The sequence below is a fragment of the Alligator mississippiensis genome, chromosome 2 (assembly GCF_030867095.1).
Source record: "Alligator mississippiensis isolate rAllMis1 chromosome 2, rAllMis1, whole genome shotgun sequence".
NCBI classification, from domain to species: Eukaryota; Metazoa; Chordata; order Crocodylia; family Alligatoridae; genus Alligator; species Alligator mississippiensis.
This window is the reverse complement of record NC_081825.1, coordinates 290,273,587-290,345,675: the sequence shown is the minus strand read 5'-3', so window position 1 is coordinate 290,345,675 and position 72,089 is coordinate 290,273,587. Positions and strand designations below refer to the sequence as shown.

The 72,089-nt window shown below is 44.5% G+C and overlaps 1 long non-coding RNA gene across 1 annotated transcript; it reads left to right on the top strand.

Moving 5' to 3' along the window:
* The first annotated feature begins 40,034 nt into the window (after window positions 1-40,034).
* On the top strand, window positions 40,035-60,293 carry LOC109281256 (uncharacterized). The gene is made up of 4 exons (XR_009460312.1): window positions 40,035-40,164; window positions 52,279-52,425; window positions 53,001-53,201; window positions 58,834-60,293. It is a non-coding gene; the product is annotated as an uncharacterized LOC109281256 (long non-coding RNA).
* The last annotated feature ends 11,796 nt before the right edge of the window (window positions 60,294-72,089 follow it).

Below are 72,089 nucleotides of genomic sequence, written 5' to 3'. Positions count from 1 at the left end.
ATTATCACATATGTGTATGAATCCAGAGTCACTCTATCAAGTAATGATATAAGAGAGATCACAACTTGATCCTATGGATTCGCCATATATTGACAACAATGTTTTTAAGGCTAAGTTAGGTTTGCTTTATGGGATAAGAAAACTTGCCATCATTTGCTCAAAAGGAAAAGGTAAATTTGGAGGCCCTATTTGCTACTCTTGTGGTTCTCAGTTCTGCTGGTGTATATTTTTAGCTAGACCAATCTCATTTGCACTGGAAATGTCACAGTCACTAGTAGTGTTCTTCTCGAACATAGGAGTTGCCAGCAGAGTTCAAATTACACTTAGACTCTTGTGGGGGTCTGCAAACAAAAAAAGGGGGGGGGCCTCCCAACACAATGCCCTAATAATCAGCGATCTAATCCTCTCAGGTTATGATTTTCAAATCTTGCAAGGCAATTCTCAAGCCTTATGTGGGGGCTAAGCCCCCCTGAGCTCCCCCGTAGTTCAAACCCTGATTGCCAGACTGGAACAGACTGGTAGACCATGCAGCCCAGTATCTGGTTATCAAGACGGGCAATACTGCAGGGGAAGTTGCAAAAGGGTTGTAGTCGGCAGGTATGGGATAAAACATGCTTGGAGTCAGTTTATCTCAGTGCCCAGTTCTCCAACTACATCTCCATGTAACTGAGGTCAAAATTAATTTGGTGAGAGTAGAGAGCGTGCAGTGCTTCTAAGAACCATGCCACTTTATTTAGGAGTTGAAACACAAAGTCTTAGTGCCTAAACTTACACACCCAAGTCTGTAAATTGTGGCCAAAGTAAGTATTTTAACTATAGCAATGTCTTACTTCACATATTGCTTCCTGTGCTTTTGTGCATTGTTACTTCTTAAGTTATTCAAAACATCTAAAAGAAGGCTGAGGCAATTAAATCTGCACTAAAATAAAGTCCTAATTTTATAATCTACTTCCCCCCTCACCCACAAAGAAAAAATCCACAATTAAAATGTTGAGCATGAGAAAATACAAAGTATTCCACCCACCCTGAAACAGTGTGTATCAGCACATCTCTATCACAGCCAGCACCAGGCTGGACCGCATTTCATTAACTCATATTATATATGGGTATAAGCTTGATAAGAAAATACCAGTGTTCCCAGCACAGCAGCCAAACCCTATGAAAACCCAAAACAATAAATTTATTGAAAGCTTTTTTAAAATAGGAGGAAATTATTACTCATTTGAATTCTGTTCTTGTTAAGGTCAATGGTCTTTTTTCTTCTGATTCTGATTGTTAATATGAGATGAAAGGACATTTCCTTTACATTGTATTTATGAACTCTAAATGGCACAAGGAGGATAACAGCCACATACATTATGCAGCAGAAACATTTCTAGGTTTTGCATTGTTTGAAGCTGAGTTCATTACTCATTTTCCTTTGACCTTTAAGTTAAAGCCATGGTTCTTTAAATACACTGGACCAATTCTGATTTCTGAAGCACAAGGCTCTAGCTTCACCTTGTAGATTGGTGGGCTCTTTGGCGCGTGCGCTCTTTTAATTGCAACACGGCCAAAGAGCTCCTGGGGATGCACAACACGCATGTACTTGGACATAAAGGGTTAAGGACGGTTTAGGGGAGTAGGGTTTCAAAGTAGCAAGAGTGATTCACATTTTGGACACCGGTGGCCACATCCTCAGTGAGGGGGCAGAACCCAAGTGACTTTGATGGAGCTGAGCTAGTTTATGCTCGATGACAATTTAGCCCACGCCATTCCCTTCTGTGTGGACAGCTTTCCAGGCCCGAACAGTTGCATTGTGCAGACTTTGTGGGTAAATGTTATCACTTACTTACTCAGGTGAAACATGCCAAAAGCTGTGTGTACAACATAGTCTGGCCTGTTACAGCTATAGTCTAGCCTTACCGTGACATCTAACAGAAAGAGACAATTCTATCATGAACATTTCCCAGAAACTTTATTTTTCTGTGTGGCGGTAGTTCTCTTACATCAAATCAAGCTACCCTTACATTTTCATCTCTAATTCTCCAGAAATAGACACCTTTTAATTGTCTGGTATTGATACAAATGAAGTCCCCTGCTCAGTATAGCCAGAGGCTTTCTGTTCAAACAGGAGAAAGCCAAATGTGAATTTGGAAGCTGGGTAATGTCCTGTCATGCATCACTGCTCTTAGCCATCGCTACTGGTGACCCAAAGGAGCATAGCTTTTGCCAAACATTTACCCATCTATGAATTTACTCCAGATTTCCTCTGTTATGCAGGAAGGGCAGAATTTGGCTGTTGATGTTCTGTAATGCAACCTCTCCAGCCTTTTACCAACTGACAATGTAATATGTTCCTCTGCAGGAGGGTACCATGATGTGCTTTTTATTTGGAGTTGCCCATGGTTCTGCTTCTTGTACAAATCCTCTTCTGTTTTGCTGACAGCTTCCTCCTTTAGTTCATGCCCATGTTTCCCTGTTGGAATGATGCTCCTTTTCTTATATGATGTCCAACACTGACCACATTTTCCTGGTGAGAGTGAAGCTAGAGTCCACCCCCCTTTTCTAAAATTGAGACACTATTTTGCTTTTTGGGGACTCAAATTCTACAAAACAATGACACAATTATCCTTCATGCTGGCTCCTTAAAAAAAAAACCAAGGGTGAATTATGGCCCTCTGTAAGGAGAAAAGCAGTAGCTTAGAGGGGCTTAGAGGATCTTTGCTCATCTCCTTAAAAGCAGAGAAAGCATTGTGGCCTCAATGACTGATTCAGGAAGGGTTTGGAAGAATCAGAAATGTTGCTTTTAGTCCATCATAACAAATGATTATATGAATGGCCAGCATAGTCCATATTCTCTCCCACTATCTGCTGAGGTCTATTGAAGAACACATCAAATCAACTAGTACTACAACCCAAACCCCATCAACTAGTACAAGCACTTGTTACTTCAGCACAGATTTCCCCTCTACTCCCCAAATAGAATTTATCAATAACATACATGCTTGATTCTAGATTTTCTAAGATATCAGTATGACCTTAAAGTAAGACGTCTTGGTCTATTAGCATTGTACCAGAATGGGGCACAGGTTCTTTCTCTCATTGTTTACTAATCCTGCTCTGCTCACACATCACACCCAGTAAAAATCTAGAGCAATGGTTTTCAACCTGTGGTCCGTGGACCCATCGGGGCCTGCAGGCTATGTCTAAGGGGTCCACAAAAGATGACTTTGATCAATCAAAAGTATGTGAATACCCGCATTTATCATTCAAAAGTGTCCACGCCTCCATTCAAACATTTTTAGGGGTCTGCAGATCAAAACCATGGCTCTATAGCATTTCTGATTCACTCCCATAAAAGACTTAATTTCAAGTTATAATTTTAAAAACATAAAGAGTTCAGGAAGTGGCCCACAAAAAAACACAACACTGGCAAGGCCTCACTTGAAGTATTCTGTCCAGTTTTGGGCTCCACACTTCAAAAAACATGTGGATGGATTAGAAAGAGTCCAGTGGAGACCAATAAATTGATTAGAGGCTTTTGGGGGGTTATTTAGTTTAAAGAAAAGAAAACCAAGGGGGTTTTGGCATTGTTTTGTACAGCTTCAAATACCTGAAAGGTGATTATAGAGAAAATGGAGCTGGGCTTTTCTCTGTCTCTGTAGGGGACAGGACTAGGAGCATTGGCCTCAAGCTACAGCAAGGGAAATTTAGGCTGGAGATTAGGAGGAACTTTCTGACTAGGAGGGTGTCAAGCACTGGAACAGACTACCTGAAGAAACTGTGGAATCTCCAACCTTCGAACTTCTCAAGGGCAGGTTGAACATATACTTGGCGGGGATAGTTTAGTCAGGGATGATCCTGCCTTGAGCAAGGGTCTGGTCTAGATGACCTTGTAAAGTCCCTTTTAGCCCTATATTCCTATGATCCTAAAGCGGTGTGGCAATCCTCTGAGTTACCTGTAGCTTACTACATGTAAATGGTGATATTGCATTTTCATTTATTTGGCTTATGTTACAAAATGCATAGGGAAGCCATTTTTGTAAAACTGTCGTGGGGTTTTAAAATATTGTATACAGCACTTGTTTCTCCTACCTTTTAGAGACAGGGTACTTTAGAGGTGTTTGTACAATTATGTGGACCTCAGCAGGAAAAACCATAATTACTACATGTTGTATTCCCTTCAAAATATTGAAAAATAATCTTACCATTATCTTGCATAGTTGTATATGGTTTATTTTTATTTTAAATGTTTTACTAGCCGCCATTAAACGAATGCTTTGTACAGTGCTGGAAAGAGTGACTCCCTGGTCTCTGCTATAAGAGAGCACATCTTACTAATACATAAATGGTTCTCAACCCTTGTCACTCAGGGACCTCTTTCACGCCAACCCACCTGCCGGGATCCACCTCCAACTTAGTGATATGGGGAAGATGGAGTGATCATCACCTCCAAGCACATGTTTTTGTGTTCCACATTGAGAACCCATACTCTAGAGCGGGTGTCGGCAACACTTTTTGGGCAGAGTGCCAAAAATACCCACAACCTTGACTTGTAAAATGTTGACATGCTATGGTAGATGGCAGAGGAGCTGCGAGACACTTTATCCTTGTTGTGACAGTACAGCTCTGGCCCCTTCCCTGCTATGTACCCGAGGCACACGTGCACCCACTTCCAGCAACAAGCCAGGTCAGGGCTCCATGGACCCCAGTGCAGCTGTTTGCAGCCTTCCTAGTACCTGCCGTGAGCAGCCTGGGCTCTGTGACAGGCCTCAGGGGACCGCCCAGGCCCCAGGCCAGATGTGGTAGACAGCTGGAAGGCTGCCAGCAGCTGCACTGGGGTCCATGGAGCGCTGGCCTGACTTGTTTCTGTCTGCCCTGAGGCATGCATAGCAAGCAACATGGAGGCCCCAAGGCGCGCATGCTGGGGGATCCTGACCCCTGCTCTGGAGTCATTAGATACAGGACTGCAAACCTATCACTGGTCGAGAATGGAATATTTTCCAGCCTGAACCTCTGGGGTTCATGGAGTCATCTCACATCCAGAGGGAATAGAGAAGCCATTTTGTAGTTGAGGAAGTTTGGCTTTAAATATGGATGCTGACTATAAGCTGCTTAGAAGTTTGAACCATTCGTAGTCCTAAAGAAATGCATTGCAAGTGCCATGCAGTTGTGGTAGGGAAGCGATGGACAAATATGCATATATGAATCGACACAAAAAAACTACACCGTGTAAGAATTAAGGTCTCTCGAGTGCATTAACTAACCACACAAGCAAACACATCAGCAAGCCTCTGTTCAGTCTCAGGTTCCCACAAAACATAATATGGCTTCATGTTATTTTTTCAGCCGGAGTTAAAATCATACAAACCAACTGGTGCACAACCCATAATCCAACCAGGTGAGTTTGCAAGCATCTGGCTGGATACATGGAGCACTGTGTTGTGCTTAGGAAGAGTGTGGAACAAAATGGCAGAGGAATTATGATTGCATTAATAGGTGACAGTGAGCATGCATTTTAAAACGGGAAAAAAAAATATATATATAAGGGATATGATTTAATCTAAGATTTAGACAGTGAGAAGGGGGAGAAAGCTTGTGTTTTGAAAGCCCAATATGGTTAATTGTCCCAAGCAGCAGTGATTCAGAAATGAAAATGAGTGCTTTGTTGGTGATTATATAGGAAGTAAAGGCATAGCGTGCAGAAAACAACCCAAATGGTTTAAGTGGCGTGTCCCTCCTCAGCACTTTTTCTTCTCTTATTCCAATAACGATTCCTGGAGGCAGTTATAAAGCTGAGAAAGACATTTAAGAGAGAAGTTCCATTATGCTGACTTCCCAGGCAGTTGCATCCACATGCCTTTTAAAAAAAAAAAGATTGCCTGCAGGTCTCTGATTGGGATTAGTGGCTTATTCTTTCATTGGCTCATCTTTTGTTAAGAAGAATTCACGCACTTTTATCCACTGCAAGGCAACGTTCTCCACAAATCCCTTCTTTCAAACCGCCTGATCTACAGGTTAGAAGAAGCTTGTTTGCCTTGGCCTCTCCATAGATATATATGGATCTATATACGTGTACAGAGTACCTGAGTCCCCATGCAAACTTCTTCTTGGGGACTGGTATTCCTTTGTAAAATTGGAATACATTCCAGAGGCTCTTCCTCTCTCTCTCCCTCCTTAATTCCCTTCCTTATGACTGAATGAGCCTGTTCAACCAGCTGCAGTGGGATTATTCAGGTGCATAAGGCAACCAAGATTTGGCCCTTTATTTCTCTTCACAAATGAACAAGTACCGTTATTGTTTTTAATGATGGACTAAGCAAAGGGATACGTACATTTACAAGGAAAGGAATGCTGGCCCTATACTAGAGTTGAAGGAACGAGGCCTACTTGTCCATCTGCACTCTTTTCAATGTTATTACTTTTATTCAGAAGGGAGAGACATTAATACGAGGCATTATGGAAGGTTTATGTCATGTTTCGAGGATTTATCCCTACATATACCCTAAAATCAATAGGGGAGCCTCTGGTTTTCATAAGTGGGAAAATTTAAAAGACCCTTCTGTAGTGATCACTGGGTTCAATAAATACAGGCATGTGTAAACGAGAAGAAGTAAAAAATGAACTTTATTATAAAAAAGTAATCATCCTCTTCAGACCCTTGGTCTTTATCTAACCGGCTAACTGCTCCCTAACTGAGGGCCTATCTCCCAATTCCCAACTCTTCCCAATAAGGAAGTGTTTCTAAATTATATCTTTTATCACTACACCTGCCTGCCTAGTCCAGTCTTCTTGTCCTCTCAGTATTCCTTTCCAATATACTTTCACCTTTCCATTTCCTTCCACCTTTTCCCTCAACTGAGCTTCCCAGTACTGTAACCATTGCGCCGTGACATTTCACCTAAGATGGAAGTGACACTTTATATACTAATACCCTCCAGAAAGCAGGGAAGAATAAGAACAGAGACCAGCATCTTAAGACAGCTGTGAACTGGAACAGCTGCCATTAGGCTGTGACTCTTTCTTGCCCCGTAATGCATGCAGGCAGTTGTGTAAGGCTACATTCAGGAAAATTCTTCTTGACTTTGCAGACAGTCACCAAGTCATTTCATGATTCTGGTGTTGTGTTGACTTGAGTAGCTGCAGATGTTATCGATCATCACCAAGATCAAATAATCAAGGTCCACTTAAAATCCAGCCGTGTAAATTCTGCACATTGGATGGGCATTGGGTAAAGAATGACTTTCCATTTCTTTACTTAAAATGTTGCTGTCCTTTCCCCCTTTTGGGGGGGCTATTGGGCCAGGCTGGAAGAAATTATCTGCCTGAGTTTGACTGGAACTCAAGGAAGAAAAATGAACTAAGAACAACTGGGTGGGTGAAGAGCGAGGTAGGTCAGGTTGCAGTCACCTTCCTCAGGATGAGCCAAGGATTTGGCCTGCATGGTTGAGGACAGCTGAGTGGGAGTAAAGCTATTTAAATGGTCTACAACTCCTTATTCAAAACCATGAAAAAATTAGGTTTGTTTTCTATAGAGCCAGGGCCAAGTACCATTAGCCAGAGAACCATGGGTTATTTCCCAGAAAATACTGACAAAAAATGAAAAGATAATGCTTTTGCCAACATATTCACTAGAACATTTCAAATTTTCACTGAAAACACATTTTCTATGAAAACTTCAAGTTTTTAGTTTAAAAGTATGTTGAAAATAAAGCATTTAATTAAAAAAACATTTTTTAAATACAAAAAATCTGATGGGATGGGGTCTCTCTGCCTAGTCCCAAATTTACAGAAAGTTTGAAGGGTTTTTTTTTTCCCTGAAAATGTTTATATATTTTAAAAATAATTTACCATCATCTCAGCAGGTGTTACTCATAATAAATGTTTTCATTTTAGCTATTAAATGAACTATTAATGCTAGAAACAACAAAAATATTTTCCCTATGCAAACTTCTAGTTGCTTCCACTTATACATGTGGGCTTGCTTAAATAATGACCTCTCAGCAAAATACACACCCACAAGGTTTCCATAATACCTTTTTCCATTTTGAGAAAGAGGCTTTTACCAAACATCTCTGCGCCTCATCTTGTTACCATCGATGCCATGCCTCTCCTCTAAGCTAATACAGCTCAATTAAGCAAGGGGCATTTCAAAGCAAATGTGGGTGGTAGGCAGTGAGCAAGAAAGTTCACAGTCTGAGTGACCTCAGATAACATTGTAAATTGAACCTAGCCCACCAGCGGGAGAGTTGGAAAGTCTTGTTAGTCAACGAAGATTATGTAAAATAGGAGGCAAGCAAAGACAAGCAAACCGCCTTTGGATTAAGAACATACATTTTTTTTTCCTGCTCCATGATCTTTCCTGAGATTTATTTGCCAGTTTTTAAACAGTTTAAATCAGGGGTTGGCAACATTTTTGGGTGGAGTGCCCAAAACAGCTGCAACCTCGACTTGTAAGATATTGGCATGTCAGGGGCGGACAGCGGGGGAGCCACAAAGGGTCCAGCCCTTGTTGTGGCAGCGCAGCCCCAGTCCCTTCCCCGACATTTGCCCTGAGGCCACTGCCAAGCAAAATGCTGCCTGTGCCACACTCGGGCACCCATACCAGGGGCTGCCTACCCCCGGTGTAAATTGTAGCTCCAGAGTTTGGAGTTTTTAATTGGGGGTTGTTTTGGGGGGTTTTGGCTGGGTAGATATAATGTCTACTATGAAAAATTTTCCAACCGACAGGAAATAACCTCTTCATCTTGTGAAAAGCAAGTGTGGAGAAGTACCAGGAGCTTCCATCCTTGCTCCTCATTCCATCTTGTGCTTTATTTTATTTTATATTATTTTTTCCCAAGAGCAAGAGGGGATGATCTTGAAGTGTCTTTCAGCAACCCCTCTAAGGTAACTGCATGGCCCAGCTGTGTACACAACATCACATTGGTTTGTGTTCAGCTACAATAACAGTGGCTGCAATAGCAAAACTCCTGCTACTTGAAGCAAGTCAAGATTTCCCCCTCTATCTTCAAATCTTGATATGCAGTTTTACTTTTCCTTGGAAACAGAGAAAATGTAGAGCAGGGGTGAGAGCTATGGGAAACCCTAGGATAATACAGTGCTACTGAGACACAGGGACTTTTGGTTGGCAACAACCATGCAGCAAAATGCAAACCCCAGAGCATAATAAGAAAATGAGGCAACAATAGGCTCCTATGAGGGTGACCAAGGGTTGTGTATGGTCCCAAAGAAACATAGCTGCATAATTGTTCTATGCTTTGAAAGGAAACATGGGGATATTCCATTTGGTAACCTTCAAATGCTGGCTTAATTTGCAGATTTAATTTGCATTTGATTTTCCAATTCCATTTGCACAGTTCACAAAGCCATTTGTTGCCATTTGCAGTGTCTTCTATGAAGAGGCACAGGCCTGGAATTGAAGAAATGTCAAGGTCAGAGGAGAAGTGCATGGTCCTGGCAGCAAGGAGGTGTCTTGCAAGGGCCTCCAGCATTATGACTAGCTCATGCCAGCCCTCTGAGTCACTTTGTTTCGTGAGCAAAAAATTCACCCAGGAGCTACATTAAAAAGAAAGCCAGACTTTAATCTTTGGTTTTGCGCAATTATAAAAGACATGACATTTCTTAAACTTCCTGTTCAAACACTAAATCTTCTCCCAAGTGCCACCCTGCAGCTGTGGATTTCAGGCATTCTTAAGACCATTTAGCCACATCTGAGTTCTGATGTTCGACCACAATTTGGATCAAACGGAGCTAACAATCTTGGGGAGAACGCAGAGAAACAGGGGTAGGACAAGCACAAAGGGCCTGATACAAAGCCCACTGAATTCAGTGGAAAGATGCCTGTTGACTTCAATGGGCCTTGCTTCAGGCACCAGTGAGCAGAAGCTAAGGGTTTTTGTGTGTGAGCCATGTAGTGAGGCCTTGCTGGTTGCCAGTGAGGTGAGCTGGGAGCAAACACAGAAAGAAGCAGACTTCCACACTGCTTTCCAAGGAGCCAAATTGTACATTAGCCTATTCAGGGCCATCGGTTGTATAAATCCTGTGAATGTTACTGTTAAAATCAAGTCAAATGTAAACAGCCAAAAAATCTATTTCTATGTTGCTGGATGTATTGATTGACCCTGCAAGTGTCCATGTTTATAGCAATAAAAAATATGCCTCAAGACAAGTGCAGATGCTTATTAACATAAACAGTGGAGCTAGGGACAGACATTCAAAAAGCCAGAGCCTGACTTGATTCAATCTTTGCAGGTTAGTCTAACCTGCCTAGGTTGAACCGATTTGTAATTGTACAGACATTCCCTCTAGACTGAGGAAATGCTGGCACATGCCTGCAGTTGCTTTGGCCAGGTGCCAGCGGGCACTAGAGCACGCCATCGGCTGCAGGGGAGCTGTACTGAGGGGGACCATGGTCAGCCCGGGCAGTAGCCTTGGCTGAACTGGCCAGAAATGGGTTTAATTCCCCCCTCCCTGTCCCACCAGCAGCCAGGTCTGCCGGGCGCTCCCCCCTCAATGCTGCAGCGGTGGACCTGGGCATGGCTAGAGGCAGGCCAGCATGGCCCCTGACGCGGGGGGGGGGGGGGGGGGTTGGGGGAGGGTATTCCTCCCCTACCCCCACTGCCCCTGAGGGACCACAGCTGGGTCTGCCCACCCCAACTACCACCACTGCTGCTCACTCCCTGCTTGGGGCAAGCAGCAGAATAAGCGCCCTACTGCCCCCTCCACTGGATGCTGGAGGGAGGGAGGAATAATTTCCCTCCCTGCCCCCAGCCTAAAGGGCCCCACTGGCTGCTGTTTGGCCATGCCCCCACCCTGCCACTGCAGCGATGAGGGGGCAGGTCTCTTGATGGGGGCAACAGCCACTGTCACAGTGTCAGGGAGCATAATCCCATTCCTGATGGGGGGCCGCACTGTGGGGTGGGCATCAATTTGGTGGTCTGTGTGCAGCAGCACTGGGACTCAGAGGCAGCCATGCTGCAGGGCAGGGAAAGCACGGGGGGGGGGGATGCTCTGGCCCCCTCTGAGCCCTGATGCTGCTGTGTACAGATCACTGCAACTCTTCCTATCCCACTGTGCAGCCCCCTTCTCCCCCCCACAACCCGCCAGGAAGAGGCTAACACTCCCTGACACTATGACAGTGGCTGCTGCACCCATCAAGAGCCCTGCCCCGTCGCCACTGTAGCAGTGGGGTGGGTCAGGGAAAGACACCAGCTGGCAGGGCCCCTTAGGGAGGGGGCAGGGAGGGGAGTTATTCCCCCCTTCCTCTGGTGTCCAGTGGAGTGGGCAGTAGGGGGCTTATTCCACTGCTTGCCCCAAGCAGGGAGCAAACGGCAGTGGCAGTGGTTGGGGCAGACCCAGCTAAGGTCCCCTGGGGGTAGCGAGGATCGAGGGAGGAATAACCCCCCTCCTTGCCCATTCTGTCTTTGGGGTCATGCCGGCCTGCCTCCGGCTGCACCCGGCCCCGCCACTACAGCAGCAAAAGGAGAGCACCTGGCAGACCTGGCTTGGGTTCCTGCTGGTGGGACAGGGAGGGGGGACTTAAATCCCTCTCTGGCCAGTTCAGCCATGCCCCTGCCCCTGCCACTGGAGCAGCCAGAATGGAAAAGTACAGATCTGTGCTGGTGGGACAGGGCAGGGCAGGAGGGGGTGAGGAATAAACTTCTTCCCTGCTCCCTTCGGGGCCAGCATCTGGCCAGGCCCCTGCCCCTGCCTGTCCCTGTTTAGGCTGGGGAACAGAGAGCACAGCACAGCCCAGCCCAGGGGGTATTCTGGGATGCTGGGGGACTCTGTTTTAACTTAAACCAGAAAGGGGTCTGGGACAGATATTGCATAAACCAATATGAGCTCAGTCAGTTAAGTCTGATACTACATTCAACCAGGTTTATCTCAAACCGGCTTCAGCCATTTTGAAACTGGTTTATGTGCACTGAATGTCTGTTCTGTTACAAGTTTAAACCAGTTTCTGATCACTTAAACCAGTTTATGTGTAATGTCAGTCCCTAGCCTAAGAAAGCGTCTCAAGAAGAGGCACTCACAGATACCAGTACACATATATAGCTGCAAAACTTGCTCTGTTTTCCATATATCCCCTGGGGGAATGACTTCATTTAACAAACACTGTAGTGCTAAATTTCTAAGAACTCTTCCCCATGGCAAAGACAACAGATGTGTCCTTAATGCACCTTCAGGTTGTAGGAGGACAGAGATGCACTCTGCTTTCATATGCAGACCTTTTCATTTTTTCTCCCCATGTCATTTTCTTACTTAAAGTCATTCATGTTCACATGGCCACTTTTGTATAGGAGAGCCCAACATTGGATTTAAAACATAAACCGTGTTTTGTGCAATAAATGTCTGTGTGCATGGTTTTCAGATTGATGAGTTAAAAAAAAAGGTTCCCAGCTTAAAACAGGATTGAAAGCACTAATTACTGCCCTTTATTTTACAGCAAATATATTTACTCGGGTCTTTTTAAGCCAGTTTTTTCACTGTGTCTAATCAATATAAAGTTTTATACAACAAATTCTTATTGAACTGAATGGGCTTTTCCACAGATAGTGTTTTTTCATAATCATGCCTTTTCAAGTTTTAATTCCATGTACTGCGTTAATACTAATTGTGCAGCTTAACTGAAGGACCACACCTAGGTCTGTTTATTTGCTGCTGAGGAGTACCTTTAAAAATGAATTAAATTATCCTCCATTAGTACATATTTTTTACTAACACTGAAATGCTAACTAGTACATTTCTGCCACATGCTACCCAATGAAAGTGTGCAAATGATGCTTTTGCTCCTGTGGTTTCAGTTAAACAGGGAAGTGCTTCTTAACCAGGGTGCCACGGTAGCTCCACATGTTGTGAGAGTCTTTTAAGGGTACCACAAAACTAGCAACACGTGATTGACAAAATAAACCTGGAGGTTTCAAATAGAAACTCGTAACTCATTCTGATGTGAGTTTTTTTTGCAACAGAAAAAATGCTCTATTGTTTCTCCGTAGTCAACAAACATGGGAAAGCGAAAAGCTGGCCTTTTCTGAGGGGTTCCTTGAGTTTAATAATGGGTACCTTGAGTCTAAGGAGATTTCAAACTACTGAAATAGTGACTTAGGTAATCCTATCACTATTTAAATAGTATGTTCTTATAGAAATGCAACAGGATATTTTTACAAATGCAAGCACACACTGCTTATGGGATATAAACCCCATCTGCTGTGCCCATACAGTTTTAATGCCATCACAGGGGCCATGTTGTTTTAATATATGCATCATGCTTAAGTCATCCTTGGTGTAATTTTGTGGCATGGATTTAGAATTGTATTATTACTTACGTAAATTAGCTAGTTTATAGCATTAGATAAGACAGGATGGGGCAACTTAAAAACCAATCGATTCAGAAGGGCATGAGCTTTCATAGACAAAAACCTACTTCCTTAGATGCTAATATTTGCTAGCAGATGTAGCAAATGCTGCTTCATCAAATGTTAGCACCTGATAAAGTTGGATGTTGCCTACAAAAGCTCATGCCTCTCTGAACCAATCAGTCTTTAAGGTGCCCTACCTTCTGTCTGACTTCAGACATGGATATCCAATAGGGGTGTGTGAAATGGGCCATACTCAATTGAGATTTGGCCCAATTTGGGGGACAGTGATTTGATTCATTGATTCGGATCACTGGCCCCGATTTGATTTGGCCGAATCCAAATCTGAAGATTTGATGCTAATTTGGAGAATCAGCGATTTAGCCATAGACACAGCTTTAAATGTTTTTTCTATATACCTCGAGGTGCCATGCGCGACTCATGAATGCTTCGATGCTGGGGTGGATGAAGCATCCCACAGGAGTGCAGGGGGCCCCCCAACATGCTCAGCGGTGAACCTAGAAGTGGACCAGAAATACATCTAACCCACTTAAGGGTCCACCGGGGAGCGCGCCGGGGGGCCCCTGCACTCCCCTGGCTTGGCAATCGACCATGGGGAGACCCTGGGTGCCCCCCCCAGATCCAGGAAGCATTAGTTGCCAAGCTGGGGGTGCATGGGGAGGCCCCCCTGAGTGCTCCCTGGTGAACCCAGAAGTAGACTGGAAATGCTTCTGGTCCACTTCCAGGTCAGCTGCCGAGCATGCTAGGGAGCCCCACACGCTCCTGTGGGATACTCCATCCGCTCCAGCATCTCAGCGATCACAAGCCACCTGCTACCTTGAGGTATGGAGAAAAAACAAGCTGTGTCTATGTCCAAATCTCTGAATCTTTCCGAACCTCTCCGAATCGATTTGGAGGGTTCCAGTTCGATTCAGAGAGATTAAAGGGTCTCCTGATTCGATTAAGAGATTTGGCCACCGAATCGAGCCGAATCTCTGCCGAATCGAATCAGGACTGAAGCCTCCCACAGCCTTCATAGCCAGTCCATGTCTGTGTTCAGAGTTACGTTTTAGAGAGAGATCTAGTTGCAGTTAAGACACCGCTCTGGGACTGGAAATCTGGCTTCGGTGCCTGGCATTCCCTAGGACTTCCTTTGTTATTTTAAACCAGTTATGGTGGTTGCAGACTGCTTGAGCTCAGACATGCTGTATTTCCTCTGGACATGTAGGAGGCAGGATGTTAGATAGCTACTGTGCCAACAGCATGCAACTTCCCTCACAGCCCTGTCATCACAAGAATTAAAAGTTGGGGGGTTTTTATCGTGTGTTACCTAATGTGATTTTAAAATGACCCCATGAACAGGGAAATCTTTGATAGCTTAACGTATAGATATTTGAAGCATTTTCCATGGAGATGAGATCATTATTAAGATTTAGTCATAAAAAAACCCAAAACTTTTTTTTCTCTTCTATCTGATCTGGGATTTTTTTTCCCACCAAACTTGGCCACTTATTACAGTACAATAGTACATTGGCCATCTGTGCAGAGGATAAGGGGGCTTTAATGAATAGACAAAGCGGCAAATGATTGACTGAGTGGGCCCGATTCCCAGTCTCTTTCAGACTAGCCTCACAATGGAGACGCTTCTAATTTACACTTGCTGGAGAGGAGGCAGAGTCCTGTCTGGTTCGAGCGAATTCCACAAAAACCCAGGCCGTAGACTTTTCAAGCATGCGCCGATCAATCTCTCTGTAATTTATTCCGAATGTAGCTGGTCTATTATATTGGCTAATAACATTAGCTTCTCCTCACCCCCTTTCATTGTGTCATGCAGCAGACTTGGCCTTTGTGTGAGATGGGGACAGTTTGCATTCAGGCAGGACTTGTTTATGCAGCTCGGCATGTGCTGCCCGCTTTGTCTCCGGGTAGAATGAAGAAGTTCTGGGCACGTGGGCAGATCACTTTCTCTTCCCTTTTGTCAGCGTACAAATTTACAACAGCCTGTTTGCACACCGTGCGCTGGATTTTAATCAAGTTCACTGTAAGGAGAGAGAATAAAAATGAGAACCATGATTACTTCACAGTTGATTTCATTTGAATAAGTTGCTGCTCAATGACAGATGGTTTCTAGAGCTGCTCTATCAGTGAGCTTCCATGATGCTGAATAATAAGGAGCACAAGGAAGTGCACTGCTATGGTCTTTGGGTCCTTGCTTGTCTTATCTATATTCATGTTTTATTCAGAGGGGAAATTAGATTCCACACCATTTTTTATTCAGAAGAGAGGCTAGGCAAGGGGTAATGCACAATATGCAAACTTTCCAGCTTCCCTGAGTTCTGCTATACCCTGTGAGCCATTGGCAGGTAGGGCTGCAACAATATCCTGCACCACAACACGCTCCAATATGAGCACAGTTTATACTTTGCCAGTATAGCTTATCCCAGCCCCACTTCCAACCCCAGAGCAAAGTAAATTGTACTAGTCAAAGCACAGTCTACAGTAGGGGCTTTACTTGTCTAGCCATGTCCTCAAGGGACCACACATTTGACCATCATAACCATTTCAGCAAAAGTTTGTGATGTAGCTAAGAATTAGCAGATCCTTTTTTGAAGGAAGGAGACTGCTTAAAAAGTGAAGAAGCATACTAATGAGTTTCTTAATCCACAAATGACTTCTGTTGCAGTGAAAGCCATCATGTATTGATATGGCATACAGGTGATGAACCAGTGCATGCAAATCTTTTCTTCCTGTGAGGAATCCTTACACACATGAATTTGCAGGAATGGGCCCCAGTTTTTTATTTTTTCACTAAACAAGCATGTTATGTTTGCTTCCTAGAGCCATGTGCATTGACACCCTGCAATAAGGGCACTGCTTCCATTCTGAGCTTATGCTCTTTCACAGTATTTTGCTTCAGCTGAGTTATTCCCAATTAATGCTGGTTGGAGAATGTCATGAAGCAAAACATCAGGCTTGATTTATGTTGGGAACTTCCTCACCAGAAGAGAAGGTAAATCTGTGACTGTCTGAGCATTTAATGTATATTTAGTGACTAACACTTGAAGGGAAATATTCCAGCTTCTGCAGCCTATTTAATGACAATGTTTCCACTGGCTTTAAGCAGTGGTCTTGAACCTTTTTAAGTAGGAGATCAGCTTTGGCATTTAAAAGCAACCCAAGCTCTACCATGCGTTGCTGCCACCCCCCGCCCAGCAGTAAATCTGTGGGGAGGGAAGAGGAGGGGTGGGAAGATCGAGGCAGAGGGAAAAAAAAATTATTTGGGGGTGCACCTCCCCAGCAGGCAAGTCCCACCTAGCTGGGATCCCACTCAACTTACCCCTGCTCCTGCCTCTGCAGCACTATCCCTCACTGTGGCAGCCTTGATCTTGTCCCTGCCCTCCCCCACAGACTGGCCTGCTGGGCTGGGGCATGTGTGTGCATGCACGTGAGCACTAAGCCCCCCACCCTTGCCTTGAATTAACTCCAAGAGGCTCTGAGATCTACCAGCTGATCGAGATCCATTGGTTGGTGACTACTGCTTTAAGGTGTTTTGAACCATGCTTATGGAAGGCAAACACATCTTTTAGGGTTACCAAATTAAACTTTTTAGACTAAATCATTAGTTCAGCTAATGAATACCTGTGACTATTGGGACTACTATAAACAGTAACTTAAATGCACAGCACCCACTTCTTGCCCAGTTTATTCTAGTATTCAATTGTTCTGTATTGTCTAAATTCCAGTTCTTTAGCTGAGTCCATCTAGGAACCAGTCTGGAGATAACTTGATTGGCAGGAACAGCAATAGAGACAGGAATTGGGATGAGGAAAAGCTGGATATCAGGGATAGGAAGTAGCAAGATTGCTGCTGGGTGATTTCCTGAGGCTGTGGTCTATAACTCCAAGAAACTGCAGACAAGGATGCGGAAGGAAGAGACTTGCTACTTGTACAGACATTCAGTTTCTCCTGTAAGGGTTGCTGCTTTCCCAGGAAAAATCATGAATATCCAGTTGTTCAGGCTTTTTCTCCCAGAGCAAAAATGGCTGTTCCAGGAGAAAAATAACCTGGGAACAACTAGGGTTAAATCCTAGGAGACTCAATATCTATACATGATGTGGCATCACCCTCCCTCTCCCCCAGGTTGTACATGTGTTGCTCACTGGACTCTGCTGCTCCAGCAGGGAGCAGAACACAGCCCCGTCACAATTTTGACATTATGATATAGGGAAACACAGGTTAACCAAACAGGGCTGCTCTATGCACTGCTGCCATCTGTTGCCAGGCAGACTAAGACTCAGAGCATGCTGAGATGGGTGCACAGGGTCCTCTTTGGTTACACAGTGTCAGACAGCACTGCAAACTCTCTACTCTTCAGGGCTTCAACACTTAACTATCTGTATACATGGCTCTGGGTAATTTTTTCTAACAGGAGAATAAACCTGGGAGATTTCTCCCAGTTTATTTGAATATGTGTATGAACCCTCAACCTTGTTCACTGAAAGGCAGTAGGGCTCTCAGGCTCAGGTTTAACTGGCATTAGGAGTTAAATTCCAGGGTTCCTGGTGTATAAGGTTAGTAGGTATTGTCTTTAAGTCACCCCTAAGGTCAGTCTAATGATAAGTATAGGCTTATGCTTACTGCCTCCAAAGTCTTTGCAATTGCTTTCCCATGGGCAAAGGGTTGGGGGAAGAAATACATTTGAGGCTACATTGGACCCAGAAACCGTAGTAAAGTATGACCATAGCCATATCAAGAATGAACTTCAAAGGCAGATTACTATCAAATGAGGAATGCCAATTAGTAATCTGAAAAAAACTGTTGGAAAACCAGGATATAATCCTGGATATAATCTGGACCATTGAGAATTGAAGATCTATAGGGGTCTGTTTGCAGTGGTGGGAGCAAGAGAAGGCTACAGAAAAGGATCTAGTGGGTTGAGTAAAGCAACAGGCAAACAGGGATGTCTGCATTTGACATGTAGCTCCCAACCATGGGTAAGCCCAAGCTGTGAAATCTGAGTCCAGACTGGACAAAAGCAAACTTTAATGAGAAAGGTCAAAAGTGAGGTATTAGTTTGACTCATATTGGCAGATGCCAGGTCATGAAATTTGTTTCCAGTTCTGAATCTAGTCCCCCATCATCAACAGGCCTTGTTTTGTGTACATCTCTACTACAAGCCTTCACTAATGTGAACAGCAGTATTTGACTTTTCAGTTGCACCTTTCTACTGCGTGATGATGATTATTCATCAGTTGATGGTGATCTGATGTCAATGGGGAGTTCTGCTTAAAAATTGATGGCACAGTATGGTGCAGTGGCTCAGATCCAATCTTCACTTCATTAAAGAATGAGATCCAGTGTGGCTCTAGGCTTGGGTTGTCATTTCCATGATCCAGAGGGTGCTATCTGCTAATTCAGTCCCATCCACATCATGCAAGGCAGCCTTTAGGCTGCTCTACATTGTGACAGCTGGTCATGACCCACAGCTGCTGTTACAGCTGTCAGGAATATCTAGGGTCCAGAAAATGTGAGGGTGTAGGAGCTGCTTTGGTGGCTGCATGCCATTCAGGAATTCTTTTATGCCAAGGGAATCCTCCAACAGCTGTTTAGGCTGGCTTTGTGACAGACTTGTTCTGCGGAAGCTGAGCAGAGCTGCCTGAGCTGGGCCAAAGATCTGGCTCAATCTGTGGAACTTGCTTATTTAGGCATGATGCCCCTGTTTTAGGCAAACCCTACCACTTTTAGTGAATATGGCATGTTTTGTACAGCTAGGCAGTCTTTGCCAAAGAGCAAAATACTGATGAATGGAATCGGAACGTGAGACCTGCAATGCTTGAGGGTTCTGCCAAAAACTCAGGAGCTATAGATGGCAACTTCCCAGGCAGAAGGATTGGGGGTCCCCGTGCATGCTGACTGTGCTTAGACTTTGCAATGATCTTATGACCAGAGTGTGTCTAAAGCAGGTTTGCCATGGGGGGAGGATGCATTTGAAAGAGGTGAAATAAAATGGCCAGGCCCTTGGATACTGTGAACAGATGCAGCTCTGTCGAAATCAAGACCTGGCTCCTAACTGCATAGTCTTTGCAATGAAAAGTCCCACTTCCTGGGTTAGTGAGCCTGTACTGGATTGCCTCTCTTGTGCATTTGTGTTCGTGTCATCCAACCTGCCAGGAGCATATCATGAGAACGGATGGCAATTATACCTCCTCTGTACCTAATGAGTTGTGACTCACAGTGTCTGCTTCAAGGGTCACCTTTGAGTTTATTGACCTGAGCTCCAAGTCTTTTGACTTATGTTGCTTGGGACAGGCAAATTCAGAGGCAGAAATTATTATTTTTATGAACAAATGCTAAGTATTCTCAATAACAGGAAATCAAGGGGTTAATATATTCAAATACGTTTCCTTAATGTGGTCTTTTGGTAGCTAGATGAAATAGATCTTGCTCGAGCTATAGGGCTGTGCGAAACGGCACCGTTCCGTTTCGAGATTTCGACAGAACAGCGTTTCGTTTTGAATTTCATTCCCATTCGAAACAACTGTTCTATTTCACTTCATCAAAATAGTGATGCTGTTTTGATGCTGTTTCGACGTTTTGCCCATTCACTATAATGGGGAAGTTCGGAACAGCCTCTCTCATCCAGCAGGCAGATGGGGGCCTGCAACCCCGGAGGGCTGCGGGGGCTGTGCCAGTCCTCCCAGGGCTACAAGCCTCCGATACACCTGCCAGATGAGAGAGGGAAGCCGGGTGCTGCTGCCTGGGACCGGGGAGCTGGGGAAGGGAAAGGAGCCCGATCGCTCATTTCCCCTCCCCAGCGCTACAAAGGGGCTGGGGAAAGGAACTCAGCCCAGCTGGACTGAGTTCCCTTCCCCAGCCTGATCATAGCACCGTGGAAGAGAACTGAGCAATCGGACTCATTTCTCTTCCCCAGCCCAATCGCAGCCCTGCCACGGGAAGCGGGGAGAGCCAAGGCTGCGCTCCCAGCTGAGCCACATGGGGCTGTAGAGCCACTGGGAGGTGAGACTGGTTCTCCCATCTCTCACCACCTGGCTGCTGGCTGCTTCGAAACTCAAAATGTTTTGAAACTTTCGAAATGTTTTGACTAGCTTCGTTTTGTTTCAAGGCTGTTTCGAAGCCCTTCGTTTCGATTCAATTTCTCTGTTTTGAGGTTGAAATTAGTTGAAACAGTGTCAAATCGAAACAGCCAGTGAAATTTTGCACAGCCCTACTATCTGATGTCTCACATATGTAAAAATATTTGTCCTTATTCAAAAGGGAATGGGGTACTTCATACTGTAACCGGAACAGTAGCATACAGGGACCTGGAAACCTAAGAAGTGCCTTTTAACTAATTCATATGAAACAACATGTCTCCTCTGGTGTATTGTTCATGTGCAATCAGTTACCTGCAAAACTGTCAGGCAAATAAAAGTGGCACAAAACAAACCACTTGCTACAGAGCAAGCCCATTCTTCACCAGCCATTAAATATGTAAATAGTCAAACAGGTTAAGCAACTGTAGCTAAGAAAGAAATATCCTTCTGTTCTACTTGCTTGCATTTTGTAACCTGCCCGATTACACTTCAAAGCCAAAGGCTTGCTTTACAGGGATGTTCCTTGCAGGATAGTCAAAGGCTTTCACACTTTCCATTAGACAAACCCATGTAAGCAGCATGCTCGGTTTCTTCACTCTGAGTGAAAGTGTCAGTGATATGGATCCACAATTCAGTGCTTGCTGCATTGCTAAAAGACAAATTCCATTTTGGTAGGTGAGCAGGGGAGGGAGATGCAACAGAGACAGATACAGTGTGGCTCAAAGTGGAAAATGTTGCCTATTACTTGCCATGTGCCTCCATATTACAGTGGGGAGGGCAGAAATCATCCATTTTTCTAGTCACGTGTTCCTGACCCATCTAGAGAATCCCCTAGAATGGCTTCACCTCTGATGATCCATAATACTTCAGTGATTTCCTCCCAAGCAAAAAGGGCTGAAGTGGCTCTGTCCTGCCAAGCCCATTGCCTTTTGGATTCAGAAAGGGAGAGGTCCAAGGCAAGGCAAGTCAAACAGTGGGTGCATGAGCTCAGAGTGGGGGCAGCACTATATGCTGCCTCAGTCCATCCCCATGAAGCTCATGTGGGAAAAAGCCAATGCATCAACATTTCATAGATTTCATAGACACCAAGGCTGGAAGGGACCTTGGAAGATCTTCAAGTCCAGCCCCCTGCCCCAGGGGGGGAAGGAAGTCAGCAGGGGTCATAGGATCCCAGGAAGATAAACATCCAAATTTCTCTTAAAGGCATTCAAAGTAGGTGCTTGAACCACCTCCAGCGGCAGTCTATTCCAGACCTTGGGGGCTCGGACAGTAAAGAAGTTCTTCCTCGTGTCCAGCCTGAAATGGTCCTGGAGGAATTTGTGACCATTTGATCTTATCATCCCTTGGGGTGATCTGGTGAACAAACATTCCCCCAGATCCTGGTGAGCACCCCTGATAAACTTATAGGCAGCCACCAGATCACCCCTGAGCCTGTACTTTTCCAGGCTGAAGAATCCCATGACTCTCAGCTTCTCATCATAAGGTCTGTTTTCCTGACCTCTGATCATGCGCGTGGCTCTCCTCTGGACTCTCTCAAGCTTCTCCACATCCTTTTTGAATTGTGGAGTCCAAAACTGAATGCAATACTCCAGCTGCAACCTCACCAAGGCTGAGTACAATGGGAGAATGACGTCCTGGGATTTGTTAAAGAAGCATCTATGGATGCAAGCTAGAGTTTTGCTTGCTTTACTAGCTGCAGCATCACATTGAAGGCTCATGTTCATCGTGTGTCAGTCGTGACCCCCAAGTCCCTTTCGTCCGCAGTACTAACCAGCATAGCAATGCCGAGCCTATAAGCATGCTGCGGGTTTTTCTTCCCAAGGTGAAGAACTTGCATTTTTTGGTGTTAAACATCATCAGCTTCTCATCCACCCATTTCCTGAGCCTGTCAAGGTCAGCCTGGATTGCCCTCCTGTCCTCAGGTGTGGACGCTTTACCTCAAAGTTTGGTGTCATCGGCAAACTTGGCCAGTCCATTTCTAACGCCATTCTCCACATCATTAATGAAGATGTTGAATAATATAGGCTCAAGGACAGAGCCTTGAGGGACCCCACTGGTCACAGTACACCACAACGATTGACTTCCATCAACTACCACCCTCTGGGTCCAGCCAAAGAGCCAATTCCCCAGCCAGCAGACCATGGTGAAGCTGAGGCTGCAGTTGGCCAGTTTTGCTAAAAGGTGATCATGGGATACCAGATTGAAGGCTTTTTTAACGTCAAGATATATGACATCAATCTGTTCCCCCTTGTCCGGGTGATAGGTCACCTGGTCATAAAAGGAAATGAGATTGGTCAAGCAAAACCTACCCGTGACAAACCCACGCTGGCTATCCCTCAGGATTTTGCCATCGGCCAGTCTGTTGAGAATGGTCTCTTTGATAATCTTTTCCAGGATCTTCCCTGGGATAGAGGTCAGGCTGATGGGCCAGAGTTTGCTGGATCCTCTTTCCTCCCTTTCTTGAAGATAGGTACCACATCGGCCTTCTTCCAATCTTCGGGCACTTCACCGGAATGCCAGGAGCTCTCAAAGATCCGTGCCAGGGGCTGGGCTATGATGCTTGCCAGCTCCTTGAGTACCCTGGGGTGAAGATTGTCAGGGCCGGCTGACTTGAAGGTATCCAGGTGTTCCTTCACGAGGTCAGCTTCAGTGGAAGGTAAGGAATCTCCCTCACCCAGGCCTTCCCATCACGTAATGGGCAGGGGCATCCTGTGGGACTGGTGAAAGACCAGTACAAAATACCCATTTAGCAAGTTGGCTTTTTCCTGGGCATCGGTTATCAACTGTCCCATCTGGTTTAGCAGGGGTCCAATGTTGCCCTTGCTTTTCCTCCAGCTCCCCTTATATCTAAAAAAGGACTTTTTATTGTCCTTGATACTCATAGCCAGTTGGACTTCAGTCACAGCCTTGGCTCTTCTGGTTTGCTCCCTGCAGGTTCAGACCAGTGCAAAATATTCCTCCTTGGAGGTGGATCCCATCCACCATCCTTTATAGACCTTCTTTTGCATCATAAGGCAATCCTGTCATTCTGGAGCCAGGTCTTTGAGGCATTTCACAGAACTTCACCCTTGTGACGAATCCCCTGCTGATTTCTTGGGAGGCAGTGCTTCTCAACTTCTTTGGACTTGAGGCCCTCCTCCATACTGTTTGTGACTTGAGCAGCACCACTTTTCAAAAAGTAATTAGTCCAGTATTTCTAGTAGGTACTTGAAGAGGAGCTGGGAAGGAGGCACAGCAGTTGGCAACAGGTATCCAGAGATAGCAAAGCACTTTGCAAAGGTGGATAAGTATTTTATGTCCCCAGTTTACAGCTAGGACAAATGATATTGTGCTTAGCGGTAACACTGTACAGTGTTCTACAACAACTTGAATTATTTTGATTGAATAATTTAGAGAAGGAGTGACAGAATTATTTTCTTATTCCATATTGAATAAATATTTTTGTTGGCATTTAGCACCGCACCTTATTCAATGGGTCTTTTCCTCTCACTTTCCCTTTCTTTCTTTCAAGCAAGAACCTCCCCAAAACAGGACCCGGTCACGGCCTTCTGCATTTAATCAATCACAGGGAAAGGCAGCAGGTATGCCCCTGCCCTTACACACAGACATCCAACTGCAGTCCACTTCAAGTTCACTCCCTTTCCTCAGTCCCTGCCATGACCCTGCCATCCTAGGTACTGGAGTGAACTGTTCAGTTTTGCAATGTGGCATAAAGATCTCCCCGTTCGGTCTATCTCAGAACATGGTGGGCCGAAGACTCCAGTTGACGAGAGCAGCAGCAGCTCCATCTCTCCTCCCTTGCTAAAGATATTCTGGGCTGAGTGTATGTTGACTGCAAATGTTGCAGAAAGTCCAAAGTAACTGTTCCAAGATATTTAAGATTTTATAGGACAAAACCAATGCATTAAATTCCATCTCAAAGCCAAGATGTTACACCATGAGCAACAGTGTCCTCAGGGTATGTTATATACCAGCTCCAGTTCCCAGGTGGACTTCAGATCTAACTGCAAGAGGGTACACGATGCTCTCTAGTCTCTAGCAAGTCAGTCATTCAATTGCAGCACTTCCAAGGGGTGGCTTTGAGGTTTCAGCATGTAGCACACTTCCCTATGATTAAGCATACTGGCAATGATCCAGCCAGAGGACTGCTTTGTGTCAGGTGTAGTCTCTTCAGGTAAGGCATAAAACCAAATCTCTGGTGACTTGTGTCCAACAACAGTTTGGGAAAGGGAAAGTAGGGCATTAGTCCTGGTGTCTTGGCTACCAGCCTATTGGGCTAATTCCATTCTGGTTATTTAAGCCTGCATTTTCTATGCCCTGGTGAACATGTATTATTAGATTTTAGGGCAGGCAGAGCTCATTGCCTACACCCTTCCTGGTGTCACAGTTTCATAGTTTCATAGTTATTAGGGTTGGAAGGGACCTCAATGGATCATTGAGTCCGACCCCCTGCCCTGGGCAGGAAAGAGCGCTGGGGTCATACGACCCCAGGCAAGTGCTTGTCCAGTCTCCTCTTAAAGACCCCAAAGGTAGAGGAGAGCACCACCTCCCTTGGGAGCCCATTCCAGATTCTGGCAACCTTCACCGTAAAGAAGTTATTCCTGGTGTCGTGGATATTTCAGCCACATTAACTGCAGCCTATTGGTCCAGGAAACACTCAGTGTTTCATACTATGTGTCTCAGGGATCAGCATAGATAAGTGCAAAGTGAAGAAAGGGGTGAACAGGAGAGGAAGTGCCATGGAACCTGGTCCAGCATTAATGAGAGCTCTGCTGTGTGGGTCCCAAGTCACTCCTGTCTGGCAGCAGGAGCAAGGCCAAAGATGGAAACATGAATCAAGCACCTTATTGATATTTGAAGGACCATGTTTCACCCCACTGCCCCTCAAGCATGGTTTTTCATCGCCATATCCATCCAAATTCCTCAAACTTGAGAGCAAGAGAGTGAGTATGTGAAGGTTTGTGACTGACCGGTCTATACTTAAATACCAGGTGCTAACTTCAGATCCCTAGTAAAGCTTATAACAGAATGCAACAACCTTTGTGCTTCAGGCTGTAAAACCTAGAGGATGAAGCTATAGGTCAGTACCATGCTTGGCTCCTGCAGGGCTTTGCCAAATGAGGGAGAGATTCCCTGAATACTTATTGTCTTCCCCAGCATGGGTGTGCAGAGCAGCTAAAAGGTCACACTAGGGCCTTGGTCCAGCAAAGCATTTCAGCCCATGTAACTTGAAGCATCTGTGTACATGTGGGTATGGAAGCAGCCTCAGCAAAGCCACTGGAATGACTGTATGTTTAATGTTACATTCATACTCAAGTGTTTTGCTTGAAACCGAGCAGAAAGCCTTCCTTTCTTTTGCTCGGAAATGCTACAGTGTTTGCACAAGCCTGACGGTGGATAAGCAATTTAGTTTATTGTAGCAGTGCTCTTATTCTAGAAGGATTGAAATCATACCAGTAGGAGATTTCACTGTCATAAACCTAATCTCCTCTCTTGTGAGTTATCTGTTTGGAAATCACACTGCTCAAGGCCTATATAATCTGACTTCATGTTGCATTAGCCCTAATTGAGAGAACTTGCTTTCCTCCTGCATGTCCAGGCAAAGATTGTTTGCCTACAACTTTATACAATTATTTTGCTCCCATAAATAAGCCAGAATGAATTCCCCTTGCTTGATTTAAAAACTGAAAAAGGAAATATCCCAGGGAAGGGAAAAAATAAAATCCATCGAACACAACTCGACTCTGGAGTTTGCAGTAATAGTTTGAGTGGCACAAGTCACAATGGAAAAAATAAATTGGTTCAGCAGGATGGCATGAGTATGCTGGTATATGAAACCCCAACAAAGTGGAACTCAAGTGATTATTACACTATTCTTCACCTAAATGACACACATGATCTGTGTTGTGGTTCTTTAATTAATAAAGGTACAAATAAACCCAGAGAATCTTAAGCTGCAGTTTCAGTGTTGGACTCCTTTTCTTCAGTAAAATCAAAATTTATTTTGCTGAGAGATGAAACTACCCTTTCCTTTTCTTATAATGCAGTACAAGCTACAATCTGCTCTGTTTCCATTGAAGCCAGTGGCAAAACTGCTGTTCACATCCCTCGTGCAGGATCAGAGCATTAAGAAAACTTGAGTCAAAAGCTGCAACGTTCTGAGGTTTGACTACTCTGATTATACTCTTCAGACTCTCAACAGTGATTGGACATTGGGATTTCCTAAAAAGTGCCTAAACAATAGGCACGGACTGTCATGTACTGAATCTGCCCACTGTTACAGATCTTGACACCCCTTTTCCAGCTTCTAACTGAACACTGAGAAAGGACCACAAGGAAAACCAGATTAGGAAAAACACACCAAGAACTCCTACAAGGCCAAGAAGAACTCAACTTGTGGGCAATCTGTAAGTGGAACACCTCATAACAGAGACAGTGTTATGGTTAATAAAAGACATTTGCTTTGATTGATTACTGCCATAGCCAATAAAAAAGGTTTACTTAAAAAAAAAAAAGACTAGAGGTGCCCAAGGTGATGCTATATACAGAGTTACATGTACAGAAACAGGGGAAGATGAATAGAATTTTGTCGTGGATAAGACGAGTAGAAGAATGAGTTCATTCTCACCCAAGAATTCATGGAGAAAGGCTGTACAGGGGTGCTGTGTGTTTTGCTCCACTGGCTTGCGGGAGGGGAGAGGAGGAAGATCGGTGTGCCCCTCTTGTCTCTTGTCCAGCACTGTCAGCTCAAGGAGTGCTGGGCCACTGTATCAGACATCCAGTAGAGTGAGAGAGCTGCTGTGCACTCTCCTTGAATGGCCGCTTGGGGATCAAGCAAAATCTCTCAGAAAGGGGAAGACCTATGAAAAATACATAAACCAGGGTCTCTTCTTACTTCCTGATTGCGACTGATGACAGAACTTTCCTAACAGGCCAACTTTTGTCATTCGCACAAGGGATATGCAGATTACCGTGGGAAACTGAACACTGCTGATCTGTAGTCAACATGAGTTGATGAGTAAACTTTCTCTCTTTGGCCTGGTCCTCCAAGAAGACTAGCATGTGTGTGTGGCTGGATCCCGAGGAGGTGCTGAGTGAAGATGACATGTTCAGTTTTGCTTCTGACTTTTGCCAATCAGTCCAAGTGCCATGTGCCTCCCCTCAGAATGCCTTATTGAGTTGCTTTAATAAAAGATATCAGATGTACCCGAAGAACCTTGTCTGCTTATTGATTAATGGAATTAGCAGGTGCTGGTTAGTGTAAGATGCACAAACTTGTTAGTTAAACTTCCATCAATAAATTTTACATCTGAGGACAATGTTGCATATTACATAGGATGCATTAGCTGCACTTAAATGTGAGTATCCATTTGTTCAAGCAGTAAAATGTGTGCTAAGCATGATCATAGCTAAGTTATGACATTTTGTGGGGGGATCATCTCCAGATCATATTAAGATGCATTCAGCTATCACTGGATTGTGCCATGGAGATCATATAAATTCAAGACTCCTGTGCAGTGCCAGGGCTGGGATTGATAATCAGCCCCAGCACTATGCCGGAGCCAGTTCAAGACAGTCGTCAGCAAAGATGTGGCTCACCTTGTGGCTCCAGAGGCAGGAGCAACACCCTCTCTCAGTCTCAGCTCCACCTGCCACCAGTGGCAGAGGCCCTGCTTGCACTGGCATGCCAGAGGCGGACAATCCCAGGCTGGGGAGTGCTGGGTGCGCAGCAGGGAGGGCATGGACTCTAGGCATGGGGGTTGCATGTCCATCCTGGTGCTGGGGTCAGTGACTGGGGAAGGGGAGGTGAAGGGGGCCACATCTGGCTCCACCCCTACCCAGAGTGGACTGAGATCATAGTATGCATTTCCATGTGACTGCTCATAACACGTTCTAACAATAATGCTTACCAGGATCTCAAATAAAACACATGCTAAGTGTCCCATGCAACAAGGACCTAATTTTGCTTTCTCTATCCCATCCTCTTCCTAAGAGTTTTGTGGCTCTGACTAGCCGTGTCAATGTAGAACCTGCCAGTAGCAAGCAGAGTGTAAATTAGTGTGACTGTAAATTCTTGTGTCGTTTGAATGTGAACTCAAGTGCAGTCATTTACATAAGAGCACCACCTTTGGCTCAGCAGCCTGCAATAAACAAGGCTTTGTTGATTACAAGGCAGTCCACAAACAAAGCAGGCTTCTGAAATGGAAAAGATTAATGGTGATCACAGAAAGAAAACCATGCTTTAAAACAACACACCAGGTAGAAAAAGGCAAGTTGCAACAGCAAGTTTACTGCTGGGGATTTGAATAAGGGCCAGAGCTCCCCTGGTGTTCTTAAGCTTTGTTGGACAATCTGGGTTTATAGATTTGGAGCCAGATTCTCTGCTTGCATGAATCAGCAGAGCCCCGTTTGAGTCTGTTGTGCAGTGCTGACTTTTAGGAGCTGAGGATTGAGTCCTCAGAAAGGATGATTACTCCAGAAAAGCAAAACACAACTTTTTTGTATGTTGAGTGATAACTCCCTGTAACTATAGGATCGCCACTGTGCTATTGTCAGTTTTTCTCTCAGAAGTAAAAAGTTAACTATTTGTAATCTATCCATAACTCTTGCTAACTTCCAGATACCCTGTTTCGATCAGATGGAAGTTACTGGGATAACCTGACACCTTGTTAGGGCTTGTACTCATCAGACTTTATTATCTCTGGTTAGCCAGCATCTTTTATACTCCATTTCTTACATGGCTTTAGAATATTAAAACTGTGTTGCATTGCAGGGCCGATGCCCCAGTAGTGACACAGACTGCAGTGCAATAGTTTTGGGTAAAAACCATTGATTAAAAAATGCTTATGGGTGCCCATTATGTAATGGTATCTTAAGAAAGATTACACCTCCCGCCCTTACCCAGTAGAGGTCAGTGCAGAATGAATGTATAGAAATGATTTCATTCTTGACATGAGAAACCATTTTAAGTCCAAGAAGCAGAGTGGATATCTTCTTTATTTTATTTTAGACTCCAGCGAACCTTTATCCTGAAGATTTTTTAACATGTCCATAGAACTGTGTTTCTTTCCTGGATTCAGATGAACAAGCACATCTTATTTTAAATGATCTTCTTGACCTGTAGGTAGAACCGTACTGGTTCTAGCAATATTTGCACAATAGAAATATCTGCTTGAACAAGTAATAGCATCATTACTGGTAGGCAAATTAACTATACCCTTTAAATACGTATAGACATTTTGACAGCATAGCTCTTGTTCAAAACTGGGGCATGGGCAGTCAGGGAAGGTCACCTGGTATGTGGGCAGAGTCCATGGGCTGGCTTCCCAGGGGCCCCAGGTGTCAGAAGCCATACTCAGGGTAGTCCCACAAGCCAGTGCTGAGGTCAGGCTAAGCCAGGAGTCAGAACCAGTATCAGGATCCAGAGCCAAGTCAGAGTATGCCAGAGCTAGAACTAGAGTTGGGCTATGCCAATGTTCGGAGTCAAAGGTAGGATTCACTAGGAGTCAGAACCATAATCCAGAGCCAAATCAAGGAGAATCAAAGGTCAGGGCCAGAGACCAGACATGAGAAGCCAGAAAGCACAGGGAGGTCAAGAGCAAGTATCTGAATCTTTGCTCAGCCAGAGTAGTGTAGGCCTTTAAATGCTGGAGTAGGCTGGAGGTGGGGTCTCCTGCCTGTGACCTCAGGGGATTGGCTGCCCTGACTGCCTGTTAGGACCAGCTGAGCCCAAAGCACTAATTCAAAATCTCTACAGGTGGTGCCAGTTTCCCTGCAGCCTCAGGGGCCAAACTGCCCTGAGCCTCTGATTGGGACCAGCTGGGCCCAGGGCTCTTATCTGGCATCCTTCCAGCTACAGTATCTGTTTAAAGCAAGGCCTGGGCTATTTTAAAAAATGTTTTTAAATTGCCTTTCCTAATTTGTCTAAATGTCCAAGGCCCCATTGGTAAATAACTTCCAGACAATGAAATGTGATTTTGATGTATGCTGCATGAAAAAAGTCAAATAATTTGTCTCACCCCTGTAATTTATGCACTGTAATGTGAATTTCTAAGTGCACAGAGCAACAGGGCTGGCCTTTTTGAGTGTATATGCAGGACTAAGGAAGTAGGCATTAGGATTTGAATTATGGCAAAGATGGGGGGGGTGCTGAGCCCCCCCCCTCCCGAGCCTCCCCCCCCCATAAGAGACGAGAGTCTCCCTATAAAATTTGAAAATCATAACTGGGGGGGGCTCTGATTTCATTAGGGTATCATGATGGGCAGCTCAATTTTTTTTGCACACCCCACCAAGAGTCAAAATGCAATTTAAACCCTGATAGGCATGGATGGCATGATTCTGAGTGCATGTCAGTGTAAATCAGATTAATAAACTATAGGGACAGTTATGGCCACCTTGTCTGTTCCCCTTCATAACACAAGCCATGGAACCTCACTCATGGAATTCTGTCTCAAGCTCCTAATTTTTGTTTCAGCTGTAGCATATCTGTTAGAAAGACATTAACTCTTGACCTAAAGACTTAAGGAGATGGAGAATCCATCACATCCCTAGATAAATTGTTTGAATGATTGATTGATTAATTACATTCTCTTAACAATTTGTTAACAGTGTCAGTTTATTGTGACATTACAACTATAATCATTATTAACCTGAAGCTTGAGGGAGCAGGGAACTCCTCTTGATACCTAGGGTACATACACAAGTGACATTTTTTGCGCAATCAGGCCCTGAAAGCTCTCTGCAGCCATAGCATAACACATGTGCATGGCTGCAGAGCACTTTTAAAATAGCCAATCATGTGAAAAATTAACCCTGGTCAAAGGAGATATTACATTAAGGTGCTCCAAAGCAGAGGACCTTAGGGAACTTGTATTCCCTCCAAAGTTAATTTTTCATGTGGGGGAAAGGCCTGGACTGGGCTGAGCTGGGCTGGGCTGTCATGGGGAAGGGAAGTGGAAGGAGAGGGAGGTCCCAGCTACTGAATGGCCAGAGTTGAGGTGGGAAGGGGATGAAGCCCTTTTGCCTTGCCAGCCCCTACCAGCTACCCCAGCTAGCATACTGTGGGGAGCTGGGCCAGGCTCACAAGGTGGGGGGGCTCCATCCAGTCCCTCCCCTCAGCTCTGGCCATTCAAAGCAGCCAGGAGCAGCCAGAACAGAGCTCCCAGCTGCTGAATGGCCAGAGCTGGGGGCAGGGAGGGGAGGGGCAGGAAACAGAGCCACCTCACCTTGCAGGCCCAGCTTGACTCCCCCCAATATCCCAGCCAGGGTACCCAGGGCAGGGGGGAAGGTGCAAGGTGGGGAGCTCTGTACCCTCCCCTGCCCCTCAGCTCTGCCCATTCAGAAGCTGGCAACACTCTCCCCTTTCTCCTCCCTCCCCCACTGACAACCCCAGAGCTGGAAAGGGCAGGGTTTGGGAGAAGGGTAGTTCGGCAGCCTCTTCAGAGGTCAGGGCCAGTGCAGTCTGGCCTCCCCCCTTCCTTCTGACCCAACACGTGAACGTCTGTTGGGTCGGGAGGGTGCTCTAATTCATGGTGCTTTTTGTAAAGCGCCATGAGTTAGAGCAGGGCCCTATTGTCTGTAGGCACCCCTATTGGTAAACATGAAGAAAGAGCTTATATTACCATCTACTGATAAGGTATGAGGCAGGGTAGGGTGGTGTCTAAGAGACAAAGTGTTTGAGAAAGGCGAACTGTTTGACCTTTCATAGACAAAATGCATCTGACAAAGTAGGCTCTTGCCTACAAAAGTTTCTGCCTCTCTGAACCAGTTAGTCTCTATGACACCTCCCTGCCCTGCCCCCTGCCTGCCTTCAGACTAACACAGCAAGAAACATGAAATGATTGAATGAGCCTCATTAGTATTGCAGTAATGCAAAAATTTGGGGCTTTCTTGTCAAAATGCATTTGACAAGGCAGTACTGAAATGTTGGATTGTGAAGATAGGGCACAAAGTGCTATGCTGGTGTTTACAGCATAGCACTGGTGCCAGTAAGTTTATGGTGGGTGAGCAACACAGAACTGGAAGGGAATCTTCTATGTCATCAAAACTGGTCCACAACTGACAAAGCAATATAATGCATGCCTGAGCCATAAGGCCGCTGACAGAAGTTCAGTTAAAGGTGTGATGGGATCTGACCTGTGATCCTAAAAGTTGTGCCTCCTGCCGTGCTACACACATAGTAGGACATGCAATTTTGGGATTGGAGATCAGACTTCAATCATGCCCTACTTGCCAGTACAGAGGAAGCCCTGGATCACGATCCCAGACTCCCCCTGCACCAGCAAAGGTGCCTAACAGTTAACTGATTGTTGGCTGGCTCCTGTGACTCACCGGGCTGGTTCCAGCCCCCAGGGCTAGCTGATGATCAGCTGATTGGCAGTAGCATCAGGACCAGACTGGGAACTGAATGGGCCCTGGTGTGGTTCCTCCTGGCCACTGATCAACTGATGAGCAGCTGATTAGCAGCTGAAAGCCAGCCACAAAATTATTACACATATTTTGTAATAGTTTTGTAGCTGGTTTCACTTTTTGTCACGCCAATAATTCCCTTAATGTGTGGCTGGGTTACACTTTAAGACATGATTAACTGGTTAATAGCATCTTAAGTGTAACGTCCCCCAGGGACCCAAGTGTTCCAGTACTCCCTTCATGCTATGGCATGTTGGTTAGGAACAGGGTTCGACTTACACTCAGACTCTTGGGGGGTCTGCGGCTGTGGCAGCCAGAAGCTGGAAGGAGCTGCCGATGCCTCTGCCACCTGAGCTACTTAGAAACACATGGGGTGGGATGGGGACTCTCATCTCTTATGGGGGCTCAGCCTCCCCTCCTCCCCCCTGTATTTTGAACCCTGGTTGGGAAGCATTTGCCACTAGGATTTTCTGGAAGTGTGGGGGGTCCAGGAGTCTGCTGGGATGGTCTTCTGCTTGTACAGAGCAGTTCTCATTTGGGGGCTGAAGGAGATCTGTGCTCCAGGTCACGCTGGTTTCTCTGAATACATCCCTTCTTCCAACAGTGCTTGAAGTGGCTTTGCACTGGGCTAAATTTCCCTCCAGATGAATACTTCGATTGTGGAAAGTTGTCTGTGTGCTGGCCATGAACTTTTTGGCTGGGTGCCTTTAGGCACTAAGTTGCTAGTCCAGTACATGCATTGAGCCTGAATCACTACAGCATTTCTACAGTTTGAAGTTGGTTCAGTTCCAGTGAACTCAGTGGAACCACACCAGTGCAAAGCTGCAGTAACTTAAGAGTCACTTAGGCCCACTGAGCAGAAATCTGCAGGTTCAGATTCACTGTGAGCAGCAATTTCATTATAATGTCTCACAAGCTATGAGCAGTCTTCCTCATAGCACAGTCGAATCTGAATCAAATCAGAGGACCCTTCAATCTCTCCAAATCGAATCAGAACCCTACGAATGAATTCGGAGAGATTTGGAAAGATTCAGCGATTCAGACATAGACACAGCTTTAAATGTTTTTTCTACATACCTCTAGGTACTGGGTGGCTCGTGAATGCTGCAATACTGGGGGGGATGGAGTATCCCACTGGAGCACGGGGGGCTCCCCAGCATGCTCAGCAGCAGACCTGGAAGTGGACCAGAAGCACTTCCAGTCCACTTCCGGATCTGCCAGGGAGTACACTGGGGGGCCACCCCACGCCCCCCCCAGCTCAGCAACTGGTGCCTCCTGTGTCTGGGGGCACCCAGGGTCCCCTCATGGCCAATCGCTGAGCCAGGTGGATGTGGAAGGGGGTGGGAACGCGGTCCGCAGAGTGCTCCCTGGCAGACCTGGAAGTACTTCCAGTCCACTTCCGAGTTTGCCACTGAGCACGCGGGGCATCCCCCCATGCTCCTGTGGGATGCTCCATCTGCCCCAGCATCACAGCATTCACAAGTCGCACTGGTACCTCAAGGTATGTAGAAAAAACATTTAAAGCTGTGTCTATGGCCAAATCACTGATTCTCTGAATCACCATCGAATCTTTAGATTTGGATTCAGCCGAACTGAATCGGGGACCGCAGTCCAAATCAATGAATTGAATCACTGTCCCCAATTCAGGCCAAATCCAAATCTGTATCGAATAGATCCGGTTTCACATACCCCTACGTGTTAGTGCTCCCTCCCTTACAAGGAATGAACTCTTACAAGTCCTATTTTGATGGGGAGAGAGTAAAGATTACACAGACCCTGCAGCACACGCTATGAATAGAGACCCTAAAATTGTGATAATAGTAGAGTTCAGTTTACATTAACATAACCTGGTGCACTGAGGAAAGAGCAGAATGATTTAGGACCCTGAGGTTGTGGGAGAAGGCAAATGAGATTATTGGCTCTACATGCAAACACTGTTTTATAAGGGAAAGTCCTTATTTATATACATGCAAAGAAGGCTGGTTTTTCCATTAAAGCACTGGACTGATTCTCAGGAAAAGTTCATTCAGTTTCCTGCTTCATTCTGGATTTTCTTATGCAAATCATTCAGGTTTTCTCTGCTTCAGTTCCCTTGCTATAAAATACAATTTCTCTTCTCCAACCCCTTGCCTGTCTTGTCTATATAGATTGCAAGGTATATGGGGCAGGATGGAGGGTTTGTGCAATGCTTGGTACAACACAGCCTCTAGATGTTGCCATAGACAAATACAGACACGTTGCCTTGGATAATCTTCCTACATTGACTTACCTGCTGATGGGCCTACAGTATCCATCCCCAAAACTCCATAAATGTGCCAGTCCTGTATATGTGCCCCCCTCAATCCATCTATAAAACAGATTACAGATACCAATTGCCACATTTAGGGTGACTTGGAAGAGAGAGCCCAGAAAAAAGGGAGATGGAGCCAGCAGGGTAATTAGGGAATATATTCCTCTTACGCTCTTTTCAACTCATTTCCTTCTTGCTTACCTGTTTTTGTCCTCCTGCTACCTAATTCTCCCTCTCCCCATATGCTTCTAATGTGTCCATTGACCAATTAAACTAAAATGATGTTACTAATCTGAGTGAGTTTTTCACAAAAAAAGAGATTTTCACAAGTTGTTACCATTATACAATGTAAATATAAAGTACTTGTTCCAGTACTCCCATAACCTGTGTGATGCTTTACATAATGCAAACACATTGGCAATGGCTGTCTTCTCACAGGCCATCACATTTGATTAGCCGGGAAATCTAACACTGCTGTCTTCTTTGGGTGTAGTCTAGGTTTATACCAGTGTAGGTTACAATGGAGGTGAAGCTAATAGTACTAGTGTGAATTTTGATCTTGTTGATACCTCTGTTATATGATTTTGAGTCCTCTGACTTTGGAGAAGTTATTCCTGATTTACACTGGTGGAAGGCAGACCACACAAGGCCCAGGGGGGCAGCTTCATTTAATTTTTCTTTGATAAACAACAAACCATCAAAATTATGACAGAATAAAAATAATGAGTGAACACATCAGATAAAGGCCAGGTCTAAAAATTGTGCTAATTGTACTCAGTCGGCTGCTTTAAATTAGTTTTATTCCTTTGCTGCAAAACTTTATGTGGAGACTCTTTTTTTTTTTTTTTTTTAAGGTGGCTGAAGTTTAGCACCCTTTATGCTGTATTTTTACACTATCTACCAAGATGAAATCTCAATTTTTGATGAAGATCAGTGTTCCTGACAACAGTAAATATAATGAATAGTTGAACTTGCTTATTAATAGCTTAAACTAAATCAGCTTTAGCCATGGTTAGTCCCAAAACACATCAAATGAACTAAACCAGTTTTAACTCTCGTTATTTGGGGGAATGCTTGGGTATACATGAGGCCACGTGCACAGTTGAAAGAACTGATAAAAGATGTGCAAAGCCATAATAGTAAAAAAGAAAGGTTGCTTGCATATGCAAATAAAATAACTAAGTATGCAGATTGCAGTCAGCACCAAAATAGATCATTTGCATTTGAAATTTCTGTTTAACATGCACAAATATTTTTGAGTACAAGTGATACATGAACTGTTTATAGAAGGGAATCTCATGCACTCTTCTTTGATAATTCATCTTCACTCCAGTCTTCATCTTTGCCTTCACTGGACTGGATCCAAAGCTGGCATAAAACAGTATAACTCACTTAACTTTGCCTTTTTGTTTCAATGGAGTACATGGTCTATGATTTGGGTGGCAACATTAGGACAGTATTTCAAACAAAAAGGACAAGACTTTAAATCTAAATTGGTCTCCAGTTATACTTCGCCAAAGAAAGCTGCTGTGAAAAAGAATAGAAATGCAACCTCAGTGGCCTAATCTCTCTGACATATATCATTATTAATCATTATTATTTTATTATTTAAGTGCTATCAGTAGGTTCAGTGCTCTGCTTTTCTAATAATGAGGTGTTCTTTTGCCCAAATTTGGGCTTCCAAGTGGTATCAGTAGCTATTAATGGAGCAGGCAGATTTGAATTACACTTTACAAATTTCTACTACGAGTGAGTTTTGCAAGCAGTTTGTCTGGAGGTTACTTTGGAGGCAGAAATTATCACATAGGTAAAATTAAACTTGTGGGTACAAGAGCCCCTTATTAGAAATAACACAGTCTGTTCCCATCTCTATCTGTTTATGCTCCTCAGAGACATTTTCTAGGAAATTATTCAAGTATACAACTCTTTTTCTACTTGATTTGCTCTGAAATTATATGCACGGTTAAAACAAAGGTTAATTATTGATTGAGTTTAAAGACAATAAAAGGAACAAACCGTGTGAAAAACCAATGGTTCTTTCATTTTTGCTGTCATAGTTCATTTATAGCGTTTGATTCAAATTCCACCCCATGCAAAGAGTTGCTAACAACATCCTATTTCAAATTCTAATGTGCTGAAGCTGTAGCACAAGCATGTGAGCTGGCAGGAATCAAGTTATTTGTAAAGTCTACACAGGTTTAGTCATTCATCCCTGTGTTCTTGGGTCATTAAACTGTTTTCAAACATTATTATTTTATTGTTTTGCATTAAGAGGTGCACATGGTATGTACAGCAAGTTTTACAGAGGAATGGTTCACTTCATTGTTGTACCCAAGGTTGTTCCTTCTCTGCACATTCATCATTACATGCAGTTCCTTCAACTTCAGTTGAGAGCCGGAAGGGAAATCAGCTGGAAACTCACTCTAAAAGAGGTTATTCTTTTCTTGGAGTCCGGACATATACCATTCCTTTACTGGTGTGAAAAAGGAGTGGACAGGTTTTGTAGATTTGAGATTTGGACAGGCTCCCTTGACTTCAGTGACTTAAGACCAAACCTTTTTTGCTATATAGATGGAGCAGTCCTTCCACTGTGACTGTAATTTTGCCTTCCATACACTCTGAAGAAGAACTAAGAAACAATTTAGGTTTTAAATGAAGATGGTTATGACAGCAGGGAGCTGAGTGCAAGAATAATAGTGTCTGATCCAGATGATACAGCACTTTATACCAGGATGCTTGCATTTAGTTCCAGGAAACCACATTTGGTTTACACCAGCATAATGGAAATAAGAATCAGACCTTCAAACTGCTGAACACGGGTCAATGGGCATTGTCTTTCCAATATGCATCTATGCCTCAGCCTACCAGCCAAGATAATTAACTCCATGCTAAAGAAAGCAATTTTGAGACTTTAGATGTGGGCAGGAAATAAGCTTTAGAAGCAGACCATGGTGCCCATAAGGCTGTGTGAAGCCCTTTTGAGTTGGCTTGCAAGCTTTCTTTTCTTTTTTTTTTCTTTCCCTTTTTTTTTCTTTTTTTTTTTTTCATGCATATATTATGAAGAGGAGAGCTTGAGTTGCTAGTGGAATTTTCTAAGCTTCTGGCCATCCACATAAGCTGTAGCTTTTTTATGCTCAAATGTTAAAGAGTTTTCACAACTGACCTTGTCTAAGAGAACAAAGATGAAGACAGCAATATTAGCTTAACCTAATAAAAGCGCTTCATAAAAGTCATGGTTTGTGTTACAAAGGGCTACCACAGGAGAGGGGCACTGTGCCTTGAAAACTATTTATGAGACAAAGGTTGGAGATCAGATTTCCTTTATTTGTAGATTATACCTGAACTCAGAGATGAATCAGGCTCTTTTGAACTCAGACAGTTACCAGCCGAATCACTATAGAAGTCCAGAGAAAGACTGGTCTCTTAAGCATATCATTAGATCTTGACATGATATGGACAAATCCCAGTGGGAGTAATTTGCTGAAAATATCTCATGCTTATATGTAGATCTATAAAGATGCTAACTGCTTTAAAATGTTCAGCAAAGCTAATTGACAAAAGAGCAACATAATAGCCCCAAAATATTGAAATGGTTTGTTGCTTTAAACCAACACAGCTTAGCGGGGTTGCGATAGGCCCAGAAAACACAGAGAAATCCATTTCTCTGAAATAATAAAAATTCTCATTTTCAGTGGTGTAATGGGGAGCATCTCAATTGACTTTTACAGTTAGTCCACATCCACACTAATGTTGCTAGAAGCCAAATTTGCCCCTTTCTATGTAGTACTTTACAATTATTTCTGGGAAGTGGGGTTTCCTCTCCACCCTACAAAAAGAGGTGATTGCTGCAACCATGTAAGACCAAGTTTGGCATGATATAGATGAATTCATGGGAATAGTCTTTTAATACAAATGCTCCAAAGCCTATTGAAGTCAATGGAAAAGCTCCAGATGACTTCAATGGGCTTTGGATCAAACCCAAACTCTGGAGCCTAGAAGTCTGGAAGCCTCAACTGGGGGATGAAGTAAGTCTTAATTGTGTGAAAAAGAGGAAGAATTCTGCAAGGTCAAACTTGATCACATGTAATGGGCCTGGTTGAGCGAAGTGCTGAGAGTTTCCGTAAGGGCCCTCAAGCTTTCAACATCTTGCACAATGAGGTCCTATATCAGGGTAAGCGAGGCCTGATTACTACTCTCATTATGAAAGAAGCCTAGTCAATAAACTGACCCGTTCAATTTTCTTGCTCATTTCCCTGCCAATGAAGTTCAGATGTGGCTCTGGATCTAAAGAGCAGAGGTTTTGGTACCAATGCTTTTGACTGGAGTTCATCTTTTGAGCTTCAGAAGTGACATGGAAATGTGTTTCTGATCTAACAGAAGACTCTTCCCACAAGGAATGAGCTAACAGCAAAGAAATAAATGTGAGTTGAACTCTGAAACAATCTTTTACTATAAAGTTTCCACCCAAAGAACTAGTTATATGCCCGTTTTAATGAGCAATATTGTTCAAAGAAACTGTAAGAGGCTACACATTTAAGAAAAAGAGAGAGAGATGCAGCTAGATTTAGTTAAACAATTGACTAATAACTCAGTCAACAATATTCTTATCCTAGGTGGTAGTTATCAGCTTAGACAGCTGTTACAATCTTTCACTGTAATACTTAAAAGGCTAACAACCAAATTCAATACCATATTGTTTGTGTAGTAGTGTTTGTTTAGAAGTAAATCACTCATAAAAGTGTAATTTCCTGCTGATACATAATGGCGGATGGTGACAGGAAGCTGCTTGGAGCAGATTGAAACACTGAGATATGCAGCACTTTAACTTGCCAGCAGCCCTTTACCTCAGCTGTAGAATGACTATTTTTTTACACGAAGCCACACCTAAGTTAGCATCAACACATTAGCTCCTGCTGAAGAGATCTCCTTTCTGCTTGTGCTACCCAAGATAAGGAAAATGCTGCCATCAACAAGATGAAGTCACATTTCTCCACATCAGGAGCCCCTCCTGCCATTGTGATCCTGCTGGGTAAGACTCTCTTCACAGTTTTTTTCATTAATTTATCATGATTTATTTTACATACATTTCATTCTGTTCCTCCTTTGCTTCAGTCTATTTCAATTTCTCATTTTCAGTGCTGTGATGCAGGAGGAACTCTACTGAGTTTTGGTAGAGTTATTCCAGATCTCTGGCAGTTTAACTAAGTTTAACATTTTAACGTGGAGATAGGACTTCTTACCAGCCTTACCCTTGAGGGTTCCCTTGAGCTCCATGTAATGACTAATAGCATACAGGAGACCAGGGTGCTTTCAAAGCCTATGTCCTGCTAGAAGTCTTCCATTTTATAGTAAAATAAAATGATGCTCTCCACCCCAGGGTGTTGGAGCTAGCAGGGGTTATTGCAGGGCCTTTGGCAAGGCTTTACGAGGGCTCGTGGTGCTGGGGCCAGATGCCAGATGATTGGAAAATAGCCAATGTGGCCCCCATCTTTAAGAAAGGGAGGAGGGAGGACCCATGCAACTATAGGCCCGTCAGTCTTACCTCAATCCTGGGGAAACTCTTTGAGAAGATCATCAAGGAGCACATCTGTGATGGGCCGGCATCAGGTGTGATGCTGAGGGGCAACTAGCACGGTTTCATTAGTGGCAGGTCATGTCAGACCAACCTGATTGCCTTTTACGATCAGGTCACAAAAGCATTGGATGCAGGTGTTGCCGTGGATGTAGTCTTTCTGGACTTCAGCAAGGCCTTTGACACTGTCTCTCACCCCATCCTCATTAAAAAACTAGGTGACTGTGGCATTGATGCCTACACAGTCAGATGGATTGCTAATTGGCTGAAGGGTCGTACTCAGAGGGTGGTGGTGGATGGGTCATATTCGACCTGGGGGGAAGTGTGCAGCGGGGTCCCCCAGGGCTTGGTCCTTGGGCCCGTGCTGTTCAATTTCTTTATCAGCGATTTGGACGGCGGGGTGAAAAGCAACCTGTTCAAATTCTCTGGGTGAGGTGGGCACGCTAGTAGGGAGGGAAAGACTGCAGAAAGACCTGGATAGGTTGCAAGGGTGGGCTGACAAAAACAGGATGCGTTTCAATACTGACAAGTGCAGGGTGCTGCACTTGGGCAGTAGTAACCAGCAACACACTTATAAGATGGGAAACTCCCTTCTTGAGAGCACGGAGGCAGAAAGGGATCTTGGAGTCATCACTGACTCCAAGATGAACATGGGCCGACAATGCGAGGTCATGGTTGGCAGGGCTAACCGGACCCTATCGTGCATCCACAGGAGCATCTTGAGTAGGGCCAAGAAGATGATCCTCCCCCTCTATGCGGCACTGGTCAGGCCACAGCTGGAGTACTGTGTCCAGTTCTGGGCACCCCACTTCAGGAGGGATGTGGACAACATGGAGAGGGTCCAGAGGAGGGCCACCCGCATGATCCGGGGACAACAGGGCAGACCCTACAATGAGAGGCTATGGGACCTGAACCTGTTCAGCCTTCACAAGAGAGAGCTGAGGGGGGACCTGGTGACTGTCTATAAACTCACTAGGGGGGACCAGAAGGGTTTGGGGGAGACCTTGTTTCCCCCAGCGCCCCCCGGGATAACTAGAAATAACGGCCACAAGTTGTTGGAGAGTAGGTTCAGATTAGACATCTGTAGGAACTACTTCAGTTAGGGTGGCCAGGATCTGTAACCAACTTCCAAGGGAAGTGGTGCTGGCTCCTACCCTGGGGGTCTTTAAGAAGCGGCTCGATGCCTACATGGCTGGGGTCGTCTGAGCTCAGTTTTCTTCCTGCCCAAGCAGGGGGTCGGACCTGAAGATCCACAAGGTCCCTTCCGACCCGACTTCTATGAATCTATGATTCTATGAAAATATGCCCTTGAAGAAAGCTGTTGTTATTCATATTCTGATTCTTGAGATACATCTCACAGGCAGGGTTCCCATTAGTACCCAGGAAATGTGATCAGCCCGTGCTAACATCAGGCATAGTGAATGCCATGAGGAAGTATCAGATAGAATCCTATATATCTCAGGTATACTTGGGATGACTCCTTCTGAAGTGCCCATGGGGACACCAGACATGAATAAGGAGCATTCAACTAGGTAGAATCACACCAAGTGCACAGGGGTACAAGGAACAGTTCCCTTTATCTTCCCTTTCCTTCTGTCACAACCATGTGAACTTGAGCAGGATCTGACCCTAATCCAGCCCTTATTTCTAAGCCATTGTGTTAATGGAAGCTCTGAAGGAACAACGCTTTGTTTGATAGAATGACGGTAATTGAATTAGAGTTCCCTGGATTCTTCTCATAAAGACAGGCTGGTGACTTTGTATAGCTTCTTGGGATCACTTTTAACAATGCACAGAAAAGAAAAACAAAATCAGAAAAGATCATGGAAAACTGAAATACTTGGCTATATTTGGCTATATTTAAAGATTAAATTACTGTTTAAAATCTCAAAGCATTAATATAAGCACAGACTGGACATCAAATCCACCTTTCGTCAGCTGACAAGTTCTGATTTCTTTGCAATACTGAATGATCTTTGCAATACTGAATGATCTCTAAAACACCAACAGTAGGGCATGTAGCACAAGAAAATTGTCCCATCTCTCCATTAGAGATTAGTGATGTTATTGACTGGTTCCTTTTGGGCACATCTACATAAGATGCGTCAATGTGAATTAGCCTAAGTTAATGCTCATTACAGACATGTGTCTACACGTGTATGTCCTCGGTGCACATAACTTATGCTAATCATGCCTAAATTTGATGCCTGCAAATGCAAGTATCAAATTTAGGTGCAATTAGTTCATACTTCATTAATGCACGTGTAGATGCAGTCCAGTGCTAACTTTAGTGCTGAGTCTGCCCTGCCACTAGGGCTGGCTAAGCTTCAACCCAAGGAACATCCAGAGGTTGAGGTGCAGGGCACCTGCCCTAGGGCCCTACCCCCTAGTTCCCCACACACACACACGGCCCCCCACTCTGGGCTTGAAGACTCAAAATATTGTAAGTAGTTTTTGCTTTGTATATCGTTTCCCACTTGTTAGTGAGTTTTTTTATAGTTGTTGGGTGGAGAGGCTGGTGGAGGGGCTCTGTTGGATGAGGGCGGGGGGGGGTCTGTTTCTTTAGGGGGGAAGGAGGGAGGTAGGTGGCTGTTGTGTAGGTAATAAAGTATTTTTATTTCACCTATGTCTGTGTCCTGACAGTAGTGCTAGGGGTGAGCAGAAGGTACAGGGTGTGTGGGCGATGGGGCAGGCAGGCTGGAGCAGGGAGTGCAGGAAGAGGGGCTCAGGCAGGTCCTCCCACAGCCAGTGCCCTGGCCACTGCTGGTGGGTGCGTGGCTGTCCTGGGGGAGAAGGGGCCGGTCCCAGGTCCATGAATATGTAGTCCCAAGTTCCTGCACATGTAGACACATGCCAAAAATTGCTTTGGGCATTTTTACATGTGTTTCTGATGTAATGCTGGGCACTCTTACTTAGCAAACTGCACTCATTAAAAGTGCCTGCGTCTCATGTGTATCTGCAGCGCAGCACACCTCCATGCTGAAAAAATGGCAGCTGTGTGCTTTGAACTAAAGCACATCAGAAGTGTTTTAGTACAAAGCACACTGCCGCCATTTTCTCAGCAGAGGCACTTTATGCCGCTGATACATGTGATGCAGAAGGCTGCCAGAATGTGTCAATTTATGTGCTCCAGCAGACTCCATTAATTGAGTCTGCTCCGACATGCTGGATTTCCAGTGTGTCGGGGCAGGCTCTCCGCACATGTGTAAGTGTCCTTAATACGCATTAGATTAATGTGCATTAAATTTAGTTGTGCTTAAATGCACATGTGGACACACCCATTGTATGCAAATATTGGGTCGAATTAGAGGAGCACTGCACTCAGCCCAGCAAACCTGCCTTGGGAACAGGGAGCCAAGTTATCTGCTAAACGCCTTCTGCATTGGCAATAGCAATGGGTTGTCCCAAGTATACCTGGAGACCTGAAATTGGCCCTGGAATTGGAACTCAGTAAAAAAGTCTGTTGATATTGCCCTGAAACACTAATAGGAGTAAACATAACAAAACTTAAAATTTCACTAGAGTAAGCATGTAAATCTCAAACTGTGGCATAGGAGTTGATTGACTGACTGTAATACTGCCTATTTTTACATGGCTTTTTTGTTGTTGTTGTTACCCCACATACAAATTTCATCACATGTATTCTAATGTTGTATGACCCTAGCACATTCCCTATAGTCCACATTGTTAGAAATTAAGTAGGGGTTCAGTTCCTGATCCGTTGGACGACATCCTTTTGCAAGTTGCATAGTTCACAACTAAATATATCTCTTCTCAATGCTTGCCTCAGCCGGAGGAAGAGAAGACCGTCTATTGGCTTCCTCTTAATTAAACAGTTGCTAAAATAAACTGTCTTTGTTTAATTAAATGCCTACGATCTCAGTCAGGTGCAACTCCTTTTTCTTCAAACAAAAGGATAATAAAGGAAGTATACAAGTACCATATAACCTCGTCATCCTCTTTGAGGAGAAGAAGGGTTACAAGCCAGTCATATGTTTCCTTTATTACCTCAAGGACAGAATGAAACAGCTGTCAATCTGGAGGTAGCAGGATGTAGGAGGATCTTATGCAATGTGAAAGCAGAATAGGATCTGGTATTTAGCAGCAGGGAGGTGGGGAAACTTATTCAGCCAAGGGGTTCCAGTGAACCCAACAGGATTGCTTAAGCAAGTGCTTACCACTGAGTAAAAGGCTCCATAGTCAGGCAGTAGCTTGCAAAATCTATCTTTGCTGGGGAGGACTTGCTGTCTTTTCTGTTTCTATATAGACACTACTGTTATTGTTGTTTGAATTAGAGCAGCCCCTTGTATAGCCCCTGCTGAGATCAGGGCTCTTGTCATAGAGTTCTTTTGTCTGTACACAATCTAGGATGGGCCCTGTCCCAGAGATCTTACAGTCTAAGTAGACAACATGGGCACAGGATGGGAAGGGAAACAGGGACACAGAGACCACGTCTACGTGAGATGCTGGCTGTGCAGTCATTACTGTACAGTCATTTCGTACTTGTATAAACAAGTATGAAATGCATGCACAGTAACCTGAGTTACTGCGCAGTAGTGCCAACAAACATCTTTTTTATTACACTACTGCACAGTAGTCTAATACTACTACACAGTAGTGCCCTATCAAAGTCATTGCCACACAACACTACTGAGCACTAGTATCAGGCTACTGCATAGTTAGCGTCTCATGTAGACATGGCCAGAGAGAAGCAATTTGTCCAGTATTACGTGCAGATGGGAGACTCATAACAAAACCTAGTTCTGTGAGGTTCTGGTAAACTAATCCATAATTTTTCTCCTCCTACTATAGTGCAGAAGGTGGACAGTTAAAATGAATGGAAGGAAAACCCCAGTTAAAATGGTTGAGGACATCTTTCAGAGATGGCTTCTCTCTGAATAATGCAGAGAAATGCAAGGTGGTTTTGTAGCCACTGCTCTGTGCAGTAGCATTGGGATTTCAGTTTTCTGCACGGGTCTTATGGAGTTCTACCACCAGCGTCAATCAGGATTGACTCAGCTACATTCAAGTGAAACTGAGGTGCAATCAGCATCAGGCTGTCCTTTCTATGGTCATGGTAAGATTCTGTGGGAGTGGTGGTGGCGTCCTTTTCCCACCCTGAATATTCCTCACAGCAGAACTGGGGTTGATCCTCACTTCAGCATCTTAGCTCCAGTTCTGAGTTTGATATGCAACAGAACAGTCTTGGGTGAGAAAGCACTGAACCAAACACAGTAAGTGGCAGGACATGACCTTACAGGCCAAGTCAGCTCTCCATTGTACCAGGAACTGGTAAGCGGGGAGTAACCTCAGTGACAGCAGTGGAATTCAACACTTCATAATTGCATATCTTTGGAGTGCAGAAAGGGCCATTAGCTCATGTAATCTTACCTCCTGCATAAACAGGCCACAGGACTCAGTAACTCCTGCAAAATGCTCCAAACGACTTGAGATTGAGTCTATTTTTAGGAAGACATCTAGTCTTGCTTCAAAGACTCCAGAGGATGAAGATCCCACCATACCCCTCAATAAACTCTTCCAGTGATTAGTTGTCTTCACTGTCAGTTCCCCCAGTGCAAATAAGAGGAGGAAAGGGTCTTTCTGGCATGATAAACTGATGTAGTTCTACTTAGAAAACAGGAAACGGTACCATGGTTGACAGTAAATGTTGTGGACCCTATTTTGATGCCATGGAAATGAAAAACCCTTTCTTCCTCATGGCTGGTCCAATTCTCTAGCTCAAAGCCTACACACCAAGGCAGATTAGTTTACACAGGTTTGGGTTAATTTGGGCAGATTTTTAACAAGTATTATTTAACCAAGGAAAGTCACTCTGTCCAGGTCACCAGGGCACTAGTTAGAATGTTATCTAACCCAGTCATTGTTATTTGACAGGATAAGTCTCTCTTGGCCTTAGAGAGGGAGGTAACTTTGTTCAAGAGGCCTCCAAGGACATTAAACCAGAATTTCTTTTCCTATTTTTGAAAACGTCTCCTGCTGAAACACCCTTCAAGGAAAATCACAAATGCAGGAAATAACAGTTACAGTAATGCTTGTTTTCCCTCAAAGAAGGAATGCAGGGATGTTGCTTTGGAACAGATTTTCTTTTTTGTTGTTTTGGTGCGGGAATGTCATTTTCTTGAGCAATGAAACATGCTTCTAGCCACGCACATTGGCTTTTTCCCCAACACGTTCACGTTCCTAGAAATTAAAGTAGCTTTTTCCATCTCTAGCCATGCTTTCCCAAAAATAGCTCAATGTAGTTCTGGTGTAACTATTGCAAGAACCCAATGCCAAGTATGCCAGTGGGGAATTAGACATAGTCATTTGCTCCTAACTGTAGGATAAGTTCTATACACAGTGAACTTCAAGAAGCCTCTTATCATTTCCAATTTAAGGAGTCTCCTGTTCATTTATGACATAGATTGTTTGCCCATTAAAAACAGATGTATTTGATCATGTGATCATGCTATCCAGATACAAAAAGGAATATTGTGGAGATCTGAAATAAAAATAATTCGGCAAATGTAGGCTGGCATTTTCAAAGCCACCTGTGAAAGTTAGATGCCAGACTCCTAGCAAATGTCCCTTGAAAATCCAGCCAATGCTTTCATTTTGCAATGGGTGTGTTCAATGTCATATATGCCTCATTTAGAGACCATGCTTCTGCATGCTAAGCAGATGGCCCAGGGCTTGGAGATCTCTACCTGCACCTCTCTCTGGGAAATTATCCTTTTTACCCATTTTATGGGTTTTATTATTTTTTACAAAGAAATGGGGAATCCTTGCTCTTTTTTATTGCTCCATATAATCCACAAGAGACTCCTACTATATCCATGACCAGGAAATGAGCTGATTTATTACATCCTCTCAGCAGTCTCCCCAAGCAGCATCCTTTTGTCTCCACTGCCAGAAGGTAAGGCCCCAGTTCAGGACAGCAGCCCTGTTCAGAGAAGCATGTGAGCACATCCTTATTTGAGGCCTATATTTGATGTTATGCTTGTACTTACATGCTTTCTTCAATGAGGCATTCAAGCTTCCTCTAAGTAGCATTCCCACAACAGACAGTGGCAATGAAGACAGCATCTGCCTTCCCCAAGTAAGAAATAGCCCATTTCAGAGCCCTGGCCCCCCATGGCATTTTCTCTTCACAACAATTGAATTGTACTGAAATCTAGCATCTTTATCTGGAATAGTCTGCTGTTAGTTTAAAACTCTGGTAATATGTTGTATTTCAAGAACACCTCTTAGCTGAGGACCTTGGCATGCTTGGCAGCTGTTAATAACTATGTCTAATTAACAAAACCCCTCTGAAGCCCTCTCAGTACAATACCCATTGTATAGAAAGGAAGGCTAACATGACATTCCAAAGGACTAACACATAAGGGTGCAGACAGAAGTTATGCGTGTCGTGTGATTGACCCCTTGAAAGAGCTATACAACCATGCCCTTAAAGAAGGGCACCACTGCAGAGCATTTTAAAAGGGCCTGGTCCCATGACAATGTGAACCCTCATTATATGAGGGTTCAGATGAAGGCATTCCAGAGCAAAGCACCTTCATTAACTTGGGTCAGCGTATGCCAAGAGCAGGAGAGGAGCAGCCTAGCCCTTCTCCTAGTGCAGTCTTCAGAAAGAGAGTGGGGAAAGGTAGTGGAGGAAGTTTTGTCTGGTGTTTTTTCAGCCAGCACTGAAGAGTGGACCAGGTGGATTAGAACCTACCCAAAGTGGGTAGAATCCAATCCATCCACCCCATCCTCCAGCACCAGCTGAAACAAACCCAGACTCAGCTCTGTCTGCTCCCTTCTCCCTCTCCCATTCTGAAGGTAGCACGGGGGTTAGGAAGGGGGAGGGGCCACTCCAAATTGCAGCTGGATCCCCAAACCCTGGGACCTAACAGCAATCATCTGTTGGGTCTAGGGGATCGCTGTAACTCATGGTGCTTCCTGCAAAGTGCCATGAGTTACAGCTGCACTTCTGTCTGCGCCCATAGTCTCCTATGGAGCCTGTTAGGTAAAAGATTGGGTACCATTAGGTTAAAACATTGGTCTCTAGTAGCTGGAAAGCCAAGATGATGTTCGTGTTTTTCCTTGGACTGTCAAAATATGACCAATTATGCATAATTTTGATATGGAATAAAGTAAAATCTACAAAAACACTGAGACTGCATTTATTGATAGCATTTATCCTACTGCTCATTAAAAAGCAATAGAATGTGTTATGCTTGGGCTGCAATCTTGTAGGAACAGAGGGAATGATAGTAACACCAGGAACATGCCAACATGGGAATGATGCAAAAGGTAGAAGTCAATGTATATGTAAAATGCAAGTTGATCCCCAAGGCTGATTTGCGAAGCATTATTGCTTTACTGTAGCTTGCATCATGGAGATGTCACCGTGTAGTTTCCTTGTCTTTTATAATCTAAGGCATTTATAATCATGTCAAATAACACTCAAACTGAACTTTATGATCAGAAACATCAGACCTATGGTTCAGCACTCAGCAGCACTGAAATTAGATTTACAGTCCTGAAACCTTAAAATCCCACCTAATCTGGAGAGTTAATTCAACTGAACACCACTAGTTCCCATAAAATAAAATATTTTCCCTTCCTCCCAGACAAAGGTAACTATGAGGCTGAAGGACTGAAATTTGCTAAAGAATTAAAATGATTTAATATATTCAAGAGCATTTCAAGCTCAAATACCATTTTGCATTGCACAGTCATCTCACAAGAAAAGACCTAAATATCTGACTGAGCTGAGGATGGAAGATTGTAAACATCAGTCTTTACATTAAATGAATGTCTTTTCTCATGGTTTTATACTACTTGGGAAAACAGTTATGCAAACACAGGTGTCCTGCCAGCATCACTGAGGACTTTGTACAGCTGAAAGGGTGTACCTTCAGTGGATCAATTCACAGGACTTGGGCCCAATACCCAATGCAACATAGCCATAGTCCCTCACAGTTAGACGAGTCAGAGACAAGTTAATAACAGTAATTTCACAAGGTACTTTCAAGTGCCTGAGAGATGAAAATGTATACAGAAATAGAAAATAAGAGCTTCTCATGAATTATTAATCTTTGCATACTACTACTGCATGCTATTCTCTATTCTATTTGCAATAAGCTAGCAGAGGGCAAAGGTCTCTTTAAGCAGAGTAAAAGGGCTGTAACAGAAGTGAGAATCCCTCTCAAAGGTTCAAACAGACTGCATCAGGAACTCCCCACTCATTTTACTGTTTAGATTTAGAGAAAACACGTAAAAACCACTATCCAGAACTCTAGTTCTTTTTTAATAATGTTTAGCTTCCAGGTTGCAACAGGAAGAACTATCTTGGGACAGGCTTCTTAAATCTCATATAACAAACAGACTTTAAAAACCTTTACCATTTGTTTCAAACATCTTTGAAATTAACAAAAGAGCTCAATTTCTGAATTATTATATTTAAGCTGTCTTTCAACTTTTCTTTTTTCCAACAGCTTTAAATCTCTCTGTGGATGGAGGTCTAGTGTTGGCACATGCAATTCTATACTTTAATCATTTTTTTAACTACGGGATCAAAGCAAGTAGGCTTTTATTGTACTAGTGTCCTAACTTAACTATTTAGTGCCAGGAATCAGGATTTCTTGATGCCTTGTCTTAACACAGAAAACTTTCCAAATTATGTTAGGTCTTCCAGATGTAGAACTCTTCCCCCTACCAAAAAAGAAATTTGACAGAATTCTAGCTGTTCTGTTTAAGAATGTATAATTGCACAAAAGAACAGTGCAACACAATTTTTATATTCACTGTGGAGCCATGTGTACAATGGACTATGCAAGGAAAAATCTGGTAATAGACACTATGAAAGCATGAGCTTATTTTTACTTCTAAATGCCTTTTTAATACTTTTCACATTGCTTTGCTCAGAGAAATGTAAGAATGGTCTCTTGATGGTCTCTAGCAAGATTCCTTAAGTATAGAATTGCACAGTGGTGACATTCAACCTAGAAAAACAACTGTGGAGCTGTAGTACAGCAAGGATTCCAATATTTTTCCCCACAGCATCCCCAAGTCTGAGCCCTGTCTACACTACAGTATGCACTACTGCTTTTATAGCTGCTACCACTGTACTACAAGTTTGCTAGTGTAGACTCATTGTTAAAGGGAGATGTTGACAATTTTGTGTCTGGATCTTACTGGAATGAAATTCAAGAAGTTTTTGGAGAGTGTTGGGGACACCTTTCTGGCGCAAGTGCTGGAGAAGCCAATTAGAGGCCATGCTCTTCTTGACCCTGTTGACAAAGAGGGATGAATTGGTGGGGAGTGTAGTAGTGGATGGCAAGTTGGGCAACAGTGACCACAGAATGATTGAGTTCAGGATCCTGAGGAAAGGAAGGATGGAGAACAGCAGAGTAAGGACCCTGGACTTCAGAAAAGTAGACTTCAACTCACTCAGGGAACTCGTGGGCAGGATCCCCTGGGAATACAATCAGAGGGGGAGAGGAGTTCAGGAAATCTGGTTGTACTCCAAAGAAGTCTTACTGAGTGACGGAACAAACCGTCCCAATGTGCAGGAAGACTAGCAAGTATGGAAGAAGACCAGCTTGGCTTATCAGGGAACTCTTCAGTAAACTAAATCACAAAAAGGAAGCTAATAAGAAATGAAAACTTGGACAAATAACTAAGGAGGAGTATAAGAGTATTGCTTGGGCATGCAGGGAAGAAGGCCAAAATACAAATGGAGTTGCAGCTAGTAAGGGATGTGAAGGGTAACAAGAAGGATTTCTACAAGTACATTGGTAGCAAGAGGAGGATCAGGGAAAGTGCAGGTCCCTTACTGAATGGGGGAGGCAACCTTGTGACAGAGGATGCAGAAAAGGGTGAGGCGCTCAATGCCTTTTTTGCCTCAGTCTTCACAGCCAAGCTCAGCTCCCATACTACTGCACCGGGCAGCACAGTTTGGGGAGGAGGTGAGTAGCCAACAGTGGCAAAACAACAAGTTAAGGACTATTTAGAAAAGCTGGGAACATACAAGTTGATGGGGCCAGATGAGATGCACCTGAGGCTGTTGAGGGAGTTAGCTGATGAGATTGCAGAGCCAGGGGCCATCATCTTTGAAAATTCACGGTGATCAGAAGAGGTGCCAGATGATTGAAAAAGTGCAAACATAGTGCCCATCTTTAAGAAAGGAAATGAGGATCCAGGGAACTACAGACCAGTCAGCCTCACCTCAGTCCCTGGAAAAATCATGGAGCAGATCCTCAAAATATCCATTTATAAGCACTTGAAGAAGAAAGTGATTAGGAGCATTCAGCATGGTTCACCAGGGGCAAGTCATGCCTGACTAACCTGATTGCCTTCTATGATGAGATATCTGGCTCTATGGACATGGGGAGACCAGTGGGTGTGGTATATCTTGATTTTAGCAAGGCTTTTGATAGAATCTTCCACAATGGCATTGGAAATGGTGTCTCGAGGCGGGCGTCAGCTTTTTGGACCACGACCCATACTTCAGGACAAGAGACATGCTTGGGTGGGATGGTCTCCACCACTCCCCAAAGGTAAGTGTGTGTTCTCTTTCAGGATGGCCGATCTCCTCCGGCGGGCTTTAAACTAGGCTCATCGGGGGAAGGGGAAGTTGAGGACGGAGGGAGCCACAGAACACCGAACAAAGAGCCACCCACAAGAGCAGCCCAGCTGAGACAAGCAATGAGCACAACAAATACCCAGGTAAGAGACAGGGGCCCAGATAGTCCTGGGATTAGGTGGGTGGTGCGTGCACCTTCAGGAGGCCTTAAATGCCTCTACACTAATGCTCATAGTACGGGGAACAAGCAGGAGGAACTTGCCCTCCTGCTAGCCAACACTAACCCGGATATAGTGGGGCTCACTGAAATTTGATGGGATCCAAAGAATGACTGGGCAGTAAACATCAGGGGCTATAGGCTGTACAGGAGGGATAGAACAGGGAGGAAAGGTTGAGGTGTGGCGCTCTACGTCAAAGAGCAATACACATCCTCAATAAGCAGCACTGGGTCAGAGGAGTGGCAGACAAGTGCTCTGGGTCCATATACAAGGGGGTTGGGGGGAAAGGGACTTAACTGTAGGGGTTTACTACAGGCCCCCCAACCAGGGAGAAGAGCTGGACTGGGAATTCTCAGGTCAGCTTGCAGAGGCAGTTAAGTCAAGGGATGTGGTCATCATGGGTCACCTAAACTATTCAGACATCTGCTGGGAAGAGCAGTCAGCCAGATCTGACCGCTCATGTAGGTTCCTAGATGACTTACAGGACCTCCACAACCCAGGAGGTGCACACTCCCACCAGGGGAAATGCCTTGTTGGACCTGGTCCTGGCCACAGGTGACGACCTGGTGAGTGGACTGCGGGTTCTTGACCACCTGAGCGATAGCGATCATCGCCTGCTGGAATTCGCCATCTGGCGCAGGGTGTCAAAGGCCTGCAGCAAGCCAACAGCCCTAGACTTCAGGAGGATGGATTTCAATGAGGTAAGGAAGCTACTCAGGGAGGCACTGAGGTCCCGGAGGGGAGGGGAGGGGAGTTGGGAGTCCAGGCAGAGTGGTCTTTCCTTAAGGAGACAATCCTCCAAGCCCAAAGGGTGACAATCCCCACATGGATCAAAGAGGGCAGGAGTGTTCAAAAGCCTCCACGGCTCACTAAAAGCATCCACAAATGTCTCAAAGCTAAAAAGGAGGCATACACCCAATGGAAGGGAGGGGCCATCACCAAGGAGTATTATACCTCCAATGACCGAGATTGTAGGGGGGCTGTTAGGAAGGCCAAGGTGGAGATGGAACTGGAACTAGCAACCCAGATCAAGGACAACAAGAAGTCCTTTTTTAAATACATAGGGGGTAAAAAGAAGGTACCGGGTAACATAGAGCCTCTGCAGGATATGCTACAAAATCTGGTGGTCACACCAAATGACAAAGCTAACCTCTTTAACAATTTCTTTGCCTCCATCTTTTTGAGCAGGGACCAGGGTATCCCCCCCACTGGGATCCCTGACAGACCCAGGGTAGGTGCTACCAGGCCCAGGGTTAGTGAGGACCTAGTCAGAGAACTTCTGGTGGGTCTAGACGTATTCAAATCAGCAGGTCCTGATGACTGCTGAGGAAATTAGCAGAGGTCATTGCGGGACCACTGACACAGCTTTATGAACACTCATGGTGCTCTGGCAATGTGCTGGAGGACTGGAAAAGGGCCAATGTGGTCCCCATTTTCAAAAAAGGGAGGAAGGAAGACCCAGGAAACTACAGGCCCATTAGTCTTACCTCAGTCCTGCGGAAGCTCTTTGAGAAAATTATCCAGGAGCACATCTGCGAGGGACCAGCAGGGGAGATCATGCTTAGGGGCAACCAACATGGGTTCATTTGAGTCAGGTCCTGTCAGACCAACCTGGTGGACTTCTACAACCAGGTCACAAAATCCTTGGATGAAGGTGTTGCGGTGGACGTAGTCTTTCTGTACTTTAGGAAGGCCTTTGACACTGTCTCTCACTCCATTCTCATTAAGAAATTAGGTGACTGTGGTGTCGAAGCCTACACAGTCAGATGGGTCACAAATTGGCTGGAGGGCCACACCCAGAGAGTTGTGGTGGATGGGTCTTGTTCGACCTGGAGGGAAGCGGGCAGCAGGGTCCCCTAGGGCTCAGTCCTCAGGACCACACTGTTCAACATCTTCATCAGTGACTTGGACGAGGGGGTGAAAAGCACCTTGCTCAAATTCACAGATGACGCTAAAATGTGGGGAGAAGTGGGCACGCTGGAGGAGAGGGACAGGCTGCAACTAGATCTAGATGGGCTACACAGGTGGGTGGATGAGAACAGGATAGGATTCAATACTGACAAGTGCAAGGTACTGCACCTGGGGAGGAAGAACCAGCAGCACACCTACAGGATGAGGAACTCCCTTCTCGTCAGTGCGGAGGAGGATCCAGTGCAAGGATCTTGAAGTCATTATTGATTCCAAAATGAACATGGGCTGCCAATGTGGGGATGTGGCCAGGTAGGCCAACCACATCTTGTCATGCATTCACAGATGCATCATGAGCAGGTCCAAGAAGATGATTTTCCCCCTCTATGCAACACTGGTCAGGCTCAGTTGGAGTACCATGTCCAGTTCTGGGCGCTGCACTTCAGGAGGGATGTGGACAGCATGGAGAGGGTCCAGAGGAGGGCCACTCACATGATCAGGGGGCAGCAAGGCAGGCCCTACGAGCAGAGGCTACAGGACCTGAACCTGTTCAGCCTCCACAAGAGAAGGCTGAGAGGGGATCTGGTGGCCGTCTACAAACTGGCCAAGGGGGACCAGCAGGCTACGGGAGAGTCCCTGTTCCCCCAATCACTACCAGGAGTAATGAGAAATAACAGCCATAAGTTGACTGAGAATAGATTCAGGCTAGATATCAGGAGGCACTACTTCACTGTCAGGGTGGCTAGGATCTGGAACCAACTTCCAAGGGAAGTGGTGCTCACTCCTACCCTGGGGGTCTTCAAAAGGAAGCTAGACAATCACCTAGCCGGGGTAATTTGATCCCAGCATCCTTTCCTGCCCATGGCAGGGGGTCGGACTTGATGATCTGCTCAGGTCCCTTCTGACCTACGAACTATGAAACTATGAAACATTCTGTCAGACAAGCTAAGGAAGTACAGGCTGGATGAATGGACTGTAAGGTGGATAGAAAACTGGCTGGAGCATCAGGCTTAGAGGATAGTAATCAATGGCTCTATATCTGGTTGGCAGCCAATATCAAGTGGAGTGTCCCAGGCAGTGTTTCCTATAAAATGTGTGGTGTGCGTGGTCACACAGGCATGCCCGGCAGCGCAGCATGAGCATGTCTGCATGGCCATGCATGCTACACAGCTTAAAGGGAACACTGGTCCCAGGGGTCAGTCCTAAGGCCAGTTTTGTTCAATGTCCTTATCAATGACCTGAAAGATGGGATAGAGCGCACCCTCAGCAAGTTTGCAGATGACACCACACTGGGGTGAGTAGTAGATACACTGTAGGGTTGGGCTAGGATTCAGAGTGACCTAGACAAATTGGAGGATTGGGCCAAAACAAATCTTATGAGGTTCAATAATGACAAGTGCAAAGTCCTGCACTTAGGACAAACAATCCCATGCACTGGTACAGGCTGGGGGCTGACTGGCTGGGCAGCAGCTCTGCACAAAAGGACCTGGGGGTTACAGAGTAAGCTGTAAGCTGAATATGAGCCTGCTGTTTTTGCCAAGAAGGCTATCGGCATACTGGGCTGCATTGGTACGTTTGTTGCCAGCAGGTCAAGGGCAGTGATTCTTCCCCTCTATTCAGCACTGGTGAGGGCACATCTAGAGTACTGTGTCCAGTTTTGGGGCCCCCACCACGGAAAGGATGCGGACAAATTGGAGAGAGTCCAGCAGAGGGCAACAAAAAATGGTTTGGGGGCTGGGCAACATGACTTATGAGGAGAGGCTGAGGGAACTGGGCTTATTTAGTTTGGAGGAGTTTGAGAAGTGATTTAATAGCAGCCTTCAACTACCTGAAGGGGGGTTTGAAAGAGGATGGAGCTGGACTGTTCTCAGTGGTAGCACGACAGAACAAGAAGCAACAGTCTCAAGTTGCAGGAAGGGAAGTTTAGGTTAGATATTTGGAAGAATGTTCTCACTAGCAGCATAGTCAAACCCTGGAAGAGGTTACTGAGAGAGGCTGTAGACTTTCCATACTTGGAGGTTTTTAAGACCCGGCTAGACAAAATCTTGGCTGGGATGATCTAGTTGGGGATGGTCCTGCTTTGAGCAGAGGATTGGACTAGATGACTGCCCTTGGGTCCCTTCCAACCTTCATTTTCTATTATTCTATGAAATCATCTAAACGTACTACACATTAGTGATTTTTTGGAAAAGTTTACTGCCATTGCTTTCATCAGCACAGTACCAAAGTTGGCAGAATGAGAGGAAAACTACTGTTAGATTGGACAATGTTTTGACTGCTGTATTTTTTAGACCTATTTTGAGGTGGCACAGTGGTTAACATTTCATTTGCACTGTGTGTCACAATACATTTACCATGCCTAACACTGGAGGTGCAAACAGAACTGACAATTTTCGCCTGAACTGGCCACAGGAAGTAGTTTATAGCTGTTACCAAACACAAGTGCACGGCTGCAAACAGCTTCAAAAAGGGCCTATTGGGTGAAAATCTGACCCCTCATTGCATGAGGCTTTTGATAAAGGCGTTATATAATGTAGCATCTTTTGTAATGTGTGTCCGCAGAACTCCTAGCCTATCACTGTTTTCAGAATGGGAGGGGAGAAAGGGAACAGAGACAGTTCAGTCTGGGGGGGTTTCAGCCCCCACAGAGGGTGGGATCGGTGCATTGCAGCTTCTCCCACCCCCATCCAATGCACCCACCCCACCCTTCAGCACCAGCTGGGGAGCCCCAAGAATGAGCCCCCTCCCATGCTGAAAACAGGGAGCACTGGCAGAGAGCCCTGGCTGTTGCTATGAAAACCTGGCTGCAGGCTCCCAGTAGCAGCTAGATTTTGCTCCCCTGGAACCAACAGGGAACTTCTGTTTGGGCTGTGGTAATGCTGTGACTCAGAACACTTTGCAAAAATCCTTCTGAGTTACAGCTGGGAGCTGCACTTCTATCTGCACCCTGGGGGAGCTACACTGGGGTTAGCAACACTGAGAAACTTCTAATGTAACCATGGCTAAATCCTGATTTTTTTGAATGCTTCCACATTAAGGTCATTTTAATCACCTGAGAAAAGTGAGTGAATCATCACTGATTGGGTGACTTGGACTGCTTGGGTGATTAACCTGACCCATGTGCATGTAGTTGCAAGACTAGATTAACAGCATGTGCAGTTTTAGGATTTCAGTGTCTGCCTGAATCTACCGTAAGAGACTTCTGTCACAAATGGTTACAATTAAGAAGGCAGTTGACTATATAAGCCTTAACGATTTTCATAAACTACGCCTAATTAAGCCTTAACAATTTTCATAAGCTAAACATTTTTAAAAAATGCATACCCTAGGGGACTGAGAGAAACTCCTCGTGCATACATCAGTTATTTGGATTTTTCGTCTCACGCTATCTCCATCCAGTAGCAGGCTCCACCGCCCTGCAGAGGCGCATAAGTCTGTTCTGCTAAGGCAAAACTGATATCAGACCCAGTCACAGAAATGCAGAATTACCTTTATTAACTCACCCTAATAACACAACTTCAACCTAGGAACATAAAATAATTTAAATTTCTCTGAGGCACAGACAGAACTGTTCTGGTACAAGAACCACTAAGAACAATCAAGCTTAGGGGAAAGATTTAGCATGAGGTTTGTAGGCTGTTGTTTCTTGCTTTAGTTAGACGATGAAGGCAGATTCCAAAGAGTAAGTTGGTCCTTATGCAGTGGGAGCATATTCTGTTTGATGATACATGCACTTGTTTTTGTACAGATCTGCAGATGTGTTCTTGGATAGAATGTGTATTTTTAATTAACTGAGTGTAGCTGCATTATACACTTGAACTGCATATTGAATTCACAAAAATACACACGGTGGAAATGACAGATCAGCTGGGTGCATAAGAGATCTTCCTTATGGACTGAGGAAGTGATATGTGTACTACTTTCCTCTCAATCAATACACATTAGTGTGTAACTGGTGATAGACATAAGACTATAAAAATTCCCATAACACTTTTGTTGATTGCTTTTTGCTCTGATAGATGAATTCCTTTATATTGGTGAAGCTGCTATGGGAAAGTGCAGTTATGCTAAAAATGCTGAAGGAAAGCAAAATAAATAAATACATAAAAGCAAATGATTGTGCCAAATATAGGAAGAACACCATTAACACAGGAAAATTAGATTTTTTCAACTTAATCATGTAGCCAACTGCTATTCTAGCAAGAATCATTTTTCTCCGTTACTTAAAATATCCAGTCAAATCAATCTTGGGGAAAAAATCAAGAAGTTCACTGTCTTGTTAAATCATTCAAAAAGAGTTAGCCACTACTAGTCATTTGATTATATTAAAAATAAAGATAAAATACTGATCTGTATTAATACTATACCCAAGGAACTGAAGAAATGTATCACTATGTACAGATAGCCCTTTGCCTTTGTCTCCAGCAGCTCTTTCTGGATGTCCCTCCACCACGCCATTCCTTATGTGAAAGAAGCAGAACATTCATCTGACATATAAAACGTGCCTTTCTCCAAGTCCATTGACACCACTATCAACTGGTCACTCAAATTTGTTGTCCTACTTGCTTCTGCTTTTTTTTCCTCTAACTGCATCCAGATTTTCCCCAATCTAGTCACGCTTAATCCTATTGCATTTAGAAAATGTCTCCATTTCTATCCATCCCGGCTTTTAACATCCTTGCCCTGAAGGATGTCTTGCCCTGTCTTGTCTTGCCAACAGTACACAAAAGCCATCCTTGAAACCAAGTTTGGCCGCTAAAGAAATGTTTCAGCCATGTCTCCTTTTCCTTTTATTCCAGGGCTGAGTGGTAATGGTATAGGAGCCCTAAGAGCAACCCTAAGCAATCCTGGGAGACGGGTGGTTGTACTGGTCCACTTGCACCCCCATTCAATTCCTGCTCCACCCAAAGTTTAAAAACCAACTACTTGGCAATGGCAGCAGCGTTTCTAGTCAGGCGGAGCTGAGGGAGTCAATTGACTTCATGGCTTGCTGTCATCTACCTGATCCCTTCTAAACACTTCATTCCACAGGTGTTAACCCTCTCTTCTTTTTAATGGTTTTGATGTTCCGCCAGTCAAGCTAGCCTTTGTTCCGCAGTGCTGTCTGTTAGCTGCTCCTGGTAATGAAGCTCTTATTTCATAGCCCTGCAGATTGTTTTTAGCACATTCCAAAGTTGTGTTTGTTTTTGCTTCAATCTTATCCTAAATAACATAGCCCTGAGCCTCAAGCATATTAGTGAAGCATCTACTTTATATTTAACTGAAGAAAAATATGCTTTGTTTTATATATGATGATGCACCTTACCATCTGCACCCCACATTTCAAAATTCTAGATCCGCCCATGCTTGGAGAAATCTATAATTGTTCCCTTAAGAATTAAGGAGCACAAATACACATAATTGGGATGAGCTTCTGGCACTATATGTACAAAATTACTTAGTCTAGAGTCCCTACTATTTTTGGCCTCATAGGAGAGGAATACCTTTTAGGATTTTTTTCTTTGTAGAAAGAAGAAGGTTGCTTAGCTATGAAAAGGAGTTCTCAATGTTAAAAGAGTGCCATTGCAGCTTGTGTTCATTATCCAAGTTCAGACATCCAGGGGCTTAAGGGGAGATTGAAGCCTTGCTCATTTTGGCTCTACACCAAATGCAGATTAGCTGACCCAAAATGCACTCAGAAAAATGAGAAAAATCTTGAAAAAAAATAAAGAGTAATTTCAAACAATGGGAGGCCTGGCTGTACACCAGTTCTCACCAGCAGCAGAATGCACAATGCTGCAGATTTGCTGGTGTTTTGCACTCATACTGAACTATGGTTGGTACAACAATCTCTGGACAATGGTAAATTGGTCAAAATGCATTAAAGTTTATCCTGTTAAACCTTCTGCCTCTGTCCCAATCCATGTCTCCCACAACTCCTTTTCAGTGTCCCTCTGTCACACCTTTCCTGCAGGAAAGAAAAGAACGCCCATTCTAATTGACTCACTAAATTCAACTGAGTTACTCTAGGTTGTTGTTATAGTTGTTGTTGTTTAATTAATAGTTTCATAGTTTCTAGGGTCAGAAGGGACCTGAACAGATCAAGTCCAACCCCCTGCCCTGGGCAGGAATGAGTGCTGGAATCATAATACCCCAGCCAGATATCTATCCAACCTCCTCTTGAAGACCCCCAAGGTAGGAGAGAGCACCTTCTCCCTTGGGAGCCCATTCCAGAGTCTGGCAGCCCAAATCATAAAGTATTGCCTCCTGATATTAAGCCTGAACCTGCTTTCAATCAATTTGTGGCCGTTATTATTCCTTGTTATCCTAGGTGGTGCCCAGGGGAATACAGCCTCACCTATTTTCTGCTGGTCCCCCCATTGAGTTTATAGACAGCCACCAGATCCCCTCTCAGTCTTCTCTTGTGGAGGCTGAATAGATTCAGGCCTTTAGTGTATCTTCATAGGGCCTGCCCTGCTGCCCCTGGACCATGCGAGTGGCCCTCCTCTGGACCCTCTCAATGCCACATCCCTCTTGAAGTGTGGCGCCCAGAACTGGATGCAGTACTCCAACTGTGGCCTGACCAATGCCACATAGAGGGGGAGGATTACCTCCCTGCACCTGCTTGTGATGCATCTGTAGAAGCATGACAAGGTGCAGTTAGCCTTACTGACTGCTTCCTTGCATTGGCAGCTCATGTTCATCCTGGAGTCAAGAATGACTCCAAGATCCCTTTCGGCCACTTTGTTGTTGAGAAGGGTGTTCCCCAGCATGGAGGTGTGTTGCAGGTTCCTTCTCCCTAGATTGCAGCACTTTTCACTTGTCTGCGTTGAATCCCATCCTTTTATCATCAGCCCACCTCTGTAACCTGTCTAGATCTAGCTGGATTCTGTCCCTCCCTTCCAGTGTCCCCACTTCTCCCCACATCTTTGTGTCATCAGTGAATTTGGACAGAGTGCTTTCCACGCCCACCTCCAAATCACTGATAAAGATATTGAAAGTCACAGGACTGAGGACCGAGCTCTGGGGAACTCCACTGCCCACATCCCTCCAGGTCAAAAATAACCCACCCACCACCACTCCCTGGGTGCAAACATCAAGCCAATTTGCCACCCATCAATGCTGCAGTTGCCTAGTTTTTTTTATGAGAATGGGATGAGAAACAGTGTCAAAGGCCTTCTTGAAGTCCAGGTAGATGACATCCACCTCAATGCCCGCATCCAAGGACTTTCTGACCTGGTCATAAAAGGAAACAAGGTTAGTCAGGCAGGACCTGCCTGCAAGGAACCCATGTTGGTTGCCCCTGAGCATTACCTCCCATGATGGGCCCCTGCAGATGTGCTCCTCGATAATTTTCTCAAAGGTCTTCCCAAGCACCAAGGTGAGCCTAACTGGCCTATAGTTACCGGGGCCCTCCTTTCTCCCCTTCTGGTAAATGGGGACCTCATTGGCCCTTTTCCAGTCCTCTGGGACCTGGCCAGAGCCCCACAAGCGCTTATACAGCCGTGCCAGGGGCCCTGCTATGACCTCTGCCAATTCCCTTAGTACCCTCGGATGAAGAGCATCCAGACCTGCTGATTTAAACACATCCAGCCCCTCCAAGAGTTCCCTAACTAGATCATCCCTGACCCTAGGCATGGTGTTGTGTTCCCTGAGCCTGTCTGTAATCCTAGTGGGGGAGTTGTCCCAGTCCCTGCTCAGAAATATGAAGGCAAAGAACTCATTGAACAAATCAGCTTTTTCCTTTGCTGTAATCATCAGATTGCCAAGCCCGTCCTGTAGGGGCCCCATGTTACCTGGTGCCGCCTTCTTACTCCCTATGTATTTGAAAAAGGACTTTTTGTTATCCTTAATTCTGGTTGCCAGCCCTAGTTTCGTCTCTGCCTTGGCCTTCCTAACCGCCTCCCTACAATCACAAGCAACGGAGGTGTAATCCTCCTTGGTGATTGCCCCTTGCTTCCACTGTTTGTACACCTCCTTTTTTGCCCTCAGGCCCTCCTGAATGCCTTTACTGAGCCAAGGGGACTTTTTGGCACTCTTGCCCCCTTTGGTTCGCGTTGGGACTGACTCCCTCTGAGCTTGGAGGATCGTCTCCTTAAGGAACAACCATCCATCCTAGACTCCCATCTCCTTGAAGCTCCAAGTCCCCAATATCTCTCTTACTAATCTCTTTAGCTCACTGAAGTCGTCCCTCCTGAAGTCAAGGACTTTTGCCTTGCTGCTTGCTTTCACCACCCTGTGCTGGATAGTAAATTCCAGCAGACTAATGCAAGACTTGTGCTAGGCACTCCAGCAATTAAACCTTTTTCCCCCTCTCAAACTTCCCCAGTGCCTCAAATAAAATTAAGGTAACTTTTTGTAGCAAAGCCTGATGCAAAGCAATGGAGATAACATTTACCCTGTGGTACACTTAATCATTATTATCTTCTTCCTTTGGTAGATAAACTAAAACACTAAATACAGCAGGGTTTTTTATTATCTATATGCAAAGTATAAAACAATACTTTGATTTGAGAATATTCGCACTGGCTTGCAAAAAGACAAAGTTCATCTGTTTAAAAAAAAGGATTTTTTTAAAAATCCTTTTTGGCTGAACTTGGAAAATGTGACTATAGACTGGGAAAGGGCAGACCCTATTTTTTTGTATGAATACAATGGCAGGATAAGGGCGGTACCACTCATTAAAAGGAATACACTTTAATCAAGTTGCTTAGCACCACATATTCACTCTTACACCACTGTACGTCTGATGTTTGTTTTCAGTCTGAAGGAAGAAACAGCCGACACGACTCATTTTAACAAAAATCTTTAAAATTAAACAAACAGATTACCTAACTTGGAGGATTGAATTCTGAGCTTGATTTATAAATGACTGATGAGGTAAAAATCATTCTATTGCCTCCCATTACAGCTTTCCTGCAGAAGACTTAACACTTTGATGTTGGGATTGCAAGCTAACCAATGTGAAACTGTGGAATGGCTTGATTCTGCAATAGGCCTTCCATTGCTTTCAGTTGCTTGAATAATATTTTCAGGCTTGCAATGTATACTTATGCGCTTATACTGTACAATGGGGGTGCACCTACACATTCAGAGTAGTGTAGTTTAGTACTTACTTAATGATGTACTAAATGCACAGTAACTACAGTTACTGTGCGGTGGCGCCAGCGCACAGGGCCAAATTAATGCCTAGGCAAGCTAGGCACAGGCTAGCGCCCTAAGTGAAGAAGGGGCCCTGTTGTGCTTATTTGACATATTATAATTATTAAGTTAAAAAAAGTAGGGGCCCACAAGTTTGTTTGCCTAGGGCTCACTAAAAGGTTCATACGGCCCTAATGGCACATGGTTTTTTAGTGATGCTTACTGCACAGTAACCTAATACTACTGCGCAGTAGCGTATTAGTATGTTTTTTGCTCAGCACGCCACTGCGGAGTGTTATTATGCTACTGTGCATTAAGCATCTTGTGTAGACGCGCCCTGGAATTATCTGGAATACTGCATCCCAGGAGTAGGTGGGAAAGAGATTTTCTTATGGCAACAGTGAAATTTAGCTTTTATGAATGCATTTTTGCATTTTTAAAAATGTTAAGTATGGAGCTAAACCTAGCTATTTTCCTTAAACCTTGCAATGACCTCAAATTCCTCCAGGTATTAGAAGAGCTACAATTGGGAATTCTAACAACATTACTAGGAGTTTTATGCAGAAGACAGCATTGGGTGGCATTTTAAGTTGAACTGATTCAGAGAGGCATAAGCTTTCAGAGGCAACAGCCTACATTATCAGATGCTATGAAGGCAGTTTCATGATATTTGGTGAGTCCCTAAAATCTTCAATGCCTGGATTCAAGGGATGCCTCAGGGAATAATAATTCTAATGCAAATAATGAATAATAAAAAAAAATTAAAATCTCAGTTTTCCTCTTTAGCCCTTATGCTTCTGGAGAAAAACTTAAAAAGCATCCAGTCTCTCAGGGCAAAAGGTAAATAACAAGGGACCCAAAGTATTTATATTTTAAATTATCATCCCAGTATGGCCAATCTTGGGCAATATTATAGATGGTAACTCCATGTCTAGGGACTAAACATCCTATTTGATGCAGAATACACATTAGATAATAGTTGGGCAGAGGAAATGCTTTCATCTTAGCAGCCTGTACCAGTGAGATCACCACTGTATTCAAATATTTTAAGATTAGCAGTAATTATTTGCATTCTTTGTGTCCATGATGTTGGAGTTATTAACAACATCATTAATCCAAGTCTGAGAGGCAGGTATTGCATACTAGACAGAGTTCATAGGGGTGAGTGTGCGCACACCTTCACATATGTGTTAGAAGATCATTTATTTTCCCACACCTCAATGTACTTGTTATCTCTCTTGGGATTCAACACTGTTCTTTTTCTATAGCCACTGTCCATGTTTGCACTGTGTGTCTACCTGCTTCAGCAGATGCTATTAGTTGCTACTACTTCTCTGCTTTTCAGACTGGATATCTTTCATTTCTGAGTGGGTTGCTATGGTTATGGGAAGTCTGCTGTGGTGAGGGTCCCCAGGAGCTGCACATGAAGGTGTTTGTTCAGACTGCAGGTACATACTGGGTGCATCTACATGTGTGCATTTACTGTGCAGTAACCAAAATTACTGCACACTGTGGGCATGTGTTTCCATGTGCACACCCGTACTGCACAGTAAATATGGTGACTTATGCCAACTTGAGCGGAAATTTGATACCTGATCTGCATCACGCAGGTATCAAACTAATGCCTGATTAGTTATTGTGCAGTAGTGCACGTGTAGATGCCTTACAGCGCAGTAATACTGCGTGTGTGGACTGACTTGGGACTAACTTTAGTCCCAAGTCAGTCCACACACAGCGTTAATGTGCCTTAATGTATGCACATGTAGACACAAGCCTGTTTCTGCTTACTGTGCAGTAACTTACTGCACAGTAAATTTAAGCTGGCACAAATGCATCTGTAGACACATCCACTGTCTCTTTTACATGGTACATCCATCCTCCCTGATACCACATCTCCAGGTTGCTGCTGCTGACTGAAAAATGATGGATTTCAAGGTATGATGGGATGTAGCTTATACTTTCCCTTATTCGAGTAATTTTAAATCATCCTTTTTTGTCACACACTTTCTTCACTGGTGGCTGGCAATACTATGCCAGCAAGGAATTTGTCCCATTTGCTGTATTAGAATCTGATGGAACTTTTTATCAGTTCAAAATGGACAAATGAAGACATATCAGAATTTTCCCTGGAAAGGACATTTCCTTTTTTTAATCAAATCTATTAGCTAGTCACTTATGTGCATGCATCTCCTAATAAACTAATGGGAACTGCTTGCCTTGAGAGCGTAATTTGCAGGGATCTGACAGGAAGGTAGAGAGAAAGCGTTGGTTTTTCTAAGCCGCAGTGACATGTCAAGCATATTAGTGACACCAGGATGTGATTCAATTCACCACAGATATGCAGATTGCCATTCTCTGTTCTTTAGTGCCTGAATTGCTCTATTGAAGCTTCAGAGTTAATGTCTCTTTGAGATGAATGGGATCGATTGTATTAGTTTGCTTTGCAGCCGGGACAGTTATAGCCCTAGACCTGTGCCTCTCACCTCCCAAGAAAGGACAGAGCTTTGAGCTTTCAGGGGCCTAACTCTCTCCCCTAGTTTCCCCATCCCTCCCCCCCCCCCCAATTTACCATCTCTCTTCAAGGACTGAGCTCTAGATCTGTGGCCATCCCAGTAACAAGGAGGGCCTTTAGCTATGGGTGGGTCTAAAAGCCCACCTGTTCAGCCCATCTGGTGCAACAACAGCTGCCTCTCAGAGCTATTGTGCCCGTCTGCCAGCAGATATCACTGCCCTGATTGACACCTGGTTCAGGCTTTAAAGGTTTCCTTAACAACGGTGAGTACTCTTGTATCTATGGGAGCTTAAATTCAGGACAAGAGAAGCAGCCACTGCAAGAAAGTACTTACTCCCTTGCATTACATCCCCTGATAATTGACCTAGAAGTTCTGCCACCAGCTATTCACCTAATGTGATTGATGGGAAGCAGTGCCTCTTATAACTCATGAACCTAGGATTTTCCAGAATCCCACGAGACAATGTGCCCTGCTGTCTCAGGAAGATAAAAATAATGCAACACTAAACTAGGACTGTACTTCTTATGTGCAATGGAATTGTGCATTCCTGTCATGCTCCTGTAACCAAAATCCCTCCTGTAGACCCTGTGCAATGTATATAGCATAGATGATCCCAAATGAACACAGTCACCCCGTTCCCACAGGGAACTGATACACTGGGGCTCTTGCAGCAGGAGCTAGGTTATTAGAGGTTGCCTATGCAATGTCACTAAGACCAGGGGTCAGAGCTTAAGGATTTTTTAAATGGGATTTTTACTTAAGAGTGTGAAGACAAGCATGATCTTGAAAAGATAGAATCAAACTTTCTCAGCATTTCTGCAAACAGAATCTGAAAGGGTTTAAATTAGCGACTGCAACAGTTTGGTGGCTGCAGTGCTGTCATCGAACGTTGGGAGTTCGGTACCTTTGTCTGCTATTGCCTTCCTCTGTGACCCAGGGCAAAGGACTTGAACTCATTAGTGATAGGAGTTGGACATGCTGGTGCATTTGAAACACCTGTTATTAGGCCATATCCACCTCATGAAATTATTTTGTTTGGCAATAGTGCCCTTGAGGGCAATGTGCTGCTCTGCAGTACCGTGGCAAGGAAGTTTGGTGACCAGGGCAAAGCCCGCAGCAGCAGCCCATCCTCACCCTGCACACAGATCCAGGGAGCACATGCCCCACCATGCTTGCCTGGGAGTACATGCAGCGGCAGGAGCCTCCCTCCCCCTGTCCCCCCGTCTCCCCAAACAAGCTGCTGACAGCTCCATCTCACACCCCGCCCCGGCTGGGCAGCACCTGTTGACTCCCCTTTGCTTCGGCGCCCAGGGTGGTTGCCCCCTGTGCCCCCCTCGCCCACTTTGCAATGGCACTGCTGCTCTAGGTAGGCTGTCTCCTGAACTGGACACATGGTACCCATATTTGTGTGGTGCTGTGACTGGATGAATTCTCTGGGATACTTAAATTAATTAGTTTGTGCATGGTGCTGCACAGATGCAGCTATGCTGCTTCCAGTTTAAGAGGCAGGGCAAAATGCCATGCTTGAAGACACTACTGCTAGGCACAGTGAGTTTACTGTGCAGACTGACATGGTCTCTCTGTGCCTCAGCTAATCACCCATAAAATGCAGGTAATAGTACTTCCTTGTCACACCGGGTTAGGAGTGGTGACGTGATCTTCACCTCACAGGCTTTGTGAGGACACTTCAGAAACGGGAGTCATATCAGTAATTTAGGTGCATAATAGCAGAGGACTCCAGTATCTTTGGCCAAATATCCACATTTTATCAATGGTACAAGCTGGCAAGGAAAAATGAACTAAGAGTTTCCTTTGTCAATGCCATAAAATAAACTGAAGTTAAAATGGGTGTTACCCAATCCAGTTGTCAAACACTGCTGCCACAATACAAAGATGAATGGTTATTGGCCTCACTCTGAAACAGCACTTCTATTCAGTTGGATAAACAAATACAGTGTGGAGTACATAATAGGGTCCTTTCAAGTAAATTATGCTTCCTAACTCATGTGGAAAAGAAAAATGACTTTTAATGTTTATATTCCTGTAAAAAAAAAAAATCAGCAAGATTTTCTTGCTGTTACATTGCAAAAGGAGGTTTAAATTGTGTTCGTTCTATGGCAAACTAAAACAAGTAAGAAAATTCAGTAAGGCTGATGTCCCAAATATTTTTCTTGCTGTCATGAAAGAGGCAGAAAAAAAGATCCAATAGTTGCAGGTCTCATTTACAGTGGCATAAATCCTCCATTACTGCACTGACATCAAAGACTCTGAGTATAGATGGGATAACAGAGATAAAATGTGAAGCTGATCAAACATGACTGAAGGACAGGGCATCTGCATTCGCTTTACATTTCTTTTGCTCCTTAAAGAACTAATGTTATAAACTAATTATAAGAAATGATAAAACGTGTATGACTGGCTTGCCGGATTGACTGGAATGATTAATTCAGGTATAAAGCAGAATGGCTCTGTTAAACAAGTATTTAATCTGACCGCAGTCCTGCAAATGGATCCACAGGCATGGACATTTCCATCCGCATGGAATTCCAATGTCTACAGAAATAGTTTTAAATGAATATCTATTAAGCACACAGTCAGCTGAAACCAGCTCCTTCTGAGCTTCTGAGGCTATTCATTTTGCTTCTACCTAAGGCTGCCCATCTTTCATGCCTATTATAGAATCATAGAAAATGATGGTTGGAAGGGACCTCAGGAGGTCATATCTAGTCCAACCCCCTGCTCAAAGCAGGGCCATTCCCAACTACATCATCCCAGCCAAGGCTTTGTCTACCCAAGTCTTAAAAACCTCCAAGGTTGGAAATTCCACAACCTCTCTGGATAACCTGTTCCAGTGGTTCAGTACCCTCTTAGTGAGAAAGTTTTTCCTTCCCTTGCTGCACTTTGAGACCATTACTCCTTGTTCTGTCATCTGCCACCACTGGGAAGAGTCCAGCTCCATCCTCTTTTGAACCTCCCTTCAGGTAGTTAAAGGCTGCTATTAAATTCTTCCTTCTCCGGACTATCCATCTTTTCAAGTACATTGGGAAACTTGGATTTTGTACATATAAAATACTAAGTGAAAATATATCAGAGCCACTTAAAACAATGTATTGTACTTGCATCCAATGAGGGTGGGATGTCTGTTCCTTCCAGCTGATCTAATTCTGGTTAAACCTGGAGGAGGTCCCAGACCTAGTACCAGCAAAAAGCCATACAACTGGTGACTCCCTATAGCTTTATAAACAATTACATCCACAGCATGGAGTACAATTTCCTGAAGCCAGATGCTCCTGCAGATCAGCAGTCTTGCTCAGTTGTCCTTAGCAGGCAGAAATCTAACGATATGCAAAAGCAAATGTTTATTCTAAGACAGCGCATGTCAAAGGTTGTTGGTACCGAACACCATGTATCACTGTTGAAAATGGTTTAACTAGCATGGATGGGACAATTGCAGATTTATCTCAATTGCAGAACCAGGGAAATGTAATGTTCTTATGCACATATATAGCAGACTAATTGGGAGTGCTATGGTTGAGGTTTCTTTCCCTTAGCCTTGAAACCCCTTGATACCTACCACCCTTTGTCTCCTTCTTTCAGACCTTACTAAAAGGCAGATTGTAGAGGTACTGTGAATCAGCCTGTTCAGGGGCACAAAGAAGTTGGGGCTGGCTATCTGCATTTAGAGACAATTAACTAGGACTGTGGACTCCCGAGTGTCCAGTTGAAATGAGTTGAAAGCACTCTGCACATTCCCCAGCATGACAGGGCTTCCCATTAATCATAGAATCATAGAAAATGAGGGTTGGAAAGGACCTCAGGAGGTCATGTAGTCCAACCCAGTGCTCAAAGCAGGACCATCCCCAACTAGATCATCCCAGCCAAGGCTTTGTCTAACTGGGTCTTGAAAACCTCCAAGGATGGAGAGCCCACAACCTCTCTGGGTAACCTGTTCCAGTGTTTTACTACTTTTCTAGTGAGAAAATTCTTCCTAATATCTAACTTAGACTTCTCTTGCTGCAACTTGAGACTGTTGTTCCTTGTTCTGTCATCTGCTGCCACTGAGAACAGTCCAGCTTCATCCTCTTTCGAACCCTCCTTCAGGTAGATGAAGGCTGCTATTAAAAGTTTAAGGCTGCTATTAAATACAGCAGGAAGTTCAGAAATGAATAGCTAAATGTAAGCCTTGTTGCTCAGCCTGAAACTTAAATACTGTAAATAGACAAATAACCACATAGAATTTGTTCTGAAATGACATTATTAAGATTGCAAAGGAAGAAGGCCAGAAAAACTAGTTTTGCGTGCCCAGTGTAAGATACCTAGGATTATCTTCCAGGCTTTAACACTGGCCACAGTAACCCTTCTCACTGAATCTTTCCAATAGCTTCCATTTCTGTATGACAGGCGTGGCCAACAAGGGGCATGGGCAGTCTCTATGTGGGGCACACGACAGATCAAGGAAGGGACAGGCAGCACAGTAGCAGATAGGGAAAGAAGCAGAAAGCAGAGCACAGCAGATGGGGCAGGGAACACAGGGCATGGAGGAGAAAACAGAGCAGCAGGTCAGGCACTGGAAGCAGATTGGAGTGACACTCAGGGTGAATGCGAGGTTAATTTTTGGCACACCTGCCAAAACAGTGAGGTTCAACAAGCACAAGTGCAAAGTACTGAACTTAGGATGGAACAGTCCCGTGCACCAGTATGGGCTGGAGCTGACTGGCTGGGCAGCTGCTCTGCAGAAAAAGACCTGGCGGTTACAGTGGATAGTAAGCTGTATATGAGCCAACAGTGTGCCCTTGTTGCAAAGAAGGCTAATGGCATACTGGGCTGTATTGGTAGAAGTGTTGCCAGCAGGTCAAGGGAAGTCATTATTCCCCTCTATTCAACACTCGTGAGGCCACATCTGGAGTACTATGTCCAGTTTTGGGCCCCCCACTACAAAAAGGATGTAGACAAATTGGAGAGTTCAATGGAGGGTGACAAAAAATGGTTCAGGGGCTGGAGGACATGGCTTATGAGGAGAGGCTGAGGAAACCGGGCTTATTTAGTCTAGAGAAGAGAAGACTGAGAGGGGATTTAACAGCACCCTTCAACTACCCGAAGCAGGGTTTGAAAGAGGATGGAGCTGGACTGTTCCAGTGGTGGCAGAAGACAGAATAAGGAGCAAGTCTCAAGTTGCAGCAAGGAAAGTTTAGATTAGGTATTTGAAAGAATTTTCTCACTAGGAGGGTTGTAAAACACTGGATCAGGTTACCCAGAGAGGTTGTGGACTCTCCATCCTTGGAGGTTTTTAAGACAAAAACCTTGACTGGGATGATCTAGTTGTGGATGGTCCTGCTTTGAGCAGGGGATTGGTCTAGATCACCTCCTGAGGTCCCTTCCAACTTTCATTTTCTATGATTCTTTGATTCTAACAGTTGACTTCCACTGCTCTGCTACATCAAATAAAAGCTTTCATTATTCAACTGGTTCACACCTTTGCCCCTTTCTCTAAATGGTTCCAGTAGCATCTTGTTACCCTGTGTACATACCCCATCATCCCCACTCTACCAGTGATGTCAGCCTTCATTGTTTGGTTTGTCCACTTTTCTGCAAGCAAGCACCAATGGGCTTTGTTTCATGAGGTCCTTGATGCATGGAGCACCCTCTCTGAATTATTCTGCAAAAACCAGGCCATGTTCTTCTTCAGTTCTCTTCCCCATCCTCACTTCTAGTACAAGGCTTACAGGAAACTACCACATAAAGCTTTTAGGGCCAGGTTCAAATTGGTTCCATAGATGCCCACACACAGGTATTAGAACACATAAAATGTAGGCACCTTGCCCCAGAAAGGCAATACAGATTGACTGTGTTTGGATGCCTAAGCCCCCTATGCAGTCAATGGCTAGAGCAGGGGCAGGCAATTATTTTGGGCAAAGGGCCGCTTACTGAGTTTTGGCAAGCCATCAAGGGCTGCATGACAGGCAACCCAGGGCAGATTTATATTAATTTTCTAAATTTTTAGGGGCCCCACAGGCTAGCTAGATTGGCCTGCCGGGACACATCTGGCCC